The sequence below is a fragment of the Elaeis guineensis genome, chromosome 6 (assembly GCF_000442705.2).
Source record: "Elaeis guineensis isolate ETL-2024a chromosome 6, EG11, whole genome shotgun sequence".
In the NCBI taxonomy this organism is placed as follows: domain Eukaryota; kingdom Viridiplantae; phylum Streptophyta; class Magnoliopsida; order Arecales; family Arecaceae; genus Elaeis; species Elaeis guineensis.
Genome location: NC_025998.2, coordinates 20,023,528 through 20,095,616, shown reverse-complemented (window position 1 = coordinate 20,095,616; position 72,089 = coordinate 20,023,528). Strand labels below are relative to the sequence as shown.

General features: G+C 37.4%; 1 protein-coding gene, 1 long non-coding RNA gene and 1 pseudogene across 2 annotated transcripts; 1 reads left to right on the top strand and 2 right to left on the bottom strand.

The window, feature by feature from the left end:
- Window positions 1-26,874: 26,874 nt before the first annotated feature.
- LOC105034151 (uncharacterized) lies at window positions 26,875-28,713 on the bottom strand. The gene is made up of 4 exons (XM_010909199.4): window positions 28,572-28,713; window positions 28,153-28,332; window positions 27,991-28,057; window positions 26,875-27,637 (listed from the first exon to the last, which is right to left on the bottom strand). Exons 2-4 carry the CDS (start codon window positions 28,311-28,313, stop codon window positions 27,338-27,340), a joined length of 528 nt encoding a protein of 175 aa, XP_010907501.1. The 5' UTR covers window positions 28,314-28,332; window positions 28,572-28,713; the 3' UTR covers window positions 26,875-27,337.
- Window positions 28,714-32,508: 3,795 nt separating this feature from the next.
- LOC140858748 (zinc finger BED domain-containing protein RICESLEEPER 1-like) lies at window positions 32,509-33,971 on the top strand (annotated as a pseudogene).
- A 7,592-nt stretch (window positions 33,972-41,563) lies between these two features.
- On the bottom strand, window positions 41,564-43,977 carry LOC105034156 (uncharacterized). The gene is made up of 2 exons (XR_012142078.1): window positions 42,138-43,977; window positions 41,564-41,845 (listed from the first exon to the last, which is right to left on the bottom strand). It is a non-coding gene; the product is annotated as an uncharacterized lncRNA (long non-coding RNA).
- Between the last annotated feature and the right edge of the window lie 28,112 nt (window positions 43,978-72,089).

Here is a 72,089-nt window from a genome sequence, read left to right as displayed (position 1 = left end):
TATCAGAGCTTGGTGCTCTAGTCCTACTTTGATTTAACCATCAAAGAGCCAAAGATCTATGGCAACTCAAGTTGGTGCTTCACTAGCCGAGGGGCGGTCCATAAACCAACCTCCACTTTTCAATGGATCAAACTACACCTATTGAAAAGCTCGGATAAAAATTTTTATTCAAATACTTGACTATGATATGTAGAGTATCATAGTTAATAGACCACACACACCCACTAAGATAATTGATGGTATAGAATCAACTAAATCCAAAAGAAAATGAGATGAGGTTGACAAAAAAATGGCTCAACTCAATGCTAAAGTCATGAATATTTTATATTGTGCTTTAGATGCTAATGAATTTAATCATATTTCAACATGCATGTCGGCTAAGAAAATATGGGATAGGTTAGAAGTAACACATGAAGACACTAATCAAGTTAAAGAATCAAAAATTATCATGCTTATGCATAAATATGAACTCTTTAAAATGGAGCATAATGAATCAATAACTAAAATATTTACTTATTTTATGTATATTATTAATGGTCTAAAAAATTTTGATAAGTCTTATTCTAATAACGATCTTGTGAGAAAGATTCTTAGGTCTTTACCAAGGACTTGAGAGGCCAAAGTGACCGCAATCTAAGAAATCAAAGATCTGAATGTTTTACCCTTGGAGGAGCTTCTAGAATCGCTAATAACACACGAGCTAAGCATGAAACAATATCAAGAAGAAGATGTCAAGAAGAAGAGGACAATCGCCCTCAAATTCACTGCTCAACTCGATGAAGAATCCGATGAAACAGAAAATGAAGAGCAAGATGAAGAAATAGCCCTCATCACAGGAAGGTTTAAAAGATTTTTGAAGAAAAAAAATGAGAGATGAGGAAGAGGCCACTTACAAAAGGGGAGCATAGCAAGGAGAAGGATAAGGAGCAGCCCCTTATTTGTTATGAATGTAAGAAGTCGGGACACTTTAGGTCCGAATATCCATAATTTAAGAATGGCCCCAAGAAATATAAGAAAAATGCTATGGTGGCTATATAGAGTGATAGTGATGAGTCAGTTTCGAAGAAGAAGATTCACATGAACAAGCCAACTTGTGCCTTATGGCATATGAAAATGAGGTAAAAGCTGAAACTCCTAATGACTTTACTTTTAAAAAACTTCAAAAAGTATTTTATGATCTAGTTGATGATCTGAAGAAGTTAGAGATAAAGAACAAAGAATTAAAATTAAAGAATCAATCTTTACTAAAAGAAAATGAGATTATTTCAAATGAAAAATTGATCTTAACACAAGAAAATCTGAACTTGAAAAATGAAATTACTAAGTTAAAACCTATGGTAGAAAAGTTCACTCAAAGTTCAAATAAACTTCAAATGATACTTGATAATCAAAAGGTCATTTATGATAAAGCCAGTCTTGGCTACAACCCTTTAAAGAAATAAAAATTTTTAAAAAATATCTTTATGAACTCATCAAGCAACAAGTTTTTAAATATTACTTGCTTTAAATGTGGTAAAGTAGGACATAAATTATATACCTATTTCTTTAACAAATCTAAAAATTCTAATGTGAAGAAAATATGGGTTTCAAAAAGAACCATTGTGACTAACCAAAAAGGATCTAAAAAAATTTGGATATCTAAAGTCAAAATTGATTTTTGTATGTAGGTGTGTCTTGCATCCCAAAAAATAAATCAAAAATGGTATCTTGATAGTGGGTGCTCAAGACACATGACCGATGATGAATCTCAATTCATCACACTTGATGCAAAAGATGGAGGGATGGTCGCCTTTAGAGACAATAGCAAAGGAAAGATCATCGGTATAGGTAACATTGGTATCACTCCCTCCAAGTATATTGAAAATATTTTATTAGTAGATGGTTTGACATATAATTTATTAAGTATTAGTCAATTCTGTGATAAAGAGTACAAAATTATTTTTGAATCTTCATTATGTATAGTAACTAGTCTCAATAATGAAGGCATTATATTTGTTGGGCATAGATATAGTAATATTTATATGGTATATTTGAATGATCTTTTCAAGATAAATATGCAATGCTTAGTAGCTTTGAATGTCAAAATTAATGAGACTAGTTGGCTTTGGCACCGTAGGCTTGCATATATTAGCATATATTCACTTTCTAAACTTATTAAAAAAAAATTGGTTATCAATTTACCTAAATTAAATTTTAAAAAAGATAAAATTTGTGATGTATGCCAATTAGGTAAATAAATAAAAGTCTCATTCAAATCTAAAAATATTATTTTAATTTTAGGCCATTAGAATTATTGCATATTAATTTATTTAGACCCACTAGAACTACTAGTTTAGGTGAAAAATGATATGGCTGTGTAATTATTGATGATTTTTTTTGTTTTATATGAATTTTTTTTTGGCACATAAGGATGAAACTGTCCATGTGTTCTCAAAATTTTATCAAAAAGTTACTAATAAAAAAAAAATTTAATTCAAAATATTCGAAGTGATCATGAAACTAAATTTGAAAATCAAGATTTTAAAAAATTTTGTGATGAAAAAGGCATTGACCACAACTTTTCAGCACGTAGAACATCCCAATAAAATGAGGTAGTAGAAAGAAAAAATATCATGCCATGTGAAAGCAACCTCTCAAAATATTTTTGGACGGAAGCAATTAACACGACGTGTTACATTTTAAACCATGCTTTAATTAGACCAATTTTAAAAAAAACACTCTACGAGCTTTTAAAATCAAACATTGTATTTTTTTATATTTTTGGTTGCTGATGTTTTATTTTGAACAATGGTAAAGAGAGATTAGAAAAATTTGATGCAAAATCCGATGAAGCTATTTTTCTCGGTTACTCCTCTTCTAGCAAAGCTTTTAGAGTTTTCAACAAAAGAACTTTAGTAGTAGAGAAGTCAATATATATTATTTTTGATGAGACTAATGATCTTCCTTCAAAAAAGAGTGAAGGTATTGATGATGCAGATTCTCTTATAAAAAGGATGAAGGAGCTCACCTTAAAAGACTCAACAATCTAAAATAAAGAAGAACATGAAAACAAACAAGAAGATGAAGGTGAAGAACAACAAGAACAACCTCAAGATACCAATGATCTATCCAAAGAATAGAGGTATGATCACAATCACCCTAAAAAATTAATCATTGGTGATCTTACACATAGAGTAAGAACTCGTTGTTCACTTAGAGATGCATACAATCATTTTACATTTGTTTCTCATTTTGAACCTAAAACTATATATGAAGCTGAAAAAGATTATAATTGGATAAATGCAATGCAAGAAAAACTTAATCAATTCGAAAAAAATAATGTATGGACTTTAGGATCAAGACCTAAAATTATTCAGTAATTGGCACAAAATAGATATATAAGAATAAATTGGATGAACAAGAAAATATAATTAGGAATAAAGCAAGATTGGTTGTAAAAGATTATAATCAAGAAGAGATAATTGATTTTGATGAGACTTTTGCACCTGTTGCTAGATTAGAAGCAATTAGGCTTTTACTTGCATATGCATACTTTACGAATTTTAAGTTACTCCAAATGAATGTCAAAAGTGCTTTTCTAAATGATTATATTGCTGAAGAAGTATATGTAGAACAACCTCACGATTTTAAAATTATACTTTTTCTAATCATATTTTTAAATTAAATAAAGTATTATACGGTTTAAAATAAGCACCTAGGGCTTGGTATGAAAGGTTAAGTAAATTCTTGCTTAATAATGATTTTTCAAGAGAAAATATAGATACAATCATTTTCATTAAAAGAAATCATGATGATATCTTAGTTATACAAATATACGTTGATGACATTATATTTGGGTCTACTAATGAAACTCTATCAAGATTTTGCTAAGCTCATGCTGGGGGAGTTCGAGATGAGCATGATAGAAAAACTTACATTCTTCCTCGAACTCCAAATCAAACAAATAAAGGAAGAAATCTCTATCACCCAAAGCAAATACACAAGAGAACTACTCAAAAGATTTGGAATGGAGGGCTCCAAAGCAATTGGTACCCCCATGAGCCTATCATGTAAGCTTGACAAGGATGAAGGAGGTAAAAATGTAGACTCAAAATTTTATGGAGGCATGATTGGTTCTTTATTGCATTTAGCTGCTAGTAGATCAGATAGTATGTTTAGTGTTTGTCTATGTGCTCGCTTTCAATCAAATCCAAAAGAATTATATTTAAATACAGTTAAAAGAATTCTTAAATATTTAAAAGGTATACAAACTCTAAGATTATGGTATTCTAAGGACTCATCAATTAACTTAATAAGATATTCAGATGTCGATTTTGCTGGATGTAGATTAGATAGAAAAAGTACTAGTGAAACTTGTCAATTTTTAGGAGTTAACTTAATCTCTTGGTTTAGCAAGAAGTAAAATTTGGTGGCACTGTCTATGGTCGGGACCAAAACTTTGCAGCCGAAAGTTGCTATGCTCAAATCTTGTGGATTAAGCAATAACTTGAGGACTTTGATATCAAACTCAATAAATTTTCATAAGATGTGATAACACTAGTGCTATTAATCTAACTAAAAATTCAATTCAGTACTCTAGATCAAAGCATATTAAAATTGGATATTATTTCATAAGAGAACATATCCAAAATAATAATATAATTTTTGATTATGTTTGTACTAAAAAATAATTGCCTGACATCTTTACCAAGATCTTAAGTGAAGATAGATTTTGTAAAATTAGAAGAGAACTAGAAATCGTTGATCCATCAGCTTGAGTATCTTTCTAATTCTAAGTTTTTTTTTGCCAAAAATTTATTGAACCAATTTTTGAGCTCAATTCTCATCTCTCCCTTCTTAAAAGCTCAAAACTATCCTTTATATGATCAATCTCTTAAATAGACACCCTTGCCTCAAGTTTTAAATTTTTTCAAAATTTTTCCACTATTTTTTTGAATTTTTCTAGCCATGAGTTGACCCCCAGGGTCAACCCTAGGGTAAACTTGTAATTTTTATTAAAATACATCGACGCTCTATTTTATTAGAAAAACTCCATTTGTAAAGGAGCCGATCCTTTGCCTTTCGTCTTCCTCATCCCACCGAACAAAAATCTCCTCCCTCTCTACTCTCTCAACTGCAAAAATTCTCTTAAAATCCCTCTTCCCACCGTGTTTCTCCCTTCAAATCGCCCTTTTAGGAACTAAATTTCTTTTTTTTTCTTCTTCGTTTGGGTGGATCAAGCTTACCCTAGCTTCAAACTCTCTTCTCCAAACCAGCGGTCTATCTTCCCAAAATCTTTATTTTTTCTCTAAAATCCTTTCCACTCTCCTCTATTAGGTCTCCTAAGCTGTTTGCAAGTCTCTCTTGTCCGAAATGGCTTCCAAATTGAAGCTACCATAGAGAAGAAAGTCTATTCATGGGTTAGAGGAGGAAGTATGCAGAAAAAGAATGGTAGCCGAGTCCTCTCCTACTTCAATCCCAGTTTCAGGTCCTGCTCTAGCTTCTTCACAGTCCTCACTTAGTTCAAGCAAGGTACCACTCTCCAATCGAAAAGTAGAACCTAAAAAAAATATAGATTTTAAGTTTTTTGAAAAGAGGGGTTCTCAATTGGATCAAAAATTAAAAGTCAAGGATGGGAGTTTTACTGTCTATTGAAGGAAAATATTTATGTTGATTTGGTTAGAGAATTTTATTTGAATTTAAGTTACTGCAATGGAACAGTAAAGTCTTCAGTGAAAGGTGTTAACATTGTTCTTAATCTATTGCATTTGGGACAAATCCTGCACTTGCCATGTGAAGGTTATACTCATATGGAGCTCCCAATCAAAGAAGAAGAACTAAGTATTATTTTAGGAAGGATATTTACTGAAAATTTAAATAAATTAAAAGCAAGGATTCTTTCAGTAGAGATGAGATTTTTGCATCACATGGTGATCAAACTTTTTGTTCCTTGAAGTGGCAGGCTTGACCTCTTATCTGGTAGGGATATATGTATCATGTACCATGTGATCATCGAGACCCCCTTGAACCTTTCTACTCTGATGTTTGAGGCCATGAGAGAGACCCTAAATAGGTCTAAGGCTCACCTACCTTATGGTATGACACTCACCCTGGTCTTTAGGAGATTCGGAGTTTGTTTTGATTGAGAGGCAGTCACCAAATTATCACATTTTGACACCATCAACAGCCACAAACTACACCGCATGAATTTTTTAAAGACTGACGGCGATTGGTCGAAGGGTGTTGAGGAGAGAGCAGAGGAGGAGGAAATATCTTCACCTCCTCATGATCACAGAGCATCTCCTGATATTCATTTCATGTCTGATCATGAGGCTGGTCCCTCAGAGTCAATAAGGAGGAATGCTTCTGTACCACAGTCAGGGAGCAGAGTAGATCCTTCAGAGATCAGATTTGCAGACGATCAGATTCAGTTGATGTCCCAGCATGTTGCTTCCATTTTATCCCAGCAGTTTGCCACCTCAGATTTTGCTCAGAGGATGATATCTCAGGCTAATCCTAACCAGACTATGATCTCTCATATCTCTACTATCTTTCAGATGCTTACTGCTCAGTCCGCATGACTTGAGCAGCTTGAAGGATATATTCTGAGACTGACGGACAGAGTTTTAGATTTGCAGAGGTAGGTACTAGCCTTAGCCCATCCCCAGCCATAAGAGGACATCACGGAGGTCTCCAACCTGTCTGTAGAGACGGCTAGGCTTCGAGGTATTTTGGAGAGTAGCTTTGATTTTTTGAGGAGAGAGATCAGGGACTCCAGTGAGGCTATCTCTACTCAGATTTGTACCCTGATGCAGTCCATGTCGAGAGCTTTGAAACAATTGGACACCATTTGACTTGTTCTCCTAGCACAGCCCATATCTTCCCAGGCTCTAGGATCTTTCCGTCCTTCTATTCATGTCGGTACTTCTACCCATGGTTGAGGCAGGCATGGTCGAGGATGTGTCTGTGGCTTTGATTCTGAGTCTCCTCATTATATCTCTGACTCTTTTGATTCTGATGCCTCTAGCCATGATATTTATTAGATCTAGCATAGTTAGTCTTTTATGTCTAAGATCTAACTTATAGCTTTTGTATTTGTTGGCTGATTGACTCATGGATAGTTGTATTTTTTTGTTATCCATGACTTTGGTATGGCCTATATATTTTGACTTGAGTCTTATGCATTGTGACACTTATGTATCTGATAACTCTTCAGTCATATTTTGGATATATATATATATATGCTTTTAACTTCTATGAATGTCATTTGGATTGATTTTTATGAATGGCATCAATTGAAATATCTTAATTATGTGATATAAAAAATATCTTATATATGTGCTATGAAATATTATGAATGGCAATATCTTCTATATGAGTAAATTGAAATGTCCTTTATGATTGCTATTGTGAGGGAGAGTCTTCTTTATTTTTTTTAAAAAATTTCTTAAGATTTTAATTGTTGTTGTCAAAAAGAGGAAGTAGAGAAATAAAATCAGACAATAAGCAAATTTATCAAAGAAAATAATCTTATAAGTAATTTTCAAACTAATCTTCAAACTACTCATGATGCATTTTATTCAAATAATTGGCTATAATGTTTAAGTGATGCATTTTCACAAGTTTGAAATTCTTAATCAATGCTTTATATATGTTATATTTTACTTTTGCTCAAGTATTTTGTCATCATCAAAAAGGAGAAGATTGTTGCTCCATGAATTGATTTTGATGATTACAAAATATTTGAGAGGGTTACTAATGATTTTGGCTTGAAAAAAGATTTATTGTATTTTAGAGGCAAAATCATAATTTTATCAAGTTCTGATTCGAAAGTCTCAAGAGCAAGAACAGAAGATTTGTGATCTATTGAAGGTAATTTCATATTTTTTAGATATATATTTTGAGATAAAATCAAGTTTAAAGAAAAGGATCGACCCCTAGGGTCCATCCCTGTCAAAAAGGATTGAACGACAGGCTATTTTTGGCTGTCACACCCAAAGAGGACGATCCTAGGAGTCGACCTCTGTTGTTTGTGCAAGTCAAAGATACATAATAGTCACTTTCTGTTCTGCACCATAGAGGTCGACCTCTGGGATCGACCCCTGTGCAGGGGATGACCCTATGAGTCGACCCCTGCGATGAAAAATCTCCATAATGGCTAGTTTTTCAGTTCGTTTTGACCGTATTTAATGCTCATTTAATGCTTTCCAACGGCTCCAAATCTATCCAGATTTCTCTCCACCATCTATTGAAGACATAAAGGCACTTAAGGGAGGAAAAAAGAGAAGAGATTCAAGCATTCATTTCAGCCCTAAACAAAAAGCCCTCTTCAAGCAAAAGAAGCTTTCATTTCAAGTTCACCAACCCCTCAAGAGCTCATTCAAGTCTTCAACAACCTTGAAAAAAATTAGAAAAGCTTCTTCCTTGTTGTGTAAAGTGTACTTAAAGTTTTATTTGCTCATTAAAGGAGCTAAACTTGTATTTCTTTGACATTAACTCTTATACTCTATTTTTGTCTTGATCTTTAGTTTTGGAAGGATTTCAAAACTTGGATAGGTTGATCCGAACCTTGAATCGAATTGTATTGGATTGGCTTATTCTCGAAAAATAAATGTTCTAGTTTGGGATAGCTAGAGTCAGAGGTACTGACATTGTATTCTTGTTGAATACGTTTTAGTGGATTTAAATTCTCAAGTAGGAGCTTGGGGAGTGGATGTAGGTGCAAGATTGGCACCGAACCACTCTAAATCTTGATTGTTTGTATTGTGCTTACTTGCTCTCTTTTTAAATTTCTTTATTTTTTTGCATTCTTGCATCTTGTTTTTACACCTTGCTTAAATCACTTACTACATATAACTTGCTTATTATTACTTAATTCTTATGGTTCTAAATTAACTTTAAAATTATAAAAACCCAATTCACCCCCCTCCCCCCTCTTGGGTTGCAAAGCTAGGCAACAGTTCATAACTGTAAATAAAAATTTATACATGGATCCTCAAAAAATTATCTATAGATCCCTTATTTTTTTGTCACATTAATTTTTTATAGTTTAGATGAACTCAAGTTAGATTGGTTCACATGAACAACAGTTAAATTGAATCAATAAAAGATCTACCTCAGACTAACTAGATAAAAATAATTAAATATTGTATGAAAGATACAAATTCAACCAATAAGTACACTATAAAAAAATAAGGTATTAGCGATGGTCATTAGCACGGTATTTTAGTCGTCGCTAATAAAGAATATTAATGACGACATTACCGACGGCAATAATTTTATCGCTAATAATTTTTTTACCAATGACTATTAGAGACGGTATTTTTGCCATCTCTAATAATAATTTTTATTGATAAAAAATAGCGACAAAAAATAAGTCATCATAAAAAAATTATTTATTAAACTTATTAGTGACAGCAGAAAGGATATTAGAGACGGTGCTAGCCATCGCTAATAATCATTAGCAACGACACTGTTAGCATCAGATTTAGCTGTCTCAAATTTTTTTTTATTTATTAAACTTATTAGCGACGGTGAAAAGAATATTAGTAACAAAATGAGTCATCACTAATAATCATTAGTGATGGCACTATTAGCGACAAAAATTATCATCATAAAAATTAAAAAAAATTATTTATTAAATTTATTAGTGATGGTAAATAATAATCTTCATCATTCATTATCTAAATAATTATCGTTAGAGTATCGTTACAAAAGATCATCTCGATCCGATAGTCCTAGCTATGTCGATCAATAAAATTTAATTTCGACGGTCATGAACGATCGCATGATGATGTAATAAATAGAGGCATCGATGGATTTAAAAATTTATAGTGATGATCTCAATGATATTTATAGCATACTATTAAAATTTTACTTTAATTAGACATCATTATCATGGTCAATTTAGTACGAAATGATTTCGATCGTTAAATGAAAAATATGTGATCAAAAGGCCAAACGACGTCTGATTAAGGTAATTTTTTAAAAATAATCTTTGTTACTATTTTAATTATTTATATAGTGATGATCGTAAAATTTAAATCACGTATATATGAACCATCCACATTAAGTAAATCTTACAAAAGTACAAGTATAATTACTTAAGGATTTTAAGAATGAATTTCAATAGACATAGTTTTGGATTGTTCATATACATGCAATTTAAATTTTATGATCATCATCAAATAAATAATTAAAATAATGACAAAGATCATTTATCTAAAAAATCATCTTATAATCAGACATCATTTGGCCTTTTGATCACTCATGTTTCATTTAACAGTCTAAATTATTTCGTACTAAATTGATCCTGATAATGGTGTTCGATTAAAGTAAAATTTTGATAGTATACTATAAATATCATCGAGATCATTGTTATAAATTTTTAGACCCAGTGATGGTCTACGCGACCATTTATGATCATCAAAATTGAATTTTAATGATCGATATATCTAGGGCTATAGGATCGAGATAATCTTTTATGACGATACTCTAATGATAATTATTTAGATAATAAATAATGAATATAAATTTTAAATCTTAAAATTAATAATTTTTTAAAATATTAATAATTTTTTAAAATATTAAAGTCATTAGCGATAGCTTTTAGTGATGACATTTTTGTCATCGCTAATACTATATATTAGTGATGGAAGATGACTAATAGTGACGATTTTTTGCCATTGCTGCTAAATTTAAAATTTAAAAAAAAATATTTTCAATTATAATTGTAATTAAATGTATTAGTGACAGTTGTCTATTTTTAGTGACTAAATTTGTTGTCACTAATACTTTTCCCGACGGCATTAGCAACAGCACTTCCCCATCACTAATAATTTTGAAAAAATTTATTTAAAAATTATAAAAAAAATATTTTTATCCTTGATAAAAGTATTAGCGGTGGCTATCCATTTTTAGTGATGGGTTTTGCCATCGCTAATAGTTTTATCAGCGGCATTAGCGATGGGGACTTGCTGTCGCTAATATTCCACCACACATATGCAAGCATCGGCAGAAAAAAATTTCTCCTCGCACTCCTCATCTCTCTCCTCTTCCCTCCTCTCAACGGTAACCAAACCTCTTTCAACACCCTCTCGTCGATGCCCAAACCCCCCTCAACCTCCTCTCGTCGGTGCCCAAACACCCCATCCCTCCCTGCCCCATCCCTCTAGCATCCCACAGCCTTGAGCTCGCATCCCTTCATGCCCATGGCTGCCCTGACCCTGCCAGCCCCGACGTCGTCGGCCCGATCCCGTGACTGTGAGCCCGTGTCCCTCCATGCCCACTACCACCTCGACCCCACCAGCCCGACCCCACGGACCTGAGCCCGCATCCCTCCATGCCTGCGGCTACCCCAACCCCACTAGCCTCGATGTTGTTGGCCCAACCCCGCAGCCCCACCCTGCCCCAGCCCATGGCCCTATCCTGCCCCAACAGCTTGACCCCACGGCCCCGACCTGTGCCGCCTTCCGACAACCTCATCCCCGCGCCCTCATCTCCGCAGTCGGGTCTTAGCCGGCATCCCATCTCTGAGCCGACGTTCCGTTCCTAGCCATCCTCTCACCCCTTTGTCCCTGCATGCCAGCCCACCTTCTATTGTGAGTATTAGCAATGGCATTAGCGATGGCTCATGCCATCACTAAAAGTTATTTATTTATTTAAATTATACTAATTAAGTTTAATTATGTATTAAAAATTAATTAATTAAATACTAATTTAATTAATTAGCTAGATGTTTGATTAATTAATTAATTAGTTAATTAATTAGAAGCATGGGACTTAAGTCTCAACATGCTAAGCACTCGGACTGAAGGAAGGTGTCGAGCAGGGTCGGGCAGCATTGCAAACATGAGGCTGGGGCGTGCCCTGCATGCTTGGATCTTGAGTCCCAGCTAGCGTCTAAGACATCCAGCTCCCGTGCGCCCTACATGCTCAGGACAATGGAAGGTGCCGGGTGGCATTGCAAATATGGGGTTGGGGCATGCCTTGCGCGCTCAATCTTTGGGTCCCAACTGGCATCCAAGGTGTCTAGGGCGCGCTCAGGCCAATGAAAGGTGTCGGGTAGCATTGCAAACACAGGATCGAGATGTGCTCTATGCACTCGATCGAGCCTCAGGTCGTAGCCCATGTCCAGGGCAGCCAGTCCTCACGCAAGTGCTAAGTGCATATTATACGGCATCCCATAATTGGATGTTAATTTAAGTAATTAATTAAGTATTTATTTTAAAAAAATTTATATTGCATGGAATCATAGATCCATCTTGTGGTTAATGTATATATTCTACTGTATTTGTATATTTATATATTTTTATACGGATGAAAGAATTATGTACATTGATCAATTGATTGTCCAGTATAGATAGTTTGAAAAATGTAAGTTATTTTATAGGTCATTACAATAATCAAATGGTATGTTGAGGATTCAAAAAAAATTTTGGATAATATTTTTTTTTAGTTCTCTCCACACATCTTCAATCGTATGGAGAGAACTAAAAAAAAATACTACCAAAATTACTTATTATACTATACTTATCTTATGCATATATACATAATATGATGAGATGATGAGATGGGATAACCCGATGATAAGCGAGGAAGAAATTTTTACTCAATGCTCATAGAACTTTGCAAATTGGTTCCATAACTGGTAAGCAGCCATTATCATTTTATTTAATTTAATTTTTTTTAATTTATTTCTTTTATAATATGTAGGTCATGCAAGGCGATAAATCCATGCCTTGAAAGTTAAGACTATTAGATTACCAGCCAACAAAGTATGTGACATGTTATAAATGCTGTAATATAAATGATTTCAAATTTTACATGCAGCAATATGGAGAACATAAAAGTATAATAAACAGTTGTGTGTGTATAAAGGGTAGCTGGTTTGATGTCGAGATGGAGAGTGACTACTATAGGATCCTCGAAGAAGGGATCAAGTTGACCTACTCTTTACATGATAATAGTGTCATTCTATTTAAGTACTGATGGTTTGATATCGATGATTGTATGAAGATTGATCCACAGCACTGGCTTATTGAAATCAAACATGGATCAGAAGCATATGTCAGTGACCCCTTTGTGCTAGCCCAACAAGCTGCGCAAGTGTATGATACTCTTTTTCCATCAAGAGAGAGAGGAAGAAAAGATTGGTAGACAGTATGTAAGGTTAAGTCTCGAGCCATTCATTATATGCTCGAAGAAAAAGAAGAGCCCCAATTATCATAATGCTTTCAGGAGGATGAAACATTAGGATTTCATTGGTCTTCAATTGATGCTGAGTTGGATGCTCCAGGAATTGTCATACATGATGGCCAACATAAGAAGGTAGATCCAACTGATTTTATTTTAAAAGATAATCCTATCCAAGAAGAAAAAGAAGAGGAAGAAGAAGAACTAAAAGAAGAGGAAGAGATGGAAGAAGAGGAAGAGTAGAAGAAGAGGAAGAATCAGAAGAAGAATTCGAAGGGTACTAGACATTTGAAGATGCCGATGAGTAGTGCAAAACATATAATCCTTGAATCATTTTAAATCTTACATTGCCATCCATAATTATATAATTAATTTGATGAATCTATTTATTTTTATTTTTAGAGATTATGCATCATGTCTTTCAGAGATCGGAGCATGCCAGTGGAGGATAGAGCTCTCGAGGAGAGAGCAATCATGCAGCCAACTTATAGGGTTCTGCACTTCTCACACCCAGTGATAAACTTTAACACTTTAGATATTCTTGTTTATATTATTTTATCTTTTGCTAATTAATATAACATTCTTTATTTAGATATTTTGTACTCAAATTTGGAGGACAGGGGGTCACTAGTGACCCCATAGTCACACGCACTAGCGACCAGCTCCTAGACACAGAGGCATAGTAGAGGACCCACCCGGCCGTGGCACCTCCAACTTGATCGGATGATAGAGAGCTCATCCACATTCAGAGCCAATCGTAAGTATTATATCTTTATTGAATATTTTTAAAATTTAGCCATCGTAAAATGTAACATTTATTGTTCAAAATCAATTTTACAGCACAGTTATAGAGAGCTCCGTGCCTTGTGTGATTATTGGAATCATCCAACGATTGATGCCAGGATCGGTGAACGAGTTCTTCAGTTGGCCATCGGGGGCTCATAATGCAGCCTGAGAGATGTTCTTGGTAAGTCAAATTAAGATGTTTAATTTAATAATTCACGATCGATTCATATTGTATTTATTAACACATGCTTGCTTCTACTTGTAGGGGTACTATCGATTCTTAACTCAAGATGAGGAGGTTGGCTGTCCAATCTTCGAGCAGGTGGCCACACATAGGTTTTGAGATAGGCTACACAGCCTACGCAGTCTGCCATCAAGCATTTCAATTTTCAATCACCATCAGACTGGAAGTCCTATAGGGATCACAGAATGCGGATGGATGATGGGAGGACCTCTGCGATCAGTGGAGCAACGATGAATATGCCAGTAGATGACAAAAGGTTTGACAGAATCAGACTGTCCAATAAAATCTGATCAGGGATACAGATAGCTCCATCGGCACACATGTTGTGGTCGATAGATTGGTAAAAAATTTATATCAAAATTTTTTGCTAGAACTATAAAAAATCCTTATATGTATGCTTTTGTTATTTTAATTTTATTATTTACTTATTGTAGATATGGTGTTGGGTCATCCATCAGGTTAGCTGCAGTTATGGGAGGCCACACACCAGTCTAGGAGGACTAGTGATTATTTAGATTCTAGATTACAATAGATCGCGATAAAAATTTTAAATTGTATTTATTAAGTTGTTACAGGATCTGATATGTATATTAGAACTAATGTATTTCTGAACTATGTAGGTAGATTACACGGAGTATGTCGTTGCACGGCATGGTGATGACCTATCCACTCAACCCTCCTTGACCATGAGAGATGGCTTGGATTACTGGAGGGATGAGTAGGAGCCAGGTCATAGGATTCAGCCACAGATTCAACCCTCTAATGGCTCAATACTCTTCTGCATCCTCACAAGCCTCGACATCCCAGACTTGAAACGATGTGCATGTGGAGGAGGTCATACAAAGGCTTTTGAGTTAGCGATCTCAGAGCTTCCAAGATGCCGTTTGTGATATGATCATGGAGATTCTTTGAGATCTATAATTGTGCGATCAGCTGGGCTCATTGTCCCAGTCATCTTAGTAAACTCTTTTACTTGCTTAAAGTTTTCATATTTAGAAGCTTCACATATTTGGGCTTGAGTCGGAAAAGGAGATTTAGGGACTAAAAATTTAATCTAACCATCCAATTGATGGATCGGGGGTGTCTATAGTTTCATATCATCGAATAGAAAATATAAGAATAATTTGTTTGAGAATCGAAGGAGTATATCGAAAGATACATCTTTACATCAAACTTATTAATAAATTTTATTTTTTTTATTTTAGGATGTTGGAACATCCAGCTCTTATCCACCAACTATTGAAAAGGAGCAGAAGGATGAGGAGGATGAGGAGGAGGATTTGGATTGATTTTCTTTTATCTTGATGTATTATATTTTTTGTATACTACTTGTAAAATTATATAATTTATATTTTTAATATAATATAATTAGTTTTTTATTTGTAATTATCATGTTATCCTTGAATTTTAATTATAATAGATGTCAGAAACTATAATTGATTATGATTAAAAAATAAAATTAACTATTATCGACGGTATTAGCGATAGCTTTAGCTTTCAGTAATAATAAAATATTATTATAATTTTTTTATAAAAAATAAAATTAAATATCACCGACGGTATTAGTGATGGCTTGAGCCATATTTATTACTTATTAGTGACAGCATTAGCCACAAAAAAGTCATCGCTAATTATTTTTAAATTATTTTTAAAATTTTATTTAAAAATAAAAAAATAAATAGTGATAAAATTTTGTTAGAAAATATGCCTCAAGATTCGATCCACAAGAAGCCCACAATAAGATCTAGAATGACGAACGGAGTTCAATGAGCCCAAGAATAGTCCAAATGAAGTCCAGATAGAGAAGTTATGCGTGAAAGAAGGTGAAGAGGTAGGCTAGTAGGGCCCAAGGACGACAGACGGGCCCACAGGGAGCATTGGCCTGCAAACGCGTGGGCCAGCCACTCGTGGGTGTGCGGTCCAACAGGCACGCGGCCCAACATGCAGGGGGCATGCGGGCTGGCCGCGAGCATGCGGCCCAGTGCGGGCATGCTCGGACTCGTGCGGTGCGCGGCCCAGGCCATGGCAACGCGTGCGGGCGTGGCCCAGGCGACCCTAGCATGGTCCACCGGGCGCTCGTGCGGTCCACGCACGGGCGAGCAAGTAGTGGGTGAGGAGCGCTAATGTGGTGGGAGACTAGCGAGCCGGTGCACAGCAGGTTCATGTAGGTGCAGTTCAGCCACGATGCACGTGCGGTCCACGAGTGATTTTGCACGATCCGATGGCTTTGGAGCGAGCCGTTCATGATCTGACAGTTGAGGATGACTCTGAACATGATCGGGCTTGATCTAAAGCTATAATGCATGATCGAACAGCTCTTGTGCGAGCCAGTCATGATCGGATGGCCACAGATGGTTCTAGGGTCGATTGGGACTTAGTATTTCTAATGTAACAATATTTTTGAGATTCTGAAGCCTATATAGTTCTGATTGATGAGCCGTTTATTGCATTAAAAAGCTGATGACATCCTGATCACATAGAGGAGACATCAGAGCCAAGGAGAGGCCTTAGCAGCCACTAGGACAGAATCTGGTGTGCGCTTAGGGTGTGCAGTGGGCAGAGCAGAGACTACAGAATACCGATAGGGGATCGGAGGTAGAGCAGAGTGTCAGGCAAAGCAGCGGCGGTGAGGCATAATGTAGCAGCTTCCACATAAAACATCCAGGGGCATCGAGGATCCTGGTACTGGCCGGCTTGTGAAAGGGTCTCCTTGGGGGATTTTGAGAGAGTTTTTGTGAAAATAGTTTCTAGTTGAGAGAGATATGTATACAAAGAGTTGAGAGTGGATATTTTTCTCTTGTATTGTTTCTTTCTCTTGGTGAAGTTTACGTGCCCCGTGGAGATGGTACTTGGACTGTTTCATATACTTGATTGTGTATTCCTTATTTTGTTTCTTCTTTCTTTCTGTTACAACACGTGATACCGGGTCCTGCACAATAATTAGTATTAGAGCAGGTGATATTCCAACAATTGGTATCAAAGCCAAGGCGGTACCAGTGCGAGGTTGCGATGGTGGTGAGCAAGATTAAAGATGGAGAAGACACGTGCAATTAAGAAGGAGATCAACCATGGAGGGTTGATCAATACTCTCTTGTGCAAGAGGAGCCGTATAGATGGAGGATTCCAGCGGAAGCTCAATGCGAGGTGAAGCTCCAAATGGTGATGGATCAGACATGGGACGAGAGACTCGGGAGGATGAGCGATATCACGCGAAGGCTATTCCGAGCAGGTCTCAGGTCAGGAGGTGCTATGAGATGCAAAGCATATAACAGAGATGGATTGGCCTGACTTGACTCCCATGTTTGTCCATTCATTAATAACATGCGATTGTCCTAGGGCATGGGGGCGAGATTTAGAAACTCTCAAAGTCAGATGAAAGTCGAATATCGAGTCGAGATGGAGTTTATTAGGAATACACCTTGAGATTCGATCTATAAGAAGCCCACAGCGAGATCTAGGATGACAAACGAAGTCCAATAAGCCCAAGAACAGTCCAAACAGACTCCAAATAGAGAAGTTATGCGTGAAAGAAGACGAAGAGATAGACTGGTAGGGCCCACGGATGGCGGCCCATAAGGAGCACTGGCCTGCAGATGCACGGGCCAGCCATGTGTGGGTGTAAGGCCCAGCAGGTGCTCGACCCAACATGCAGGGGGGCATGCGGGCCAGTCGCGAGCGCGCGGCCTATCGCGAGCATGCTCGGGTGTGCACGGTGGGTGGCCCAAGCCCAGGCAACACGTGTGGGTGTGGCCCAAGCAACGATGGCACGGTCCATCGAGCACTCACGCAGTCCATGCATGGGCGAGCGAGTAGCAGGCAAGTAGCACTAACATGGCAGGTGACTGGCGTGCCAGTGCACGGCAGGTTCACATGGGCACAGTTCGACCACGGTGCACGCACGATCCACCAACGATTTTGCACGATCCGATGGCTCTGGAGTGAGCCGTTCACGATTGGACAGTTAAGGATGACTCTAGGCATTATCCGACTTGATCTGAAGCTATAGTGTGCGATCCGACAGCTCTGATGCGAGCTGATCATGATCGAACAGTCATGGATGGTTTAAGGGTTGATTGGGATTTAGTATTTCTAGTGTAATAATATTTTTGAGATTCTGGAGCCTATATATCTCTGATTGACGAGTCGTTTATTACGTTGAAAAGCTGATACCATCTTGATCATGCAGAGGAGAAATCAGAGTTGAGGAGAGGCCTTGGCAGCCATCAGGAGAGAGTCCAATATGTATTGATGGTGTGCAGTAGGCAGAGCAGACACTACAGAGCACCGACAGGAGATCGGGGGCAGAGCAGAGCATCAGGCAGAGCAGTTGCGGTGAGGCATGATGTAGCAGTTTTCACAGGAAGCATCTAGGGGTGTCGAAAATCCTGATACTGGCAGGCCTGTGAGAGGGTCTCTTTGGAAGATTTTGAGAGAGCTTTTGTGAGGATAGCTTCTAGTTGAGAGATGTATGTATACAGAGAGTTGAGAGTAGATGTTCTCCTCTTGTATTATTTTTTTTTCTCAGTGAAGCTTGTCTGTCCCGTAGAGGCAGCACTTGGGCTGTTTCACGTACTTGATTGTGTGTTTTTTATTTTATTTCTTCTTTTCTTTTCTGCTGCAACATGTGGTATCCAATCCTGCACAACAATTGGTATCATAGCTGGTGATATTCCAACAAACTTAGCCATTGCTAATGCCATCACTAATAGTCTTCATTAGCAATAGATAAAAGTACTATCGCTAATACGGATAATTAGTGATAAAGATTTTTTCAACCACCAATTAGTGATGGTAAGTCGTTGCTAATATTATTAGCGATACTATTAGTGGCGGTAAAATAACTATTAGCGATAGCAATTAGCCATCGCTACTAGTCAAATTTTTTGTAGTAATAGTCCTAAATTGGATTAATAAAATTTAGTGTGACCAGCTACCAAAATATTATATTATTCTTTTATAACTGATGTGATATCATTAATGCAAGGATACAACCATCTACCCTCCATAAACATTGTTGCTGTCGATCTCCCCGCCTGAGGTCCATCATCAAGGTGGTGTGGCCGAGGTGAAATCACTGCTGGAGCTTCGTTCGAACACCAGCAAAATAAGTCCTCACCGAAGGTGGTGTTCTCCGGTGAAGATCTTTCGATGCTCAAGTCAGAAGATTGAAAAACAATGAGAGAAGAGCGAAGAGTCGATTGCGTATCGTGGAGGGTCCCGAAGCCTTAATTTATAGGAAAGGAGTTTGAGTCATATCTATCTCGGAGTCTTAATGATTTTTGAATTTATCGCATAGATTGATTCAGAGAGAATACTTTTCTTTTATTAGAGACTCGATCGTGGAGGAGTTCTACTCTAACTGAAATTTTCCAAGTTGAAGGAGGGATGGAACTGATGAGGAGATTAGGACAGTCACGGTCGAGGTATAATAGGTCATTCGGGGCTGAGATACTAGAATCTGTGGAGCAGATGCTTGGCTTCAAAATGGCTGAGATTGGTCGGCCATGTATGAGCTATGGTAGGTCAGTTGAGATTGATCTGCCATATATAAGCTATGGTAGGTCAGCCCTATATGAGCTATATATGGTAGGTCGGTCCTGTATAAGCTATAGTAGGTCAGTTGAGATTAGTCGGCCATGTATGAACTTATGGTAGGTCGTCCAAGGATGAGGTGAACCAGGGCAAGGTCGAGGAGCAGGAACTACTGCTAACCCAATAGGTCGTGACAGGTGATCTCCATATCTACTATGTACCTATAATCTGGTAAACATCAATCTCCCATAGTTCGATTTTAACCAAAAATGTGTTAGCCGAAGCCGAGGCACAGATCCATAACAGATGTCCTCCATCTTCGAGATCGAGCTTTTGATAGATCGATCGAAGAAAGTATCAGTCCGAGATTGAGACTGATCTCATCGAGCTGTCCACTGTCGATATGTATCAAAAACTGATGTCCTAAAGCAAACCGTCTTCAAGTTTGGATCAGTAGTTCGTCGGATCTGCGGAGGCTCCGTTTTGACCAATTAAAGGTTGCCACTTATTTTTCATCAAGCAGTCCATGATTGCCCCCCTTTTTATGTGGCCTCAGCTAGAGTTGCCCCCTTCTAGGAATCCTTGACGTTCAAGCTTGTTCGGATGCTATAGTGAATCCAAAGTTCCCACGTGTCTCCCTTTATTTAAGCTCTATCATCAGTTTAGAAGACCAACCTCCCTCTGCATAATATTCCCTAATCTCCCATCGTTTCTAGAAGATCACGGAGATACACAAAGGTACAGGCTTTTCCTTGCTCGCCTTTTTCGCATGCAATGTTCTGGTCTCCGCTCGCAGCCAGCTTCTTTCCGTAGTCGATCCAGTTGGCAGCAATGGGAGCTGTATTCAGACGTACATCGTTCATGTTCACCCGCCCGAGGACATGGCCGAGCTCCATGGTGCCGAACAGCTTGAGAACGAGCACAATCCTTCTTGCCCAACACCACACTTGATTCGGGTGAACTGAACTGGTCTACTCTTACCACAGTGTGATCAGTGGGTTTGCGGCGAGGCTCATCCTGGATAAAGTGAAGGCCATGGAGAAAATGGAGGGGTTCGCGTCTGCACGACTAGAGCAGCACCTTCGTCTTGGCACAACATATATCCCAAAATTCTTAGGGTTGGACCAATATAACAGCCTCTGGATGAAGTCCAAGCGAGGCAGTCATCATAGGGGTGCTGGACAGTGGTGTCGTTCCTTCCCGTTGCTCCCAAGGGAGCTTAAGCGCTTGTATTTTAGTTCGGGCATGTCTGGGCTCCAATCATAGGTCGGCCCATTTCCTGGACCTCGACGTTTGCTGAAGTATTTTGTACTGGATCGGTCGAGTTTTGTAAAAATTTTTTTTTAATGAAGTTTTTTTTCTTATATATTATGATGCCAAGTTGGAGGGGTCAGCTAAAGAAATACAATGGAGTTCGGTATCCAATCTCAGCTAGATGAAGCCAGCTATAGGTGATCGTTAGATCGGTGTCTAAACTTTAGGCCGTCTCTTAAGCTATGAAGAGTAGAAATCAACAACATTGCCCGACGAGGTGAGCAAGATCGGGTTGACGAATCATTTAGTTTGTAGGAAGATGAGGAACCTATAGGAGACCAAATAGAGATGCATACTGTTCCTCGACTGTAACCAAGGAGCATGCAATGGAGAACCGCTTGGAGATCCATACCGTTCCTCGGTCGTGGCTGAGGAGCGCGTGTTTGGAGACCCGCATGAAGAACATATTCTGATCCTTGGCCGTATTCGAGGAGTGCGTGTATGGAGAACTGCATGGAGAACATATTGCGAGCTTCAATCGTGGCCGAGGAGCGCATGCTTGGAGATCCACATAGAGAATACATTTCGATCCTCGATCACGGCTAAGGAGTGCATGTTTGGAGAACCACATGGAGAACACGTTCAGATCTTCGATCAGAGCCAAAGAGCGCATGTTTGGAGAACTGCATGAAAAACACGTTCTAATCCTCGATCGTGATTGAGGAGTGAGTGTTTGGAGAACCGCATGGAGAACATATTCTGATCCTCAGTCGTAGCCAAGGAGCATGTGTTTTGAAAATCCACATGGAGAACACGTTTCAATTCTCAGTCGTAGTCAAGAAGCACATGCTTGGAGAACTGCATGGAGAACACATTCTGATCTTCGACCGTGGTTGAAGAGTGCATAGTGGAGAATCGCATGGAAAATATGTTTCGATCCTTGATCATGATCGAGGAGTGCATATTTTGGAGACCCGCATAGAGAACACATTCTGATCCTCAGTTGTGGCCAAGGAGAGCATGTTTGGAGAATCGCATGGAGAATACGTTTCAATCCTCGACCGTAGCCAAGGAATGCGTATTTGGAGAATACATTCCGATCCTCGACCGTAATCGAGGAGCACGTGTTTGGAGAACTACATGGAGATGCATTACGCTCCGCTCATCCATAGACAAGGAGCATGCGAGCTAGAGAACCGCATAGAGATGCATATCTCTCCAAGGCTGTGGCCGAGGAGCACACGAGCTGGAGATTCGGGTTGCAGGTCTGCATAAAAAGAATGAAAGAACTCGCCATATTGGCTCTGGCTCAGCTCTCCGATTCTTAAATCAAGTAAGATTTTGAAATGACAATAAAGGAAATAATACATGACTAGAGTCGTATTACCTTATTTTAGTTAATTTGCCTCTTAGTCGGCTCTCTTAGGTTGGCATTCTCAAGTTAATCTTTTCACCTCGGCCTTCAGGAGCTCGATTTCAGAATATCGGCCATTGGAGGTTGGCTTTTAGGAGATCGACATTTTGGAAGCTCAACCTCTTAGAAGGTTGGCCTTTGGGAGCTCGACTTTGTAGAGATCGGCTTTTGAAAACTCGACCTTATGGAAGCTCGACATTTTGGAGGTCGATCTTTGAGAGCTCGATCTTTTGGAAGCTCGGTCTTGTAGAGGTCGGCCTTTGAGAGCTTGATCTTTTGGAAGCTCGACCTTATGGAGGTCGGCCATTGGAAGCTCGGTCTTTTAGAAGCTTGATTTTTTGAAAGCTCGATCTTATGGAGGTCAGCCTTTTCACTGCAAAAAATTAAGATATTAGTGATAGTATTTTTACTGTCGCTAATATGTCTATTAGCGACGATATTACCGACGACAACAATTCTATCGCTAATAATTATTTTACTGATGGCTATTAGAGACGGTATTTTCACCGTCACTAATATTAGTTTTACCAATGGTACAAATGTATGAGCAACAGCATTACCATCGCTAATAATCATTAGCAACAGCTCTATTAGAGACGGCAATCACCGTCGCAAAAAAATTATTTATTAAAATTATTAGAGACGACGGAAAGAGTATTAGTGACGGTAAAATAAATCTTAGGGGGTAAAATTATCTGCTCTGAGCAGAAAAATAAATCTAGAAGAAGATCTTGGGCAAAAGATCCAAGATCTTGAGAAGGAGCTGATGGAGATTCAGATTGGCAACTCAAAAAGCAGAAGAAATTTCAGTCTGCAATCTTCCTTCTCTCGATAAATTCTTGATGAACTGATTTCTATTCAGTCCAAGATGTGTGCTATGGAGTCATTCGATGGCTCTACTGAGGATCTTTGGACCACTTGGAGGATTTTGGAGCTATCATGAGGTTATAAGAGGCGTCTGATTCCCCACTCTGTATCACTTTCCCCATTACCTTAAAAAATTTACAAAAATCTAATTTTCTAATCTTCAGCCAGGATCTATCTCCTCTTTTGAACAATTAAGCAAACAGTTCATCACTTACTTTGGCAATAACAGGTTCACCTGAAGAATACTAACAGCTTTTTTTCTATAAAGCAGCAAAAAGGTGAATCGCTGTGGAATTATACTGCATGCTCCAATGTAGCTACTCTAGAAATGAAGAACTTCAATGAGTCCATTGATATGGTAGTTTTAAAGTAAGGACTCAGGAGCAACTGTCTAATCTTCTCCCTTGACAAAAACTACCCGAATAACTATGAGCAAATGCTCGTCCGGATACGAAAGTATGCACAGACTGAAGTGGAAGAAAGCATACTCCATCAGGCGAGAAAAGAAAAAAATGAGAAGAAGCGACTAAGGGAAGATGGTGAAGCTCAGCAAAATAATAATGGCTCCAACTGATCACAGAGAAATTCAAGGTCAAGAAACACACATCGACACTTTGATTTCTACACTCTTTTGTCTTCCCCTCAAATACAGATTCTCATGAAAATTGAAGGAGAAGGATATCTCCGAAAGCCCACTTCTATGAAAGCCCCACCAGCAAAAAGAAACAAAAGAAAATATTACCATTTCCATCAAGATCATGGGCACGATACTGAAAATTGCACACAATTGCGAGATGAGATAGAAGCCTTGCTACATCGAGGTTACCTCAGTAAATACATAAGGCCAACAAAAGCAATTGAATATCTACATCAGACGAAAAATAATCCTGAAAAACAGAACCGACCAGCAGCTGGGGTCATCAATATAATATCTGGCATATCACAAAAGGCTGATGATCCATCCCGTAGGAGGCAACCAATTCTGATCAATTAAGAGCCGATCTAGATCTTCTACTCCTCATACTTGAAATTCTGAAAATCTCGAAGTATTATCAATAAAAATACTCTATGAAGCTCATTTTTGTACATCATGTATTATATAAAAAGCAAAAAAATCGATCTCCGGATCGAGCTAAAGCCCCAAAAGGATAAAGATGGAGATGAGATCTCCTGATCAAGGAAAAGCTGATCTTCAAATCGAGCTTAAGCCTCAAAAGGGCAAAGATGGAGATAAGATCTCCTGATCAATGAAAAATCGATCTTTGGATCGAGCTTAAGCTCCGAAAGAAAAAAAATGGAGATACGATCTCCTGATCAATAAAAAATCAATCTCCAGATCGAGCTTAAGCCTCGAAAGGATAACGATGAAAATAAAATCTCCTGATCAATGAAAAGTTGATCTCCAAATTAAGCTTAAGCTCCAAAGGATCAAGATAGAGATAAGATCTCCTGATCGATGAAAAATTGATTTTTAGATCGAGCTTAAGCCTTGAAGGGTCATGATGGAGATAAGATCTCCTGATCAATGAAAAATCAATCTTCGGATCAATCTTAAGTCCGAAAGAACCAAAAATCCTATCTCCAGATCGAGACATGTTCCAAAGGATCAAAATATCGATTTTTGGATCGAGACAAATCTTCTTGAGGACCAAAATATCGATCTTCGGATCGAGATAAGTTCCGAAAGGATCAAGATCAAGTGAGATATCCGATCTCCAGATTGGACATCACAAAATGTCAACTTGACAAATTCTGACTTAAAATCTCAGACAACATGCCTTTGAAAAGGAAGAAAAAAGATTGAAATCCGATCAAATATGCAGGACATCTGACCTGCCTACTCCGAGTTCAAGTAGAAGGATTAGTGGTTTACTTGAAGAACCAAACAGCACATATTCACCACCTCAGATAAGCTGAGGATTTTCTTTCATGAACTACTTTTTTCGTCTAAAGCAATCTCTTTAGATTCAAAAGTAGAGGACAAATATTGTGGGATCTTACCACCTCAGCCAATGTCCTCGAGACTCATGCTCAGGAGCTATTAAGTTGACAAGAATACTAATGTGAGCCTTGAAGGCCGACCTCATCAGATGGCCGACCTCATCAGAAAGTTAAGGTCGTCAGAAAGCCGACCTCATTGGAAGGCTGAGATCAACATTATCTGGACACATAGCAACAAATCATTATCTGAGTTAATGACACTCTCAGATTACATCGATCTCTAGCCGACCTGACTCTTCAATATTATCCATTAAGTCAGCTTAGTCCAGAATTACTAGTAAATAGAACACTCATCTCTGTTATCTGTCGATCTTCGTCAACCGAATCAACTTACGTCGGTTTCTGACCGATCTGATTGCTGATACTCAGGTATGGCATCCAGTTCATTTACTTATATTAGATATTCCACATCAGTCTTTTACCGATGTACTATTATATCTATGTATGCTTATTTGACAGCTGTCATCCAACTCAACCGTAACTGCCTTCTAGTTGTTTTCCAACTTATTTGTCACGTGAATAGTCGCCCCACAATTTCTTTATAACTGATCATTTTGTTACAACAACCAAATGACCTAATAGATCTCTAACAGTCTAATAGCCTAATAAATCTCTAACGACCTAACAGATCTCCAATGACCTAAACAGCCTTTCTTTAAGACCTAAATAAACTCCCTTTATTAAAAAAAGATAAAGTACTCTCTGAAAGATAAATCCCAATCATGTCCAAATTAAGAGTGAACAAAGATAAAACTCTGCTAAAATTCCCACTAAAGAACCAGAATTTTCTTCACTTAAAATTCATTCTATTTATCTCCATTCACAGACTCTCACTTTTTGTTTTCTATTTTTTTATTTTCACTATTTATTTATTTTTATTATTTATTTTTAAGATTCTGACTGACTTAAATATCGGAGGATTCTAAACCAAAAGATATCTCATAATTTTAAGATTTTTTTTGCAAATTTTGCTCACGATTCACATCAGCACAACTTTTAGCTCTCTAACTCAATTTAGTACCGACTTCATTGTTGGAGCCTTGCAGCAGTAAAAAAATTGAAGTGCTTCGAATGTTTTCTCAAATCGAAATACAACTCTCTTCGACCAAATGATTAAAATAAAAATTTTTCATCCTATTACAGAGTTCAGCTCCCCACGACCAAAACATAATATAACATAATATAACGGATAGATTAAACAATTATCTAAAATTAACAGCAAGCACCGTGGGTGGCATGTCCATCTCCACACAATGTGCGTGGGCTTCATTCGTGAAGCTCACTCAACTACGTCAACCATGCATCGCCCATGCAATGATCTGATATTCTTAGCACAACCCATCATGTGTGCATGTTCATGGTCGAATAATAATTTCACAATGTTTACCAAAAGAATACTATTTCACCATGGCCCAGTATATCACAACTTTATTACAGTTTCACGTAGAGTAACCATGAGAAGCACTCCATCCAAGCTTCCAACTTTCAAAATATGAATTTCAGTCAAATCCATAACCACAAGCATTGAGAAGTCCCGGAATTTCAGGCCATCCAACATTGCAAGCAAACACCAAATCCACAAATAAAAATTAAGAAAATATGCTAAACAGGCCAAAATATGAATACCACTACCACGGCATAAATAAATCTATATATACAGGTCCCATGACTCAAAAGCTCGACCATACTTCCCACCCATTCTTTTTACAAATTATAGGCCTCAATTTGAACCCCAAAATAGAATTGAATCACAGTAGACTCAATTTCTAAGAATGGATTGGAGAAAACAGCAGATATAAAAATGCAAAAACTACCTAAAAAAGGAGAATTAGAAAAAAAAAATAAAAAAAAAAGGAGAAGAAAAAGCTTGCCTAACCTCCTCCTCCTCCCCCAATTATTCTCGTATTTACACCTAATATTTAGATATCAACAGTAGAAGGCTAATTAATAATGCAGCTTATGTACACTAACCACAAGGATTTCTCAGCTCCTAACGTTTACTTTGGATGCCGTTAATCACCCTTCTCCAGCTGTTCTTCGTTAATTAAGGATAACAGACCTGGCTTTTAGGCGATGGCGGTGATGCCACAGCCCCTGCGATCGCGGTCGAGGCAATCAAAACCCTCGATCCTCATGGCGGCCGGCTTGAGCCCGAACTTGGTGGGCCCGCAGCCCTTCCTGGAAGATGACGTCGCCGGTGGGCCCACCGGTGGGCAAGGGGGGATGGCCTGTGGGAGAAGGAACGGCCCGATTGGCTTATCCTCCCCGAATCTCGCGTCGTGGACCAGTGGGTTCGACGCCCGGCACGGCGGCGAGCCGCAGAAGAACGGCGGCGACGACAACGCCACCTGGCTCGCCTCCCCACCCTGGAAAAAAGATCGACCAATAAGAACCATCTCATCTATAAACCAAACACAAGTTAAACCGTTTTATTACAACTAAAAAAGAAACCAAAAGTAAAAAAAAAAAATTCACATGGAATATAGACAGGAATGGTTGAAAAAAAAAACAAGAGAACTTTTCTCAGTTGGCTCTGATTAGAAAAACTAATAGCAAAAGCCACAGATCTCGGATAATTGAGCCAGATTCTCAGATCCATGGTTACATCATGGAAAATATAGCTAGTTTTTTCTTTCCCAAAAGAATCTGATCCGAATTCTACGAAGATTTTAAACTAGAAATTAGAAGGGGAGGGGGCAAAAAAGAAAATCGCTACTACCTTTGTCAGAAAAATATCTAGAAGCTCCGTGGCGCCTTTGGATTCACAAGGCAGCTCCGCGTGAGAACTGGGATCCAAGAAATTGGAGGAATCTTGTTAGAAATTAACTTTTTTTTCATAAAATTAAAAAAAAAAAAATCGGAGACGTGAGAGAGAAATTACCAGGGCTGCCACCGTGGTGGCCGAAGCGTGTCGACGCCGACGGCAAGCTGGGTTAGCCTGCGGGGCTTCGGGCAAACCACCGGCCCGTGCGGCTCCGCGACGCCCCTCATCTCCTCGCAGGCCGCGAAGCCGCTCTTCTTACCCGCGCAACGATTCATCATCTTCTTAATTCCCTCAGATCTGCAAGTAAGAAAACCAAACGCGCGCTTTCTTTAATTTCTTATAAACATTTCCACCTCAAACAAACGCCAGATCTGCGGAATTTAATCTCAGATCGCTTAACGGTACAAGCTCCCAAAGAAAAACAGCATATAATTAATGTTAAAAATTAATCTTGTCAACCAAACAAGCAATTCTAGAATAGCAAAAAAACAAAAAAAGAAAATAACAAATTAGAAAGGAAAAAATTAATACTTTACCTTAGAGAGATTTGTGAGTATGGAGGATGGACAAAGAGAGGCAGAGAAGAAGAGAAAAAAAAGGCTGTAGAAGATTTATATCATAGGGAGAAAAAGATAGACCTGGGAAAAAGGAGGGGAGAGAATGGGGGTTGGGGAGCTACCGGGCAGGCAACGGTCCATGATTCGGATGGAAAAGTAAAAACGAATCCGAGAAAATAAAATACATGCCTATTTATTTACTTCCTCACGTGGGCGGTGCGTGCCCCGGCAACCCACCTATTAGTAGATGGTTAGAAAAAAACAGGAGTAGTACAGCGATAGTGTCCAAGAGCGGTGCAGAGGAGCGGGACTCCCTCTCCGTCCTCCGTCCTCGTACCGACCGCTCATTTATTCCACCGACGACCCGTCCAGAAAGCGATTGCGTTGCGGACCAAGCTCTCATTTATAAAAAAAATCTTGAGATTTGTTTTAAAGTTAAAAGAAAAAAAAATGTTGGCTTTTGATTTTGATTGGTGCGGTGTGGTCAGATCTACCGCACTGGTGGGCCACGGTTTGTCCGTAAGCTGGGTATGAACGGTCGTGATTTAGAGAGGGACGACATGAACAGCTGGGAAAAGTTGGGCTACGGGAGTAATATACTTCACGTGATGTGTCAGATTGGAGACCACTAAGGTTTGTCATTTGTCCGGTGTTAACAGCAACCCTGTTTGACGGGGCTCACTCGGGGCGTTCCTGGCGGAAGCTAGGCTTGTGCCTTTGGACCCGGGGTTGGGTCCAAGGAAATGGTCCAACGCGCTCTGAGACAAAAAAAGTAAAGGGCTAAAGCAGTAGAATATTATAATATTTTTTTCGTATACTACTTGAAGAATGAAAATGATGTCCTATTCACTAAAAAGCTTTATAAAGAAGGTGTAAATCCAGACCTGCAGTTGTTTGGCAAACCACTTTACACCCCCTCGGGTAGCTTTTGAGAGCAGCTCTTCTGGAAGAAAAGTCAAATCCGATTATCCCAACCTATGGAAAATGTGGAATCATTCTTTCGTAGCGCTAGAGAAACACTTGATAGATAAAGACAACTGATTTTAACCATTCGATTACTCCTCTCTTCTTCTCTCCTTTTGTGTTGCAGATCGAAGAATGAATCGGAAAGTTGGACATCAACTTTGTAACACGTTATGTGGGATCTGATATGGGAAAGATTCCCTTTGATCATGGCACGAACCGAGGAGAGTCCAGTTCGGACTAGTCCATCTATTCATCTTTAATTATAGAAGGCCTATAGCGGCATTCCCATCCTCGAGCCATTCTCATTCTCTTTTACTGTTCTCTGATCCCCAACTAATTTGAGTGTCGGAAACCTCAATTCTCTTCGGTAGTGTTTGATTGCTGAAAATAAGATGAAATAAGGGTTTATTATATCTTATTCCCCAAAACACATTATAAAATGACAGTGAGACACGTGGATTTTAAATTTTTCATCAAAAATTTATTAATTACATTTTATTCCTTTCTATCTGATTTAAGCTATGCCATATTTCACTATAAAATAGTTTATTCTAAAAAATAATGAGAAATAATTTTATCTTATCCTAATTTAAAGAATAACAATGTATAATTCTAATGGACCTCATAAATTCTCAACCAAACACAAAATTGAAATAGAAATGATGAATAGGTATTCTGAAAAATTGATACTTCTATTCCAAAAATACTAAAATGGCTGCCAAATACTACCTTTGAGTATAGTGACCTCAACCTCGAATCGGAGATCAGCGGCAATTAGAGGTGGCAAAAATCGATCCAACCCGTCAATTCGATCCGTATTCGATCCGTCTTAAACAGATTTGGATTTGGATTAAGCAGGTTTAGATCGTAAACGGATCGATCTGTTTAACCCATTTAATAATCGGATCAAATTCAGGTTTCAGACAATTGATCCGTTTAAACCCATTTAATAAATGGGTCGGATCGGATTATAACCCGTTTAACCCGTTATATTTTTTCTTTACCCTTTATTCCTTAGGGTAAACTAAATAAGTGTTTTACCCATTTAACTCATTCGCTGTTCGGACGATTTCGCTTCCGCAGCTGTTCGCCAATCGTCACTTTCCTCCTGTAGGGTTTTCCATCCCATCCCTCCTGTCGGTCGAGGATCCCCTACCGTCATCCCCACCACCGACAATAGGTGGCCATCTACTACCAGCTCCTCTCCATTCGCGGTCGTGCTGAAGAAAACTCGGAGGAATTACGAGATTTTGCTCGTCTAAAGCTTAGGTATTTTCCTCCTCCTCCTCCTCAATCTCCTGTCTTAGATGCTACTCCTTCCCGATCTCCCCTCACGAGAGCGCCCGTCGGGATCTAGCTTCCATCTTTAGCCGTCGTAATATGCGACATCACGGTAACGACAAACTCGAAGGAATTGTGAGATTTCGCTGGTCCGAAGCTTAGGTATTCCCCTTCGATCTTTGAGGTTGGTGTTCGATCTAGATCCGACGAGTGTTCTTAGGTTGGATTTTTTTTGGATTTACATTAGGATTTCTAGGATCTCATAGCGATCGGGTCTATTATTTGCAATTCTCTTTGTTCATTTGGTTTAAATTAGGGGTTTTAGTCTTTTTTTAGTAGTCATTTCTTTTTTTCTTCTCAATTTTGCTCTGATTTATGGGTTCAATGACATTAACCTATCAATGTTCGATCTGACTCTCAGACGATCATTGTTCTCCTGTGATTTATTTAATAAATATTATCTTGCGTGTCTCATTTATATATTGTTTCATTTATGTATCGATTTGCTGGTATATTCCAAAATTTATCTTAGTGTATATTTAAAGCTTTACTACTTTATTTTTTGATACTGTAATTCAAGATATAAGGTGCTGATTTTTTTGATGTTTTGGGATTTTTTTTATTTCTATTTTTTATGCTGAATGTCAAAGTATGCAGTATGGCCTATGTGTAGAGATTTATTTTAAGATTTGTATAAGGAGGCTATGATGATTTTGAAATATCTTTTTGTTGATTCAACTATTTCTAACAGAAATAATCTTGGACGGCCTTTTTCTACAGGCAATCAATTGTTGTTGTTTTGATTTAATGATAGATGAAATACTAAATTTGAGCCTCCTCTTCTCTTCTTTTCTTTAATGTTCTAACTGTTTTTAATTTTTTTTATGCTTAATATAAGCTTTCATTATATGATATAGATAGATAAAAAATCTATCGTCAATTTAGATCTGAGAAGTGATGATGATGATGATGCCCATGAATCGGCACTTGTAGCTTCAAATACAGCTACAATTGGTGATTCCAGTGGTAAACATAAAAGAAAGTTAACTTCACCAGTTTATCAATTTTTTTCAAATAAATGAAGCAACAAAAAAAATACAAATACATCAAGTGTGGCGTGAAATATCATTTTGGTGGTAAGGTTGGGATTGAAAATTTGAAACGGCATATAGAGAATTATAAGAAGAATCGTGATATGGGGCAAATAATTTTATCACAATCTCAAGGATCTATATCAATGCAGTCTAGTAAATTTAATCCAAAAAAATTTGTGAATTGTTGACATATGCAATTATCAAGCATGATCTATCATTTCAATTTGTTGAGTATGAAGATATTAGATCCTTATTTGCTTATGTTTGTGAGGATGTCAAGTTAGTATCAAAGAATACTATTAACACAGATATGCTAAAATTGTACACAAAAAAAAAAAGTTATTATTATGGCTACACTCAATTCCTACTAAGATAAGCTTGACTTCAGATTTATGGACCTCTATTACCACTGATGGATATTTATGTTTAACCGTCCATTTTATTGATGAAGAATGGATGTTGCAAAAAAAATTTTTAACTTTTATTTCATGCCTCCTCCACACAATGACATATCTTTGTGTGAAATGATTTATGGTTTGTTTATTGATTGGGGGATTGAAAAATAGTTATTTTGTATGACATTGGATAATGCATTAGTAAATGATATTTTTATTGATATGTTAAAGATCCAACTTAATTTAAAAAATATACTTTACTCAAATGGTGAGTTCTTTTATGTTTGATGTTGTACTCATATTCTTAATTTAATTGTACAAGAGGGATTAAAGAAGGTAGATGAATCTATTTACAAAGTTCGTGAAAGTGTTAAGCATGTGAGAGGTTCATAAGTTCAGAAACAAAAGTTTTTGGAATGTCTTAGACAAATATTTTTGGAAAGTAGAAAAGGTTTAAGGCAAGATGTTCCACAAAATGGAATTCAACTTATTTGATGCTAGAAAGTGCTCTTGCTTGTCGATGTATTTTTTTTCATTTGAAATTAAGTGACTCTAATTACAAGCATTATCTATCTAAAGAAGAGTGGAACAAAATTGTGAAGATTAACAAGTTGTTGAGTGTATTCTATGATACTACTCTTATATTTTCTGGAGTTAAGTATACTATAGTAAATTTATACTTTTCTCATATTTTTTTGATTGAGCTCACTTTAAGACAAGAGATGGAGAGTGTAGATGCTTTATGTAATGAATAGCAGGATAAATATATAGAAAATTTGAAAAGTATTGGTCAGATCATTGTTTAATCTTGGCCATGGCAGTTATTTTGGATCTTTGGTATAAATTTCAATTTATAGAGTATTGTTACAGAAAATTGTATGAATATGGCTGTATCGAGACCGCATCCGTGATTGTATATTCTCTCTTTAATCAGTATATAGTTTCTTCTTCTAAAATTTCAGCTTTTGATACATCAACTAATGCAAACATTGATAGTAGTACTTCTTGTAAGACTTCTGAGCCATGTAGAAAAGCAGATATTTTTAAAGTAATATAAATTTTTATTTATCAAAATAAATTTATTATCTTGTACATGATACTAGTTCTAATAAATAACTTATTTTATTTTTATAATATTGTAGGATTTTGATACATTTGAAAGTTTTGAATTTGTGACTACTGTATAGAAGTCTGAATTGAAATTATATTTAGATGAGCCAAGAGTTGATAGGAAGTCTAATTTAGATATCCTTGAAGTTTGGAAAATCAATCATTTTCGATATTCTCATCTTTCTCTTATAGCATATGATATTTTAACTATTCAAATATCTACAGTTGTATCTGAATCTGCTTTTAGTATTAGTGGGCAGGTACTTGATAAATATCGTAGTTCACTTAAACCAGATGTCGGTGAGGTCGTGATTTACACTCGAGATTAGATATTTGAAAGAAAGGTATATAATTTAATCATTGTATTGCTATTATATTTTTTTGAACAAGTTTATTATTAATTATTGGAAGTTTTTAATATAAATATTTTGGAACCCGAGTTAGATGAGATCGTAGAAGATGTCATGAACTTCAGTTCTATCAATAAAGCTCAATCAACTCAAGGCTCGGCCAATATTGATCCCAACCCATAATGAGATGAATCATGGTTATGCATTCTTTTTTGAATTGTGTTGTTCATATTTTTCAGACATATTATCTTGTTATGTTATATTTTGTTTGAAACTTCTTTTTGATTTTTGTTTAACTAAGAACAATGGATGCTGTTATGTTATCTTTGTTTGAAATTTTAGGTACTTGTTTGGGTTTCAAGTAATTTTGAGATTGTTTTAAAGTTTGTATGTGGAGACTATGATGATTTTTGGATATATATTTAATGACTCAACTAATTCTAGCGACAACAATCTTGGATGGCCTTCTTATATAGGCAACCAATTGCAGTCGTTTTGATTTAACTATGGATTAATTATTAGATCTGAGCCTCTCTAGTTAATTACTGAAACTCATAAAATCTTGACTTTTAGGCCGCTACTACCTGTTTAATTTGAACATATTGTTAGTGATGAGATTTGGCTTAGAGTTAACATTGTATCCTATTTGAATCTTCTATATGTGTTACTATTGCTGTATTGCTATCTTCTTTGTCATCACCGGATTGTAATTTAGGAATATATTTTGAATTCTGATGTTATTTACAGTAACATGTTAACTTAATATTTTGATATATATATTTTATGTTCTACAATAGGATATTGCAGGTTTCATACTTTCATGCATGATATAAGATTAGACTTAAAAATACTGTGATTACTTGCTTGGCTGGCAAGCTTTTTTTTTTTATTGAGCAGATTTTCTCTTCATGCTTTATGTTATTTAAAGTGATCATATATTAAATAGTGGCAGCATTTATTTTTCGTTAAGGATAATATATTTCTAGACTTTCAGTTTGAAATGATATATTTTGTCTTGAATTAAACATACTGGCTATTTGTGAATTATGATATTTGTCTTATTTAAAAACAGATTAAATGGGTTGGGTTGGATCGGTTAAACAGATTGTTTTATTATTATGCATTCTTTTTTGGATTGCATTGTTCATGTTTTTGGACATATATATGTATTATGAAGGCTATGATAATTTTTGGATATATGTTTGATGACTCAACTATTTTCAATGGCAACAATCTTGGATGGCCTTTTTCTATAGACAACAGATTGTAATCATTTTAATTTAGTCGTGGATTAATTATCACTTTATCATATCTGAGCCTCATCTTCTTTTTCTAGATATGCATGAATCTTTCTTTTCCATTCTTTGCTATTCTGATGTTTTTCAGATGCAACAACCTCATTATCATTTTTGAGATGGATGAGAATCTATATTAGCAGATCCATGTGTTTGAAGTTGTACCATATGTTTGTATCCTTCATTTTTTCTCCATCAATATTTTGTATTTAATTGAACATTGCTAAAATACAAATTTTTCATGTAGGAAGCAAGATGAGTTCCTTCTAAGAAATCAATCCCGAGCTTCTATGAACTATAATGATGGGCAACATGAGCTCCGGGCCTCTCCGATTAATTGTTGAAACTCATAAAAGCTAGGCTCTTAGGCCGCTACTATCGATTTAATTTGAACATATTGTTAGTGATGAAATTTGGCTTAGAGTTAATGTTGTATCCTATTTGAATCTTCTGTATGTATTACCGTTGCAGCGTTGTTATCTTCTTTGTCATTATTGTAATGTAATTTGAAAACATGTTAACTTAATATTTTGATATATATATTTTATATTCTACAATAGGATATTGTAGGTTTCATACTTTTATGTATGATATGAGATTGGACTTAAAAATACTGTGATTACTTATTTGATTGGCAAGTTTTTTTTTTTTTTTATTGAAGAGGTTTTCTCCTCATACTTTATATTATTTAAAGTGATCATATGTTAAACAGTAACAGCATTTGTTTTCTTTAAAGATAATGTGTTCCAATTTGAAATGATATATTTTGTCTTGAATTAAACATGCTGGCTGTTTGTAAATTGTGATGTTTATCTTATTAAAAACAGATTAAACGGGTTGGGTCAGATCGGTTAAATAAGTTGTTCATCTATTAAACAGGTTAAACGATAAACAGATTAAACGGATTGGGTCGGATTGGTTAAATAGATTGTTTATCTATCAAACAGGTTAAATAATAAATAGGTTAAACGGGTTGGGTCGGACCGGTTAAACAGGATAACTATTTAATAAACAGATTAAACGGATCGGGTCGGGTGACCTGTTTATTAAATGAGTCACATTCAGGTTTGAAAATCTGACTTGTTTAATAATTAGGTTGGATTTAGATTTGATATTTTCTGATCCGATCCATTTCTAATCTGACTCATTTATGATCTGAACCAATCCGATTGTCGTCCTTAGCTACAATAGGATCCATATTACCTCAGCAGTTCTCTGCATGTGTGTTAAACTTTGACGGTCATTGGTGACTAACGGAAGCGAATTGCAACAGTGAAGAAGGGATACGAGGGGGAGAGGATGATACTAGTAGCTGGGCGCGACGGCCACAGGAAGGCCGATGTTCGAAATCAGACGGTGCGGATGGAGGGAACTAAGCTAGCTCCGGATGGAGCAGCGACTGAGATCGAGCTCAAGGATAGCAGACAAAAGAACGTGGACGTATGTGGCACATGGGGCCCTTAGGAGCCAATGGGAACTCAACAGGTGACACCGAAGGTAGAGTCTCGTCTCATCTTCGACTTCAAAAAACAGAGTATGACGGTGGACACTGGAATCGCTTCGTTTGCCTGGGCAACTTTGTCTCGTAGGCAAGTTCCAGGGCCGTCAGCCTTTGCCAACATTTTTGGCCCGGGAGATGAAACTGAAGTGAAGACTCCCAAATAATTTTAATAATCCAAGGACCAGAATTGGCTTCCGTCTTCAAACAGAAGCCGGCATATTCAAAGTCCAGATGGAGGGAGCATGGATGGTGTTAGCTCAAGTCTTTGCGTTGGAAGCATCGAGGCCTGATTTGACCATAGATAGCAAGAAAACTATATGTTCCTGAAGAGAACGCATGGTAGAATTATTACACCAGAGAACGTGATAACAAAAGAACAGATGATCCTAGAACACGATGGCGACAACCAGTGGGTCGCCAGCGTCGGTGGAGGTTCTGGATGACACAGCCCATCTTTGGACACTGGCTCGATTTGAATTGCGGCCACATAGAATTGGAATGAGTACACATTGGCAACCACTTGGCAAACTCAGCAGGTCAACGCTGAGATGGCAACTTAAACATAAAATGATGTTTGAGAGTGAATCTGTTCACGGGCTGAACGGATGCCCCGCTTGCTCAAGCCGGAAGTTTTTTAGTAGGCTTGGGTCTGAATCTTAAGCCCGAAGAACCAAATCAGGTATGAAATTGAAACATGTTTGTTAAATAGGCCGGACTCAAATTTTGATATCAAAGTTAGTCTGAACCGTACCTGGCCCAATATTTATAACATATTAAACAATAGTTAATAAGGTCATGTTTGGCTAAGCTTTTAGGGTGCTAAAAAGTACTTTCTGATTCTAAGAAAGTACTTTGAAGTGATACAGTGATGTTTGATAAAAATATCGAAAACTGTTTTGGCTTTGTCAGAAAGCTGAAAAAATTTACTTGGAAAAAATTATTTTGAAACTTTCTATAAAAATACTTTATGGCTAATGTCGGAAAGCTGTTTTACTTTTCTTAAAGTACTTTGTCAATATGGTTACTAAACAACAAATAGCTTTTTGTAAAAGTTCTACTTCTCAAAAGCTCTACTTTCAAATTAAAGCTTCAAAAACTCTACTATCAATAGCAATCTAAACAGGACCTAAGTGATCTAGTTCAAAAGTTAATAAGCTATTGGTGGCCTGGTTTAGTTGACGACCTAAAGCTTGGGTTGGTGGCCCACTGTGTTTAGGTGTCGGGACAAGGAATCGAATCCGCTCCTCTTCAATCTCCTCTTCAAGATCACTATTCACATCCTCTTTTTCTTCTTAGATCATCGCTAATAGTCGCTCCTCTCCTCTCCTTCTTTCCTCATCTCAATGATGGCAGCACATCTTTCCACCTCCAATTCTTCTTCTCCCTATTCCATGCCTCATCTTCTTCTTCACCCACTCTAATGATTTACTTGCAAACAACCATAGCATTGTTGTTGTCGCAGCTATCTCCCTCTCACCACACTATCATTTTTCTTCTAGAGAAACACTGAGTCGCTTTTAAATCTTGGCATTGCTGTTGAGTAGTGATCTTTATCAATAGGATCACCACATCCAATGATATAGGCAAAGAAAGTCCATTTATTGGAGGGTGCCCGGCAAGGGACCCTCCAATGCTTAAGTTGGACTCAACTCTTAAGAAACAATGGAGATATTATAAGAATGGCAAAATGGTTATGTAATAGGATCAAAAGAGCAATTAGAGAACTTACCCATAGGGTCATCTAGGTGTCGTGTATATAGACAAAGGCTAGTGCTCATCATGCAGCAAATCGGGCACATGCACTGGCTATTTTAGTAACAGATCACGCATCTCACTGGAGAATCACACCCATGCACCAGTGCAATTGAGGAAATTATTCGCAATCATGGCTAAGCTATCGCTACCTGAAGGGAGAATTTGAAATTTGAAAAATTTTTCTCGTGTCTCGGGGTCAGCCATGTCACAGGCTCTTCTTGATCGGTTTGTGGTTATTGGGCAAGCTCTTATTGGTCAGCTTGTAGCTACATGACGAGCTCCGATTAGTCAATTTGCCACATGAATTGTGTTCAGCTCCGAGATGTATCACATCCCAAAGTGGGTCTGCATTAAAACAAAACTTTGACCTAGAGAGGATCAATCCCCGCTGATGCCTAAAGCAGAAGATTGGGGCACCATCCTAGAAGCATTGGTCCCATCTCTCTCTCTCTTTCTCTTGTAAAGATTTAAAGAGAATATTTCCTCACACCGTGATCTTTATTGCTATATGAGAGTGGGTACATATGCAAGTTGAGGAAGGATTGGATAAGTACAAAATACCTGACTAAAAGATAAGTATAAAATACCTAACTAATAGCTATCTGGTAAATACAATTTTGCTATACAATTTTATCAATATAACGTTCAATACTCCCCCTCAAGTTGGAGTATGAAGATCATAAATACCCAACTTGGATGGAAGATAACGAAATTGATCATGTCCAAGTGCCTTGGTGAAAAGATCAATCGGTTGATGATTGGAAGAAATATACCTTGTGACAATGTCCTTGGACTGGATTCTCTCACACATAAAATGACAGTCAATTTTAATGTGCTTAGTACGCTCATGAAAGACAAGATTAGCAGTGATATGTAAAGCTGCTTGATTATCACAATGAAGTTCCATAGGAGTAAAATGACTAACAGTAAGATCATGTAATAATTGTTGTAACCAAATAAGCTCACTCATGGTAAAAGCCAAAGAGCGATATTCAACCTCTGTAGAAGAACGTGAAACTATAGTCTGTTTCTTGATTTTTCAAAAAATAGGAGCACCACCAAGTGAAATGAAATAATCTGTAAGTGATCGACGAGTTATCGAACAAGCAGTCCAATCCGCATCACAATATGCTCGAATAAGAAGATCATTAGATGAAGGAAACAAAAGTCCTTGTCCAAAAAAACTTTTCAAATATCGCAGAACATGAAATGGAACATCAAGATGAGACTTTCTAGGTGACTGCATGAACTGACTGAGGATATGCACAGCATATGTGATATCAGGTCGAGACACTGTGAGGTAAATCACCTCCCTACCAATCTACTGTATTGGCCTGGATCATCAATTTGATCACCTTCTTCTGATGATAATCTATGTTGTTGAGAAAAAAGAACTCTAGCCGGCTTACATCCCATCATACCAATTTCATCAAACATGTCAAGTACATACTTACGTTGATTAAGAACAATTCCAGAAGCTAACCAAGCCACTTCCAAATCAAGAAAATATTTGAATTTGCCAAAATCTTTGATACGAAAACAAGTGCTGAGATAACTTTTGATCTTTTGACATTTATTTAAATACTTCTTGTAAGAATTATACCATCAACATAAACTAAGATAGCAATGAAGGAGCTACCATGTTGAAAAGTGAAGAAAGAGTGATCGGAGTGAAACTAAATTGAAGCAAAAAGGATGACAACTTCTCAAACCATTGACGAGAAGCTTGTTTCAAACCATATGAAAATTTGTGCAGATGGCACACTCGATTATCTCTAGGTTTAAGATATTCAAAAGATAGAACCATCTAGACTTCTTCATGTAGATTCCCATGCACAAATACATTGGTAACATTAAGCTGAAAGAGATTCCAATGTTTAGCAGCCACCACAGCCATGAGACATCGAATTGTAGCAAGTTTAACTATAGGTGCAAAAATCTCTGTATAATTAAGGCCTTCACTTGGGTATATCATTTTGCTACAAATCGAACCTTATATCTTACAATACTTCCGTTCGGCTTATGTTTGATCTTAAAAACCCACTTGAAACCTATTGGTTTTTTACCCTCAAGCAAAGATTCTAAAGTACAGGTGTTGTTCTTTTCAAGAGCAGCAATTTCTACGCAATAGCTTCACACCACCTGGGATCTTTGATTGCTTGTAAATAGGATTTGGGCTCATAATAAGCACTAAGAGAAGCTATGTAAGAATGATACGAAGAAGTGAATTTATCGTAAGAAACAAAATTAACAATGGGATAGGTCGAACCAGAAGAGATTGATTGAGAAACGGGATATGTTGACTTTACCACTCTAGAAAATTTCATTCATAATCCTCCAAGTATCTGAGAGGATGTCGATCGTGTTGTGGACGTTATGGTGTGAAGGTATGAGTTTAGGTTGTGCGGAATCATGCCCATTTACTGAGTCAACATCAATAGATGGCAAGTCATGATTCGAAGACTGTAGTTGATCATGGGATGGTAAAATGGCTCATTGTCGATAATAGGCATTGGTATAGGTGTGTAGTGACAGGATCAGGAGTTTGCACCTTTGAGATACAAGAAGAAAGATATTCTCATAGAATATAACATCATGAGAAACAAATATTTGCCGACTCTCAAGATCATACACTTTATAGTCCTTAATACCTTATAGATAACCAACAAATATACACTTGCATGACCTAGGAGCAAACTTATCTTTCGTTTGGTGATGGACATAACAAAGACAACCAAAATACGTAAATGTGAATAATTTGGAGGTTTGGAGAACAGTATTCATAAAGATTTTTTTTAAATAAAATTTTGATGGCATATAATTGATCAAATATACAGCAGTCAGGATACATTCCCCCAAAAAGCAATAAGTAAACCAGATTGAAAACGAAGTGCACGATAACTTCTAAAAGGTGTCTACGTTTGCTTCAACAATACATTTTGTTGTGGCGTGTTAACACATAAAGTTTGATTGAGGATCCATGTTCTTCGAAGAAAATTTTCAGGGGACCCATCGTTAGTTCAAGTGCATTGTCAGATTGTACGGTTTTGACAGTGAAACCGAATGATTTTAATTGTGTTATAAAATTTAGTGAAACATTGACATGCATCAGATTTGTGTTTCAATAGATATATCCAAGTCGTTCGTGAGAAATCATCAAGTTAAGAAGAATCGACCTCCAGACCGTGAAGCAGTTTTGTATAGCCCCCAAATATCACAATGAATAAGAGTAAAGGGTCTACTTGATTTATTAAAACTCAGAGGAAACATATTTTTGTTTGCTTTGCATGATGACAAATGTCACAGCACTTACTAAAATTTCTCAAGGATAAATTAGGAATTTGAGAAATCAAAGACAATGTATCAAAAGAAACATGACCAAAATGCTGATGCCATAAATTAGGTGAAGAAATGGTAGCTGCGGCCAAAGGAATGCAAACTTTCTTGAAGCGATATAAGCCATCTTTCATCTCACCCATTCCAATCAGCCTCTTCGCGGCTAGGTCCTGCAAGACACAAAAGGTGGGAAAGAATGTCACGGCACAATGATAATCTCTTGTTAACTTGCTAATAGAAGCTAAGTTACAATGAAAAGATGGTATATAAAGAACATTGTGTAGAACAAAATTGGACATTAAAGCTTTCCCAAGGGATTGAACTGGAATTGAATTTCCATTAGGTAAGAGAATAGGCAAATTAGGATTGCAATCTTGTGAATCAAATAGAAGAGTTTTAAAAAAGACAATGTGTTCGGCAGCTCCATTGTCCAAAATCCCATTAGAATTTTCATAACCTTACCAACAAAGTTAACTGTGGAAGACTTAGGAATAGAATGGACATCAACTGATCATATTGTTCCCGTGTGAAACCAATGATGGGAGATGATTCATGTGTTTCGGTGGATGAAGAAAGAGGACCCAAGGAGGCGTTGTTAGCTGTTGCATCAGAAATCGTGCGCCGATCTCCCCCTGGACCTCCAATCTGCAGGATAACCAATGAGTTCAAAACATGTTTCTTTTCGATGACCCAACTTACCACAATATCACATTTGGGCCGTTGTCCTCCAGATTTCGCAGAAACTTGCTTATTGTTGCGAGAATTCTTCACAACAAAGACAGTTGAATCAGTCATAGAGGATCGATTAGAAACCAAGTTTTGTTGCTTCTCCTCTCGGGATACCAATGCATATGCCTTATTAAGGCTAGAGAGGGGTTCAGTGCTGAGAATTTGCGATCGCACCACTCCACAACAATCATCAAGTCCCATAAGGAACTGATGGACCTTTCATTGTCTCGTTAATGACAAAATCTCTTTCTACTCCACACGAGCATTGAGGCACAACAGAGTATGTAGCAAGCTCTTCGCAAAAATCTTTCAACTTTGTATGGTAAGCAGCAATGCTTCGTTCTTTTTGACTGCAAAGGACGATCTCTCTCTTGAGTTGATGAATTCGTGGAGCATTGCCTTGGGAGAACCAAGCCACATATCTCTTGCATTCTCAAAGTAAGCCACACTATCATGTAGCTCAGGAGCCAAGGAATTAAAAAGCCACGATATAACCATGGCATTACACTCCATCCATGGCTCAAGATCAGAACTATCATCAGAAGGTTGTCCACAGAGATCATAGCACGCAATGCTGTGATCATAGCCCGCCACCAAGTGGGATAATTTTGATCAATGCGTTGAGCAAACAAGACACCAAAATTGTTTCAGGATTATCAGAAGATGTCAAATAATAAGGTGAAATGGCATCTTGACTCTGATGTAGATGAGAAGTAGAAGAGCTCGAGTTTTCCATAATTATGCAGCAAATTTAACAAAAAAGCCAAAAATTAAAAAGAAAAACAGGCCTGATATTACGTCAAAATAGTGATCCAACCAGCAAAGAACTACGATCCACGGTAAACTCCCTGATATTGAGCAAGGAGACATCCATCGACCGTAGGATTGGGGACTCCCTACGATTAAAGCAATTCAGCCGGAGGAGGAGCAGCCGCGCATCTAGAAGGCAGCGTGGTCGCATGCCCTCACGGCTTCGATGGCGATGTCGAAGGAGCGGAACAGTCGTGGATCTGAAAGATAGCGTGATCGTACGCCCTCACGGCTTCGACGGCGATGTCGAAGGAGAAAAATAGCCCTCAGCCGGAGGAGGAGGAACCGTCAGTCAAAGGAGGAGCAGATCTGGGGATGTCCGCCGCACCCCGCGGTATCTCCATCCACTCGAGCTCGACCGTCCGGTCCGGGGAAGGGAGCAGCAGCCGTCAGTCGGAGGAGGAGCGGATCTGGAGATCTTCAGCCTTCAGTCGGAGGAAGAGTAGCCGTCAGCCGGAGGAGAAGCAGATCTAGAGAGATCTTCGGCCTTTAGCCGGAGGAAGAGCAGCCGTCAGCCAGAGAAGAGCAAATCTGGGGATCTCCGCCGCACCCCGCGGTACCTACGTTCACTCGAGCTCGACCTTCTGGTCAGGGAAAGGGAGATGGCGAGCGACAGGCGACGACGGGGGACTGACGAGACCAGATCCAGCCGAAGTGAAGGACAGATTTGAGGAGGGAAATCGGATCGAAGAAGACGATGGGAGGAGGGAAATCAGATCGAAGAGGAGGATGGGTTTAGAGTTGAAACTTCCCCTATCCTCTCTCTCTCTCTCTCTCTTTCTATCGCCCCTGCTTGATACCATGCAAAGATTTAAAGAGAATATTTCCTCACACTCTGATCTTTTTGCTACATGAGAGTGGGTACATATACAAGTTGAGAAAGGATTGGATAAGTACAAAATATCTGACTTAAATATAAAATACTAACTGATAGCTATTTGATAAATACAATTTTACTATATAATCTTATCGATATAACGTTCAATATCTCTCAAAACAAATAGTCCTATTGGGTCTGTTGGAATTAATCCAAATTAGTTTAATATTATTGGTCCATGTGTCATTACTTCATTGGGTCTATTTATGTTAAGTGTGGTGAGGTGGTGTTACGTGTGTGCACTGAAAAGTTTTAAGTCCGTGAACAGTCAAAACCCTACATATATAAATTCATGTGTTGCTGTGTCCTTTTAAAAAAAGGGTGTGCGGCTGTCTCTTAAAAAAACAAGAGAGGTGTGTGCCGTCAAGGTTTTATATGGTCTAGGTTTTGTTGTGGGCTGCGTGCAGTAATGTTTAATTCTTTGTGATTTTAATGTTGAGTCAAAGTCTTGTATTGTGTTCTTTGTTTATCGATTCAACAAAAATTAATTCATTGTCAGTTTAATTTCTACATCTGGCATCAGAGCATGGAGTTTATAGATCCAAACCTTAAATTTGATGGTAAAAATAGTTTTGAAGAGTGGCAAGAACGTATAGAGAATTACTTCAGATACAAAGAGGCTTGGATCGCGGTAGAAAAAGATTTCATGGAGCCAGCAGAAACCACAGTTTTGACTGATGCGCAAAGAAAGGAATTGAAGAGTCTACGTTCCAAGAATAATTTTGTTTTATACATCCTTCGAGGTTGTCTTGAAGGAAACGTTCGTCAGAAGCTGCGTGGTCTGCGATCTGCACGCGAAGCTTGGAATATTTTGCTCAAATCCCATCAAGAAAAAATACCAGTTAAAAGGATGCGATTAGAGACGTTGAGAAGACAATATGAATTGCTCGAACAAGACAACAACGTGAGTGTTGCAGATTATATTTTGCGGATTCAGAAACTTGTCAATGATATAAAGGCAAACGGTGAAGAGATATCAGAAAATCACATCATGGAGAAAATTATTAGAACGTTGACAGATCGATTTGAGCATGTTGTAGCAGTAATTGAAGAGTCACAAGATATCAGTATCATGACTGTTGATGAGTTGCAAGGAAAATTGGAAGCGCATGAACATCGCTTGAATGAGAAGAAAGGAAAAACAGCTTCAATTGAGAAAGCACTAAAGGCTCAAATTAATTTGAAGGGAGACAAAGGTGAATCTTCAAGTCAGAGGGGTCAAAACTACAAAGGAAGAGGAGGCAGAAATTTCAGATCAAATCGACAATAAGGATGGGGGAATAATGCAGGCCACCAAAATCAAGAAAAGAATGATAAATCTAAGATTCAGTGCCACAAGCGCGAGAAATATGGGCACTACCAAAGAGAGTGCAAATCCCACATTCAATATCATAATTGTGGAAAATTTGGCCACTACAACAGAGAATGTCATGCAAGAAGGAATAACAATAGAGATAATGTTATAGCCCAAAAAAAAAAAAAAAAAAAAAAAACAGGGGATCAAATCGGAAAGAAGACTTTCGATAGGAGTCTTCTTCTCCGGCAAACCCAGGCAAAATCGGACTCCTAAGACCCCTCGAAGTCCTAGGATTTTCTATAAGAATACCCCCTCCCCCTTGAGATCGACCATCGGCCTCTTCTCCCTCTCTTTCTCTCCGATTTTCCCGAAGTAGAGCCGCGGGCACTGTTGGTTTCTCGCCGTGATTTCTCGCCGGTGAGGTCACCGGAGGCCGAGGTGAGTCTCCTTCTTCTTCCCCTCTTTCCTCTCCTTCCTCCCATGCTCCTGTGCGCGGCTGCCGGCGACGAGTGTCGCCGATCTACAGTCGGGAAAGAGACTCTGTTTTTGGTCTCTTTCCCGTGAACTTTTCCGGTGCCGGCGATCGAAATTGATCGCCGGCCACGCTCCTCCGTGACCGGGGGAGTGGCCCCCATCGGCCGTCGGCCTCCGCCGTGGTGGCCGCGGCCTGAACAGCCGATCAAGGCCGGAGGACCAAGGGTCCCCTGTTCCGGCACGGGAAGAACCAAGAAAAAGAGGAAAAGAAGAAAAAGAAGAAAAGAAGAAAAAGAAGAAAAGAAGAAAAAGAAGAAAAAAAAAGAAAAGAGAAAGAAAGAAAAAGAGAAAAAGAAAAGGAAAGAAAAAAAGAAAAAGAAAAAGAAGAAAAAGAAAAGAAAAGAAAAATAATAATAATAATAATAATAATAAATATATATATATATATGTATGAACAAATAAATAAATAAATAAATAAATAAAAATTAAAATTGATGAGAGAGAGAGTTTTTCTCTCTTCTCTCTCTTCTCTCAGTTTGAACCCTGACTTTCTCTCTCTACTTTTACTCTCTAGAATTTTCTCTCTCTAGCTTATTTCTCTCTCTCTTGATGGATTTCTCTCTCTAAAGTTATCCTTCTAGGATTAGCGTAGTGGGAGGTCTCATCTGATGATTTTGATCGAGTTTAGGAAAGAGTCGATTTTAAGTGAGGTTTTGAATTGGGATTTGTTTAGATTTAATTTTAAATTAAAATTAATGTAAAAATATAATTTTGAATAATAGGCACGGAAGAATCACCTAGAAGTTAGTCGATCTGTTCATTCAGTGCTCCGTGAAAGGTAAGTAATGAATCATCTTCTCGAGATATTCCATATTTATTCTGAAAATAAATAATTATTCTCTGAAATTATGTATGATTTATGAAATTATGTTTTGAAAGAAAAGTGCTTTTGAAATATTATGGTATGTCAATTTATGCACATGTTCAGTGAAAAATTATGATATATTATGATACAAGTGTTTTGATACAGATCGAATTTATGCTCTCAGCCTAACTATGTTTCAGTGGGCCCCGCCAATGGAGATTATACGTTGGTACTCAGTGGACGCTACCAGTGGGGATTGTGCGCTGGTATTTGTGGACCCTGTCAGTGGGGATTGTGCGCTGGTGTTTGTGGACCCTGCCAGTGGGGGTTGTGCGCTGGTATCATATAGACTCCGCCAATGGGGGTTAAACGTTGGTCATAGTCAAGGCTGTTGAGTTACGAGTGTTTTGAATCGAATCGAATTTATGATTACATTATATGTGAATATTTGAAAATATTTGATTTGTTTTAAATCAGCATGAAATATACTTTTATGTTTATTTGCAGTATTATTCTTGAAAATTATATAATATCTGAATTATCTAGTTGAGATATTTGTTACTTACTGGGCTGTCTAGCTCATTACCTTTCTTTCTATTTTTTCAGATTCAGATAATTAATATCGAGCGTGGGACGAAATATTGGGACAGAGCTTTTAGAAGCGAGATTAGCATTGTCAACTTTAATTGAACTTAGATCTATTATTTTATTGTTAGCAAAAATTTTATTGGATGTAAGACATTTGATTAAATTACTTGAATTACAGTTGAATAATAATTATTTGAATTTATTCCGCTGTGATGCATTGATATCGTGATGAGATGCCTTGCATGCTTATGGAGAGAGTTCTTCATAAGCATGCGGCGGTTGCCGCGACCCTCGATTCACAATCTCGGGTCAGGGGCGTGACATAATTATGCCAAGGTTGTGGAGAATAATGCTGATCACACAGAGACACTCATGTTGGTCAGTCAGGAAGCAGTAGATTCAGATGACAGACATTGGTTGCTAGACACAGGTAGTAGTAACCATCTGACTGGTAAGAAACAATTATTTTGTGAGCTTGATGAGTCCTTCTGCACTACTGTAAAAATTGGAGATAATACAAGAATCCCTGTTTTTGGCAAACAAAAAATTATCATTAAGGATGCGTTTGGTTAGTCATTAAAAAAATAATTTTTTTATTTTTTAATTTTTAAAAAATAAAAATCAAAAAGTAATATTTGGTAATATCATGAAAAGTAAAAAATCAAAATCAAAATAATCAAAATAATTGCTTTATATGCAAACCAAAAATTTTTTACTTTCCAAAACTTGCTTTTCTACTTTTTTCTATTCTCCACATCTAAAATACCAAACCAAAAAGTAAAGAACCCGAACCCTTCTCCCTCGTCGAGCTTTTCATCTCCCCACCTCCTTCTCTCTCTTTTTGAACCTTTCTCCCTCGTCAAGCTCTTCACCTACCGTTCTCAAATATTGCTTTTTGCTTTATAGCAATATAATTATTAAACATATTTTTTACTTGTTTGCTTTTACTCAATAGCAAAAATCAAAAAAATAAAAAATGTTTTTTAAAAATCAAAAATTGTAACCAAATGCATCCTAAATTGAAGGATGGGTCTCATAATTATATTTCTGAGGTTTTCTACTCACCCAATATTTGTCAAAATTTGTGGAGTGTTGGACAGCTTGCATAGAAGGGTTATGATTTGCTTTTCAACAAGGAAGGGTGCATTTGGTTAGCCATTAAAAAAATATTTTTTAATTTTTTAATTTTTAAAAAATAAAAATCAAAAAGCAATGTTTGGTAACACCGTGAAAAGCAAAACACAAAAATCAAAATAATTACTTTATATGCAAAGTAAAAATTTTTTGCTTTTCAAAACTTGCTTTTCTGCTTTTTTTGCTTTTCTACGTCTAAAATATCAAACCAAAAAGTAAAGAGCCCGAACCCTTCTCCCTCGTCGAGCTCTTCACCTCTCTACCCCCTTCTTCCTCCCTTTTCAAACCTTCTCCCTCGTCGATCTCTTTATCTGCCATCTCCAAATGTTGCTTTTTGCTTTATAGCAACGTAGTTATCAAACATACTTTTTGCTTTTTTATTTTTGCTCAATAGTAAAAATCAAAAAAAATAAAAAATACATTTGAAGGATCAAAAATCAAAAAGTGTCACCAAACACACCCATAGGGTGTGTTATCAGTGACAAAGAGAAAGGGGGTGATAGCAAAGGTGAAGATGTCTGAGAATCGTAAATTTCTACTGAATTTGAATCTTGGTAACTTTTCTTGTCATGCCTCTATTATTGTTGATGATAATTGATTGTGGCATATGCGCCTTGGGCACTTGAATTGGGCAAGTATGAAATTTCTTGCAGCTAGAAAATATGTTTTGGGTATGCCATCAGTAAATGTACCTGAGAAAGTTTGTGAAACTTGTGTTTTCGGAAAGAAGCATAGGAATGCTTTTCCTAAAGGAAAATCATAGAGGGCAACTAGACCTGTAGAACTTGTGCATTCTGATTTGTGTTCAATGAAAGTTCCATCACATTCTGATAACAGGTAAATTATTATCTTCATTGATGATTTTAGTGGAAAAATATGGATTTATTTTTTGAAGCATAAATCTAAGGTTTATGGTGCATTGAAAAATTTTATGACATATGTTGAGAAACAAAGTGGGTTTTATGTTAAAATCTTGAGAACTGGTAGGGGCACTAAATATACTGTTTGTGATGATTTTTTTGAAAAACATGGCATTAAGCATCAATTGGCTGCTAGATATACTCCATAACAGAATGGTATAGCTGAGAGAAAAAATAAAATTATTACAAATATGGTTCGTTGTATGCTGTCTGCTAAAAATTTGCCAAAAAATTTTTGAACAGAGGCAATTGCTTGTATAGTGTATATCTTGAACAGGTGTCCCACTAGAAGTATCTATGGCGAGGCTCCTCAAGAAGCTTGGTGTCGGCAAAAACCAAATATTGGACATTTAAGGGTGTTTGGGTACATTACCTACGCACATGTACCTGATGAGTTGAGAAAGAAGTTGATAAAAAAGCAGAAAAGTGTATCTTTATTAGTTACAATCATAAAACCAAAGGGTACAAATTGTATAATCCTAAAATTAGAAAAGTAGTTGTCAATAGGGATGTCACTTTTGATGAAGGTGTTTGGGATTGGTCAGTGAAGGAGAAAAATTATCACGCCCCTGACCTGAGATTGTGAATCAAGGATCATGGCAACCGCCGCATACTTATAAAGAACTCTCTCCATAAGCATGCAAGGCATCTCATCACGATATCAATGCATCACAGCGGAATAAATTCAAATAATTATTATTCAACTTTAATTCAACTAATTAAAATCAAATGTCTTACATCCAATAAAATTTTACTAACAATAAAATAATAGGTCTAAGTTCAATGAAGTTGACAATGCTAAATCTCGCCTCTAAAAGCTCTGTCTCAATATTTCTTCTCGCGCTCGAAATTAATTATCTGAATCTGAAAAATAGAAAGAAAGGTAATGAGCTAGACAGCCCAATAAGTAACAAATATCTCAACTAGATATTTTATAATTTTCAAGAATAATATTGTAATTAAACATAAAAATATATTTCATACTGATTTAATACAAATCCAATATTTTCAAATATTCACATATAATATAATAATAAATTCGATTCGATTCAAAACACTCGTAACTCAACAGCCTCGACTATGACCAACGTTTAACCCCCATTGGCGGGGTCCACAGAATACCAGCGCACAACTCCCACTGGCAGGGTCCACTGAGTACCAACGTATAATCCCCATTGGCAGGGCCCACTGAAACATAGTTAGGCTGAGAGCATAAATCCGATCTGTATCAATACACTTTGTATCATAATATACCATAATTTTTCACTGAACGTGTTCATAATCGACATACCATAATATTTCAAAAGCACTTTTCTTTCAAAACATAATTTCATAAATCATGCATAATTTCAGAGAATAATTATTTATTTTCAGAATAAATATGAAATATCTCGAGAAGATGATTCATTACTTACCTTTCACGGAGCACTGAATGAATGGATCGACTAACTTCTAGAAAATTCTTCAGTGCCTATTATCCAAAATTATATTTTTATATTAATTTTAATTCAAAATTCAATCTAAACAGATCCCAAATCAAAACCTCACTTAAAATCAGACTCTTCCCTAAACTCGATCAAAATCATCAAATGAAACCTTCCACTACGCTAATCCTAGAGGAATAACTTTAGAGAGAGAGGAATCCATCAAGAAGAGAAACAATCTAGAGAGAGAAAATTTTAGAGGGAGAAAGTAGAGAGAGAAAGTTCAATTCCAGAGAGAGAAAGTAAGGGTTCAGACTGAAAGAAGAGAGAGAAGAGAGAGAAACTCTCTCTCTCATTCATTTATATATATATATATATATATTATTTTTTATTTTATTTTCTTTTCTCTTCCTTTTTTTTCTCTTTTTTTTCTTCTTTTTCTTCTTTTTTTTTCTATTCTTTTCTTTTTATTTTCTCTTTTTTCTTCTTTTTCTTTTCTTTTCTTTTCTTTTCTTTTCTCTTTTTTTCTTCTTCTTCTCTCGGGCTCCATCCAGGCCGAACAGGGGACGGCAGTCCCCTCCTTGTGCCGGGCCGTTCAGGCCGCGGCCGCCGCGGCGGAGGCCGGCGGCAGAGGGGGGCCACTCCCCCGGTTACGGAGGAGCATGGCCGGCGGTCGATTGCGATCGCCGGCACCGAAAAATCCAAGGAAAAAGAGATCGAAACAGAGGTCTCTTTTCCGACCAAAAATCGGTGACTCCCGTCGCCGGCAGCAGCGCACAAATGCACGGGAGGAAGAAAAGGAAGAGAGGAAGAAGAGGAAGACTCACCTCGGCCTCCGATGACCCCACCGGGGGGCAATCACGGCGAGAATCAAAACGGTGTCCGCGGCTCCGATCGGAAAAAACAGGGAGAAAGAGAGAAGAAGGGGGCCGATGTTGGGTTTCTAGGAAAAGGGGGGGCTTCTTATAGAGGGCCCTAGGACTTCGAGAGGTCCTAGGACTCCCAATTTGTCCGGGTCTCGCCGGAGAGGAAGAAGACTCCCGATGGGAGTCTTCTTCCTGATTTTTCCTCTATTTTTTTTAATGGGCTTGGGTTTTGGGCTATAACATTCTTCACCCCTAAAAAAAAATTTCGTTCTCGAAATTTTTCATACATGTCACCATTGTATTGGAAGCCTGTGCATTCTGTTGAGTAAGTGCATAAACTCTTCTCTGAATTTTAGAAATCTGTCCACCACCACTATGTTGTCCTTCATAAGTTCTTTGGCCAACTTGATTTCCTGTATTTAGCGGGCAGCTAGCAATTTTATGATCCATCTGACCACATTTGAAACAAGTACCTGTATTCCAATGGCACTCCTTGTCTGCATGATTTTTGCCACATCTGGAGCACTGCTCACCATCAATCTGTTGAGTCTTATTATCTATTGCTCCCTTAGCTGATCTTTTGATGTTTTTATTATTCTGCCCTTGTGTATCATTTGATTTTGCTCTCTTTCTTTGCTTTCTTTCTCTTTTCATGCGTTCTTGATTGACTTCTCTTTCAATTATCAGTGCTTTATTTACCACATCTGCATAAGTTGTCAATTCATATGGAACCACTTGTTTTCGAATCTCAGTTCTCAGTCCCATCTCAAACTTGTGAACACGTTCTTGCTCACCATCCACTAATCTCGGAGCAAATTTTGCTAACTCTGTAAATTTTGCTTTATATTCAGTCACACTCATACCCTTTTGCTTCAAATAAATAAACTCTTGCTCTTTCTAGATCCTTATACTCCGAGGAAAATACTGATCATAGAATGCAATCTGAAATCTTTCCCAGATAAGTATTTCGTCGTCTTGTTCATACTTGCGCTGTAGTTGCTGACACCAATTGTATGCTTCTCCTTGTAGTAAATAAGCTGCATATCGAATCTTTTCTTCATCAAGACACTCTTGGACAACGAATGCCTTCTCCATCTCCATTATCCAGTTATCAGCATCCAAAGGTTTAGTAGTCCCCTTGAAAACTGGAGGTGCAAGCTTTTTAAATTCTGAAATATTGTTCCGTTGTATTGGTTGCTCTCCATGTTGTGGTGGTGGATGCTGATGTTGTTGTGTATCTCGTTGTATCTGCTGTTGTTCAAGCATTTGCTGCTGTATTTGTTGTTGTGCTTGTACCATTCTGATCAGGGTCTGCATTAACTGAGCCATATCTGGTTCTTGACGTGCTCTCGAAGTACTCCCATTAGGATCTATGACTCCCTCCTCCTAAGGGGTGCCACTGATCAGATGGGGAGTGCTACCATCCCGTGGTTGTGATGTCTCTCTTGCAATTCCTTGAGTAGTTCTTGTCATTCTACGGGGAGGCATGATAACTTTGTAGTAGTAAAATCTTATTAGATTCATTTATCTATTTGTTAGGATAGATTTATTATGATGCTCATACTTTAACGTCCCAATATTTCTAATGTTTACCCACCTACACTCATACTATGTCTAATTCTATGTGTCATAATTTATCCACTTATGCTCTGATACCATACTAATTGTCACGCCCCCGATCTGAGATTGTGAATCGAGGATCATGGCAACCACCGCATACTTATGAAGAACTCTCTCCATAAGTATGCAAGGCATCTCATCACGATATCAATGCATCACAGTGGAATAAATTCAAATAATTATTATTCAACTTTAATTCAAGTAATTAAAATCAAATGTCTTACATCCAATAAAATTTTACTAACAATAAAACAATAGGTCTAAGTTCAATGAAGTTGACAATGCTAAATCTCGCCTCTAAAAGCTCTGTCTCAATATTTCTTCCTACGCTCGAAATTAATTATCTGAATCTGAAAAATAGAAAGAAAGGTAATGAGCTAGACAGCCCAGTAAGTAACAAATATCTCAACTAGATATTTTATAATTTTCAAGAATAATATTGTAATTAAACATAAAAATATATTTCATGCTGATTTAATGCAAATCTAATATTTTTAAATATTCACATATAATATAATAATAAATTCGATTCGATTCAAAATACTCGTAACTCAACAGCCTCGACTATGACCAATGTTTAACCCCCATTGGCGGGGTCCACAGAATACCAGTGCACAACCCCCACTGGCAGGGTCCACAAACACCAGCGCACAACCCCCACTGGCAGGGTCCACTGAGTACCAACGGATAATCTCCATTGGCGGGGTCCACTGAAACATAGTTAGGCTGAGAGCATAAATTCGATCTGTATCAATACACTTTGTATCATAATATACCATAATTTTTCACTGAACGTGGGCCCCGCCAATGGGGATTATACATTGGTACTCAGTAGACGCTGCCAGTGGGGGTTGTGCGCTGGTGTTTGTGGACCCTGCCAGTGGGGGTTGTGCACTGATATTTTGTGGACCCCGTCAATGAGGGTTAAACGTTGGTCATAGTCGAGGCTGTTGAGTTACGAGTGTTTTGAATCGAATCGAATTTATTATTATATTATATATAAATATTTAAAAATATTGGATTTGCATTAAATCAGCATGAAATATTTTTTTATGTTTAATTGTAATATTATTCTTGAAAATTATAAAATATCTAGTTGAGATATTTGTTACTTACTGAGCTGTCTAGCTCATTACCTTTCTTTCTATTTTTCAGATTCAGATAATTAATTTCGAGCGTGGGAAGAAATATTGAGATAGAGCTTTTAGAGGCGAGATTTAGCATTGTCAACTTCATTGAACTTAGACCTATTATTTTATTGTTAGGAAAATTTTATTGGATGTAAGACATTTGATTTTAATTACTTGAATTAAAGTTGAATAATAATTATTTGAATTTATTTAGCTGTGATGCATTGATATCGTGATGAGATGCCTTGCATGCTTATGGAGAGAGTTCTTCATAAGTATGCGGCGGTTGCCATGATCCTCGATTCACAATCTCGGATCGGGGGCGTGACAATTAGTATGGTATCAGAGCATAAGTGGATAAATTATGACACATAGAATTAGACATAGTATGAGTGTAGGTTGGTAAACATTAAAAATATTGGGACGTTAAAGTATGAGCATCATAATAAATCTATCCTAACAAATAGATAAATGAATCTAATAAGGTTTTACTACTACAAGGTTACCATGCCTCCCCGTAGAATGACAAAAACTACTCAAGAAATTGCAAGAGAGACATCACAACCACGGGATGGTAGCACTCCCCATCTGATTAGTGGCACCCCTCAGGAGGAGGGAGTCGTAGATCCTAAAGGGAGTACTTCGAGAGTACGTCAAGAACCAGATATGGCTCAGTTAATGCAGATCCTAATCAGAATGGTACAAGCACAACAACAAATACAGCAGCAAATGCTTGAACAACAGCAGATACAACGAGATACACAACAACATCAGCATCCACCACCACAACATGGAGAGCAACCAATACAACGGAACAATATTTCAGAATTTAAAAAGCTTGCACCTCCAGTTTTCAAGGGGACTACTGAACTTTTGGAGGCTGATAACTGGATAATGGAGATGGAGAAGGCCTTCGCTGTCCAAGAGTATCTTGATGAAGAAAAGATTCAATATGCAGCTTATTTACTACAAGGAGAAGCATACAACTGGTGTCAGCGACTACAACGCAAGTATGAACAAGACGGCGAAATACTTACCTGAGAAAGATTTCGGATTACATTCTATGATCAGTATTATCCTTGGAGTATAAGGATCTAGAAAAAGCAAGAGTTTATTTATTTGAAGCAAAAGGGTATGAGTGTGACTGAATATGAAGCAAAATTTATAGAGTTAGCAAAATTTGCTCCGAGATTAGTGGATGGTGAGCAAGAACGTGTTCACAAGTTTGAGATGGGACTGAGAACTGAGATTCGAAAATAAGTGGTTCCATATGAATTGACAACTTATGCAGATGTGGTAAATAAAGTACTGATAATTGAAAGAGAAGTCAATCAAGAACGCATAGAAAGAGAAAGAAAGCAAAGAAAGAGAGCAAAATCAAATGATACACAAGGGCAGAATAATAAAAACATCAAAAGATCAGCAAAGGGAGCAATAGATAATAAGACTCAACGGATTGATGGTGAGCAGTTCTCCAGATGTGGCAAAAATCATGCAGACAAGGATTGCCATTGGAATACAGGTACTTGTTTCAAATGTGGTCAGATGGATCATAAAATTGCTAGCTGCCCGCTAAATACAGAAAATCAAGTTGGCCAAAGAACTTATGAAGTACAACATAGGGGTGGTGGACAGATTTCTAAAACCCAGGGAAGTGTTTATGCGCTTACTCAACAGAATGCACAGGCTTCCAATACAATGGTGACAGGTATGAAAAATTTTGAGGACGAAATTTTTTTTAGGGGTGAAGAATGTTATAGCCCAAAACCCAAGCCCATTGAAAAAAAATAGAGGAAAAATCGGGAAGAAGACTCCCGATAGGAGTCTTCTTCTCCGGCGAGACCCGGACAAATTGGGAGTCCTAGGACCTCTCGAAGTCCTAGGGCCCTCTATAAGAAGCCCCCCCTTTTCCTAGAAACCCAACATCGGCCCCCTTCTTCTCTCTTTCTCCCTGTTTTTCCCGATCAGAGCCGCGGACACCGTTTTGATTCTCGCCGTGATTGCCCGCCGGTGGGGTCACCGAAGGCCGAGGTGAGTCTTCCTCTTCTTCCTCTCTTCCTTTCCTTCCTCCCGTGCATTTGTGCGTGGCTGCCGGCGACGGGAGTCGCCGATTTTTGGTCGGAAAAGAGACCTCTGTTTCGGTCTCTTGTCCCTTGGATTTTTTGACACCGACGATCGCAATCGACCGCCAGCCATGCTCTTCCGTAATCGGGGGAGTGGCCCCCCTCTGCCGCTGGCCTCCACCACGGCGGCCGCGGCCTAAATGGCCCGGCACAAGGAGGGGACTGCCGTCCCCTGTTCGGCCTGGAAGGAGCCCGAGAGAAGAACAAGAAAAAAAGAGAAAAGAAAAGAAAAGAAAAGAAAAGAAGAAAAAAGAGAAAAAAAAAGAAAAGAAAAGAAAGAAAAAAAAAAGAAGAAGAAAAGAAGAAAAAAAAAGAGAAAAAAAAAAGAAGAGAAAAAAATAAAATAAAAAATAATAATATATATATATATATATAAATAAAAAAAATGAATGAGAGAGAGAGTTTCTCTCTCTTTTCTCTCTTCTTTCAGTCTGAACCCTTACTTTCTCTCTCTAGAATTGGACTTTCTCTCTCTACTTTCTCTCTCTAAAATTTTCTCTCTCTAGATTATTTCTCTCTCTTGATGGATTCCTCTCTCTCTAAAGTTATTCCTCTAGGATTAGCGTAGTGGAAGGTTTTATTTGATGATTTTGATCGAGTTTGGGAAGAGTCTGATTTTAAGTGAGATTTTGATTTGGGATCTGTTTAGATTGAATTTTGAATTAAAATTAATGTAAAAATATAATTTTAGATAATAGGCACTGAAGAATTTCCTAGAAGTTAGTCGATCCATTCATTCAGTGCTCCGTAAAAGGTAAGTAATGAATCATCTTCTCGAGATATTCCATATTTATTCTGAAAATAAATAATTATTCTCTGAAATTATGCATGATTTATGAAATTATGTTTTGAAAGAAAAGTGCTTTTGAAATATTATGGTATGTCGATTATGAATACGTTCAGTGAAAAATTATGGTATATTGTGATACAAAGTGTATTGATACAGATCGGATTTATGCTCTCAGCCTAACTATGTTTCAGTGGGCCCCGTCAATGGGGATTATACGTTGGTACTCAGTGGACCCTGCCAGTGGGGGTTGTGCGCTGGTGTTTGTGGACCCTGCCAGTGGGGGTTGTGCGCTGGTATTCTGTGGACCCCGCCAATGGGGGTTAAACGTTGGTTATAGTCGAGGCTGTTGAGTTACGAGTGTTTTGAATCGAATCGAATTTATTATTATATTATATGTGAATATTTGAAAATATTGGATTTGCATTAAATCAGCATGAAATATATTATTATGTTTAATTGTAATATTATTCTTAAAAATTATAAAATATCTAGTTGAGATATTTGTTACTTACTGGGCTGTCTAGCTCATTACCTTTCTTTCTATTTTTCAGATTCAGATAATTAATTTCGAGCGTGGGAAGAAATATTGAGACAGAGCTTTTAGAGGCGAGATTTAGCATTGTCAACTTCATTGAACTTAGACCTATTGTTTTATTGTTAGTAAAATTTTATTGGACGTAAGATATTTGATTTTAATTACTTGAATTAAAGTTGAATAATAATTATTTGAATTTATTCCACTGTGATGCATTGATATCGTGATGAGATGCCTTGCATGCTTATGGAGAGAGTTCTTCATAAGTATGCGGTGGTTGCCATGATCCTCGATTCATAATTTCGGATCGGGGGCGTGACAAAAATCCTATGTATATGCCTGTGGTCATTGGTGAAAATTCATATGTTGAAAATCTAGTTGATGAACCAACCAATATGGTGGATGCCTTTGAAGAGCCTACTAGACGCTCACAGCATCAACGCCGCTTACCTGCTCGTTTGTAGGATAATGTTGTTGATACTGATACTTACTTATCTGATGACGATGATATTGCATACTTTGCCTTGGTTGCAAATTGTGATCCTGTCAATTTTGAGAAGGCTGCTAATAGTAAGTAGTGGGTTCAAGCAATGGATGAAGAGATTCATGCCATTGAGAAAAACAAAACGTAGGAGCTCACCAAACCCCCTATAGATAAGAAAGCAATTGGTGTCAAGTGGATGTACAAAATAAAGTACAAGCCCAATAGAGAGGTGGACTGCTACAAAGCACGGTTGGTTGTCAAAGACTACAAACAAAAATCAAGTATTGATTACTTTGAGGTGTTTGCTCCAATTGCTAGACTTGATACCGTGCACATGATTATTTTTTTTGCCGCACAAAATTGTTTGAAAATTTTACAAATAGATATGAAGTCTGTATTTTTGAATGGTGTACTTGAGAAGAGGTGTACGTTGAACAACTGCCTGGTTATGTGGAGAGAGGGGAGGAAGAGAAAGTCTACAGATTGAAGAAAGCTTTATATGGCCTGAAACAGGCACCTAGAGTGTGGTCCATATGCATTGATTTTTACTTTTACAAAATGACTTTTATAGATATCCATATGAGCATGCTTTGTATATCAAATCTAACATATAGAGAGATATTATTATTATTTGCTTGTACGTGGATGATTTAATTATAGACAACAATGCTAAATTATTATCCAGCTTCAGGGAGGCCATGATTGCTCAATTTGAGATGACAGATGTGGGTTTGATATCTTATTTTCTTGACATTGAGGTGATGCAGACAAATGAAGACATATTTATTTTACAAAAAGAATATGCTCATGATGTTTTGAAAAAATTCAAGATGGAATCATGCAATCCAAACTTGACTCCCATGGAGGAAAGAGTGAAACTTGTGAAAGATGGCAGTGGTGAGTTGGTGGATGCAAATAACTTTAGAAGACTTGTGGGAAGCCTACAGTACTTGACTGCTATAAGGCCAGATATTGTTTACAATGTCAGACTTATTAGTAGATTTATGGAGACTCTACGTCTATCTTACTTATAAGCTGCAAAGTGAATTTTGAGATACATCAAAAGTACGCTAAGTGATGGAAATTTTTATTCTAATGCTAATGCTGCGAAACTTGTTGGATACACAAATAGTGATTAGGCAGGTGATATCAAGAGGCGCAAAAGCACCTCAGGCTATGTCTTTCAACGTAGTAGTGGTACATTTTTTTGGTCATCTAAGCAGCAGTAGGTGGTAGCTCTCTCTATAGTAGAAGTAGAATATATTGCAGCTGGAGTTTGTGCCACACAAGCAGTGTGGTTGAAGAAAATACTTGGTGAATTGCAACATCAACAAAGAGAGCCAACAAAGATCTTTTGTGACAACAAGTCTGTTATTGCATTGACAAAGAATCTAGTGTTCCATGGTCACAGCAAGCACATGGACATCAAGTTTTACTACATCCATGATTTGGTGAAAGACAAGGAGATTGCAATTGAGTTTTGCTCATCTGAAGATCTCACAAAGCCTCTCAAAATGGATGAGTTCCTGAAAGTCAACAAGATGCTAGGCATGATGAAGCTTGAAGATTTGGTTTAAGGGAGGCAATGTTGGAATTAAACCAAATTAGTTTACTATTATTGGTCCATGTGTCATTACTTCATTGGGTCTATTTATGTTAAGTGTGGTGAGGTAGTGTTACGTGTGTGCACTGAGAAGTTAAGTCGGTGAAGAGTCAAAACCCTACATATATAAATTCATATGTTGCTGTACCTTTTAAAAAAAGTGTGTGCGGCTACCTCTTAAAAAAACAAGAGAAGTGTGTGCCGTCAAGGTTTTGTAGTGGGCTGCGGTGCAGCAATGTTTAATTCTTTGTGATTTTAACGTTTTCATTGTCAGTTTAATTTCTAGAGGGTCTCCACCATCTCTTTCTCACCATCCTGGAGACAATGTGGAGGTCTAAACCTGGAGATGGATGTTCCGTTAACTGGTAGATGCTATTTGACTTTTTTTAGTACAATGAGGTTCTTCATGTGGATTTATTGCCACTGGATTTTATAAAGGTTTCTGTGATTGTGCCTCATTTCCTTTTTCTTTTTTTGATAAATCAGATGACTGCTATTACTTTAAAAAAAATACATGTTAAAGAGTAAATCCATTTGATTCGCCATATATAAAATTATCCAATTCGTAGCACTATTCATCTCTCAGTAAATTCGCTTCATGTTATTTCTCTCTGGACCTCTTCTACGTCTAAAATCCCGATATATTTTTGGTTTCCTCTGGGTAATACCGATAGATCTACGTTTCAAGCATAAGCACCTTCCGTTTAACCGCGTCAAATATAGCTGAGTCAGCCTTCATAGAGATGGTAGATCTCTTCTTGAGCCATTTTCTATTCTTTGTTAAACTTGCTGAAGAATGGCTATAGACAGGTTGCACGGTATGAATTCTCTCATCACTGTGTTTCAATGTTATGCGAAGGACCTATAGTCCACCACCGTGTGCTACGTTTTTTAGTATTTTTGAAGCATTTGCAAGTGTTTTTCTGATATTTAAAAAAAAAAAAAATTAAAAGTGAAGTTTTAGGAAGCTTGAGGTGTGGCCTGATATTTGAAGCCCGAATAATTACTGGGCTTACGCCAGAAATGTAACCCTAAAGATTGGGCCAAATTCTGATCGGTCTGAAGCCTATTATATCTTGGACTGAGCCTGATTCGGCTCATGAATCTGCCCATTTGGGAGACGACAATTAAATCGGTTTAGCTCCTCGCTAAGGATGGTTGAGATGAGTCAGCAAACCACAAGGGCAAGGCAACCAAGTGTGGCTTGGGTTCAGGTTATATCCTTGTTAATCATTAGATCATGCTTTGCATAGCTTTCAAAGCTCTCCAATATTTTCCTTCCATCTATCAGCATAAATCACGAGATAGATGTCATGTTTTGAAAGTTGTGAAAGTGCAATCCGATGGTTTATGTTACGAAAGAAGATTAATCATTCTTTTGTACAAAAAATGATCAATTATTTTTTCATAGGAAAGATACAACCCGCACCCATCTAGCTTGAAGTTTTCTTCACTGCACGAGGGATCCAACCAAGGAATATCTTTCTAAGTTTCCGATCGAGACCGTAACCTCAAATTTCAGACAGCAAGCAATCATATTCTAACCCTCTATGATATATGTTTCATGCTGCGGAGGGTCATACATCCCTATACAGCTACCACATCATCCATCGTAGAGAACAATGACCGTCGCTTTTCTCAGGATTCCAAGCAATCAAATTTGGTGCAAAACATATAAGTATTATTTTTGTATCTTGGAGATGATGACATGGCGGCTATCCAGGGTTGTATGATCCTCTATGAAACAAGCATACGCCGTAGAGGATCTCGACCAACAAACTAAGCCTGTTCAGGACTAGGGCCTTGCAATTGGGCCTGAGAGCTTCTCAGGTCAATCAGCAACTCTGAAGTAAAGGCACCAAAACCCATGCAAACCCGGATCGGGCCAGTTTGATTCGGGTGTCACCTGGAAGCTCGACTCCTCAACGCTAGCCTATCACTCAGGTGATGGAGGCCAGTCCACAGCCGACGACAATCCGACAGGCTCGTGATGGGCAATACCGCTCACACAGACGCAACCATGTCGTTTTTTGCGCAAAAGTCACCATGGATATGTCTAACTTTTCAAATTATAACATTTACTTCTAGAAGTGAATGCATTCACTGTTCCACTGATTCGCACAGTTTGATGATATTAAGTTCTATAGATTAAAAGAGTCGTTTAATTGTGAATTACTGATTAAAGCTTGCAAAACCAACATTCTGGTGAGGGAAGATCCTATTCTTCTCTACAGTTCAAACGAGTAGCTCTTCAACCCATGCTTCGACCGAGCAAGTTGACCTGTCTCTTTCTTTACTACGAACAGCTAATAACTGCAGATGAACAATCGAACAACTCGCGACATTTACTTCGTTCCCATTCTGCAAGGAATGAAAACAGTACGTGTATCTACTCAACGAACATCTGCATCTACTGCCATAGTCAGTCAAAAGAACCATCCCGTGGCCACAGTCACCAGCAAGGTGAGGTGGCCTCGAAGGCTCAAACTTCCACACGAGTCCTTAAATGGTGATCGGGCAGCTCCCAACTCCTCGCCAACCATGGTCGAATATCCTTAAAAAGGAACAGTGGCAGCGTTGAACCGAGGAGGGACAAGAGGGGCGTACGGGGTCTGATATCCCCGCGAGACGCGGGCATCCGCCTGCGCGCTGGGATGAAACGCAGAACGGATCGCACGCCACTTCGTCTAAAAACAGTGGAAGAGCTGAAGAGGGGAAGGCCCTTCAGGTTTAAAAAAATGAGGATACTGAAGGAAGGCTTTGATGATCAACTGTGCCAGTAGTGGGTAAGCTTATAAAACTTGAAGGGGACCCAGCAGCAGTTGTGGTTGGAAAGTTAAAAGAGGCTTAGGGTATGGCTCAAAAGCCGCGAAGCAAGGAAGAACTCGGCAATGTTCGTTTAAAGAAAATGGAGTTATTGAAAATCTTTGAATATTGTGGGGATCTGATGGAAGAGATGGAGATCATGGTGTAGAGTGATTTACTATACGAAGTAGATCGATCGTATTGGTTCAAGATTTAAAATAAATATCAAAAAAAAATATTATAAAAAATTATAAAAAAATAATTAGGAAGAAAAAAAAATTGAAGGAGAAAAAATAAGATTTGATAATTAATCTCAACACTTCCATTTTTGCAAAATCCATAACGATAATACTAAAATTATCGATGTCATGAAGCACCATCATCGTCATCACCATCATTGCCACAGTAGTAACAGCATATAATAATTTATCGAATCAATAATTAAATAATAAAATTTCTTCATTGACTCAAACAATAATTTCTTCATAGGCTCATCCTTTTTAATGCATATATCGAAAGCGATGATATCCTACAGTATTTTCTCTCGTACAGTATTTTCTCTCGATACTGACTCCAAGATCATAATATCGAGATTTCTTCGATTATCCAGCTTATTCCAATGAATATCAAATTATCAGTTACATTCATTATGTACTAAAGACATACCAACTTTTAGCTATACACAAGTAAAATTACAAACAAAACTTTGGTCATATCCATATACCTCCACTCAAGGAGCTTCGAATATCTGCACAGAGTTGTTTTTACATATGAAATCAAATCTTCAAGCATAGAATCTTCCAACAGCTTGGACTTTAGAGTAGCTTTAAAATTAATGGATACCAAGACATAACAAGAATCATCTTCACCAAGCATATCTTCTTATTTCTTGATCTTCGAAGCTACTTCAAAATCAATCAAATTTTCATCTTCATAGCTGACAAAATCTCTATAAAAAATATACAAATTATGGATAACTTCAATATAGGACTCTTCAATATGATTTGATTTTTCGATACGAATCTCAATAATTACATCAATTGTAGAATCTTTTGATTTTTCCTGAATAATTTCAAAATTAGTAGATTTTTTAATTATAATCTCTTCTGAACTTGAGATTGCAACTATCTAAGTAAGCTTCTTCTTCTGTATAAGATTCTCTTCCGGACTTGATTGATCCTCAAGCTAATTAACTTTGTCATGCTCTGAGTCTTCATAAAATGATTCAGCCTCTAACTAATCAAGCTTCTCCTATTTCAAATTTTTATCTTTAAACCAATTTTGTTCCTCTTTGAAATTTTTGAAGAAACCTGGAATTAGGATTCACTTTTCAGATAGTTTTTGTTTGGGCTATCTCACATTGCCAGAATTGGAATAGATAATTGCAAGAATATTCCATGCTTTTTTTAGCTCCTTGACATTTTAAATATGAAGAAAATTTTTTTTATCAACAGAAATTTGAAGAATCTATATTACATTTCGAGATTTCAAATTTCACTTTCTTTTTACAATTTTATCTATTGGCATTGTTTCTGACTCATTCAACATATCCTATCAATCTTGGCCTATCAAATAAGACTTGACAAAAGCCTTTTAATATGAATAATAGATATTATTCAACTTATAACGAAGAAAAGTGGCAGCAGTAAAAGCAGCCTTATTGGTGTTGGTAAGATCAGATATCTCATGACGAAACCCATTGATAGAGACAATAATAGCATCGGCTATAATGACTCATCCCTCAAATCACTAAACAAGAGTCTAAACACTTGCACCACCGTACATCAAATTATTGAAAGCTTTTCAACCATACCAAGCTACGAATATACGAATCATCAACAATCAAGTTGCCATTCTAAAAAAATTGTACTCTAAATAAATCTGATCGAAAGCACAAACTGCTGAATCACTCTCCAAGTCTATAGCTCTAATACCATATAGAGCCACAAATACATGGACCATCAATCTAAAAATCCTTATCTCTGATACCATGTAGAACCATAAATATCAAAATCTTAGCTTTGATACCTTATAGAACAACATGCTACATAGAGTAGATCAATCGTACCGACCTAAAATTCTAAACAAATGTTAAAAAGAAATATATATTTGTAGAGAATCGTGAAAAAAATAATTATGAAGGAAAAAATAAGAGAAAAAATAAATTTATTCAAAAAAAATAAAAACCAAAACCTCACAAAAATGCCTACAAAAGAGCCTCTCCACACATATAAATAATCTTTCCTCTCTTTCATTTTACATTTTTCCATTATCTTCTATATGGTTCTATATACAAAGAGGACACCAAAGATCTCTTTAAATAGAGCACCATATGAGTACAAATCTGGCTCCTATCTTGACTTAAAAATCAAAAATCTATGAGAACAGAAACTCTAATAACTTTTAGAAAAAAAATAATTAAATAGAGCAATATCAAGAATAGAATTCTAGAATCATTAAACTAATGACCAATCAAAAATGAAATCCTAATTGGATTGGGACTTGAAAATTAATCTCAACATATGATACTCCGAGCAAGGAGAAAGAGGACAAGGCTAGTTTGAAACTCGATTTGGTGCCACACTGTGTGAAGAGATTATGTGGTGATAGATTTTGCACATTAAGGTTGAAAGATGGAAATGCCAACACAGCGTTCTTCCATTGAATTGGTCAAGGTGAAAGGAGAAGAGACTTCATGTTAGGCTTGGCGCTTGAGGATAATTAGATGTTTGAATAATGTTTCATTGGAACAGCCTTTAATGACCATTTGATCTTTGAGGGCAAAGCTATTGGAAACTACATGTCAATTGGGACACTTGCACAAAGAGGAGGACAAACTTGGCACCCTAATAGTCTAGAGATATTGGGACAAACCTCCTAACATCATTAGGGAGATTAGACAGGCGATTGTTTATCTGTGCTAGAAAAGCACCAGATTTGCACGAGTACTATATCTTACTTTATTACCAATAAGAGGAGATAGTTAAAATGGATATTATAACGAACTAGGATCTTACTTTAAAATGTTAGTCCAAAGACATTATTTGAAATTCTTTGCTCTACATAAGTATTCAAAAACTATCTAATGCATAGTTGATATGAAACTAAATACAGACGAGCTTGAGTTCTAATATTTCCTATCATTTAAGTCATAGCACCCTCATCACGCTAAGAATTCAAATATATTCATAAGCATTGCAAATATAATCATAAACTCCATGACTTGCTCATGGTTAGTCCAGATGGGGCCATGGTGCAATGTCCCTTAATGCACATGGGTCATAGATCGTGTTTGCTCTGATACTCTTTGTGTTATGTTGCTGACCTAAGTAGCAAATTCAAGACTTGATATGGCCTATATAAGCATTTAGGATCTACTTAGTGCATAGTTGATCTAGGATCAAATACATGCCATTATAGGTCTTTACATATTCCTTTCATTTTTACCTTATTATTCTTGCTAGGCTAAGGATTTAAATTCATTAACATATACCATAGATCGAATTATAAATCCTACAATTAATCTATAGTCAGTCCAAATAGATCCATACGATAATTTTCTCTCGATACTATTTTTGTCATGTGGCTTGCATAGGTGATGAAACACTTGCTCAAGATTTTTGAGAGAATCCGAAAGTGAGTGGACAACTTGAACTATATATATGCCATGTGGTTTTAGGCTAAAAAGGGAGCAGGCAAACAATGTAGGAGACTTCCGGCCTATTGGCTTCCTCTCGTGCAAAATCATCGCACATATTTCGGCAATGAGAATGAGAAAAGTGGCAGGTGAGCTAATCAGTGAAGCACGAAGCGCCTTCCTACCAGATCGATCGGTATATTAAGATTCTTGCCCGTGCCGAGGAGGTTCTAGACGGACGCCCGTGAAGGAAATCAAAGGGGGCTGTTCTCTTTAGGATAGAATTTGAGAAACTCTATGGCCAGCGAAGCGGTACCAGCCAATGTAAGCAGGGTAGGTGATCCTCCATGGTTGCGATCCTCTCAAAGGGAGTCATCTAAATCCTTCTATGGGTTCTAAATAATGGTTTGCCATATCCATTTGTGAAGCATCTTAGGAAATGTTTGGGAGCCATAAGGTCCTTATTGGTGATAACATGATGAAACAATGGTGGGTTGGAGCTCATAGATGCTCCTGCAAGCAAACTGGAGAATACGTGAACCGTCTTCATTACTTTGACTGACAAAATATAGATTTAAAACCAAGGGATACCCTGGCACAGCACTGTAAAATCCTTATAGTCTAAATAGAAAATGTAACAACACCAATATCCCACCTTATACAGAGCACCCAATATCTACCAAGTATATAGTCGATACCCGCAGCATCCTCACACTCTCTCTCCCTTAAGTTGGTGTGGTGTACGTTGTCGCACTTGCAATAAGACCTACAAATCCTTTCCCTTTCTTTCCTTCCTTCTTCCATCCTTCTATCTCTAATTAGACTAATTTCATTGATCAATGAAACTTAAGGTCATGTTACCACTGTGTTTCTCAAAAAAATAAAAAAAATTAAAAATATATAAAAAAAATCAAGAGCATGAAACGAAGTACAGCAAAATTCTATCTTTCCAAACAAATAATTAACAAATCTTTTTTCCTATAAACATGAAGCAATTGAATCCACTCCAACCAATACCGTACCTTCAAGAATGATACTATCAAGCTTATAAGACACGGCATCGAATATTTTAGCATTCCTTGCTTTCCATGGTCCCAGCCAAATAGCCGAGGATCCTAGCCCACAGTATAGCTTTTATCTTTTCTTTTTTTTTCTCTATTTTCTTTTGTTTTTGTGAGCGAAAATGGAGGAACCCAGGAGCTTTCCCCCATATAATATATTATTACGAAGGGATATATTTACAATGCGAGAGGGGTTGGAAGAATGTACGAGAGTTACAAAGTTGATGAAAGAGAAGCAGGACTCCTCCACAGTTATCGACAATTCTCCTACGTGAGGATCCTAATCCAGCGAGAAATTTCATTTAGTTCCCTTTCATCCCCAACCATCCGAAAGTGAAGCTAGCCAGAGATCTTGGCCAACCTTTGAAACAAAGCTTTGCTCCTTAGTTTCTCTCAAACGCAACTAGCACCAAAAATTTATTTTTATATAAATAAATATTATAAAAAAATTAATCAATTTTTTTATTAACCAACTCATCCATATTTTTATATTTTTATATTTTTCAATATAAAAAAAATAATATTTTTAATTCATTACTAATATACCTTTAATCTTATAATAATCATATAATATAATACAATATAATAATATATTATATTATATCATATTATATTTTAATATAATATATTAAAATATAAAAATATTATATTATAATATACTATAATATATTATAATATAATAATATAACAAAAATAATATATTATTATATATAATAATATATATATATATTATATTATATTAATATAATATATTATTATAGTATACTATAATATAATATCATAATATTATTATAATATATTATAACAATAATATTATAATATTATAATATAATATATTATACGATAATATATGATATTATACTATTATATATAATAATATTTATAGAATACTATAATAATATAATAATAATATATAATAATAAAATAATTTAATATATTAGTATATCATATTATAATAATATAATATATTATAAAATAATATATCAGATTAATATATATTTATATAGTAAAATGTATCATAGAAAATATGGATACATCTGAACAATTTATTCAAAAAAATAATAATACAAAAAAACATCAATAACAGATTTTCTAACTAATTTTCAATGTATAAAAATATATAAATAAATTATTTTTTATCTAAATATTATTTAAAAAATATTTATCTAAAATAATATAAATTTTTAGATAAATCATTTTACCCCCGAAGGAATAAGCCCTGTGAGAATAAGCCCTGCAAGGGTTTTATTATCACCTCACGAACGACAAACAAAATAAGCTTGCAAGTTGCCAGACGGGGGCCTAGGCCACCTCTTCCGTTGCTAGGTTTCCAGCTACAAGAATATGTTATTTTAGCCAAGGATACAAAAGCTTTTAACTTCTCAGAGACCTGAACGCCGACACTGAGGAGACAGGGTACCCATGCATCGATCTGGGCACACAGCAATTACACCACCACGAATAGAATTCCAGAGCACGCATAACGATTTAACCGCCAGTTGGCCATGCACCCACCAAACCAAAAAAAAAAAAAAAGGAAGTAGGCCTGGATTCAATCGGCCGTTTTCTCCACCAAAGGTAGAAAATTCACATGGCCTCTGAAGCGCAGTGGAAGAAGCTGAGACTGAGCCCCTTTTTTTTTTTCGACCAACGTGAAGAGATGTTCGCAGAGTAATTAAGAACCGAAGAATACCAGTCCAATTATATTTAATGAATGCAACAAATGGGAAGCAGTAAATAGGTCAACCAGATTCCCATCCAAAACCCTAGCCGACAAATCCTCCACTCCCCTCCCGCCGCGTGTCAGCTGCCAACCGCGAAGGCCATTGACATGGCGGTTCTTATGCGGATTCGGATCCGCCGTCCACATCACCCACCTGATGCCCATTGGCTCGCGAATCATTCGCTCGCATAGATTTCTACATGCGGGCGTTCGGGGGATTACAGAAGAAAATGTCGCAAAAGAACACGCTTGGCGACTTCTGGCGTCACCCCTCTGAACCCGCCTTACATCCCCCTCCAGACAACGATACTTGGATGACTTAAATGCCCTTTGGGATTTCCAAAAATGACAAATGTACCCGAACGCACACCCACCTCATGGCTACCGGATTGCCCAGTTGACCGGATCTTCCAAGATCTGTATCTATCTTAAATTTCACAAAAACATGAAGGAAAATTGTCCATCTCCAGTGACATAAATAGAACAGGATGACACAAATCCTCCATACATACGGTCCTATGCGGACGTTCGGTTATGGTAATTACGGGTGGCTCAGAAGCAGCACATGGTTATACCTTTCCCCGTTCCTAGTTTTGGTAACTGGCTGGTGGTTAATTGCTTGTTTTGGTAAGTACACGACGTCCTAGAAAATCTCATTGGTTGATATCAGAATGCAGGAAGATAGAAGGATATAGAGAGATTTGAGAAATAAAATTTCTTAGCTTTTTTTAAAATATAGATTAGAACTATTCTACCATATCTATCTTGACGATTCCATAAAAAATTATCATATCATTTATTATTGAAAATGAGACACTTATTGTTAGAAAAAAAAAAAGGAACCGTTAGCCAAACTTAGCTAAAAGCTTTGAACGAAAAATAAAAAATCACTTTAATCGCATTCTGACTTGGATGATTTTTTTTTTTTTTGAATAATGCAGTAATTTTGTATTGGATGGTCCAAGATACACTTGGTAGAACGCTTCTACCTAATAATTTCTCTGTTTTCTCTGGCTAAGAATCTAGTCCTCCATTTTGGTAATTGTTTTGTTTTCCCTTCTTTTTCTGGCTTATAAAGCAGCAGATGACACGACAAACCTTTGAAAGAGCTTAGACACGTTATAGAACAAAATATATAATTTTATTTTCCGCCAGTTATTTTTCTCAGACTAAAACAAGACTCTGTATGCCAAGAATCTCCCCTCCAAGTTACATTGCTAGTAAAGGTAACAGCATTGATTTAAGAACAAATTTAATAACAAATCGCAGGAGATTCTACTGATACAAAGCCTCTTTTTCTCCCTTCATCATCTATATATACGCACAAAACCAAAAGCTACAAAAAAACTCTCAATTTAGCTTGCAGAGAAAAGACAGTGGCATTTTGGGAAGAGAGATGGTTACCGGTTATGGAGTGGGTCGGGGCAGCTCGGCACTCTTCGCTTGCTGTCGTCAAAACCACCTGCCGCCGCCGCCGCCGCCCCGGAGGGGCGGAGAGGGACGGGCCTCCGCCCAATGAGCGGGGCTCCCGTACTTTTAGTCCCTGCGTTCGTCGGAAATATCCGAATTGCCACCGCTCGACAGTTGAAGCACGCGCCACCGTGTAGAAGCCAAACGCTCAAAAGGACGACGGCCAAACACAGCACGGCTCGTCTACTCCTCCCGGCCATCGACATCGCCGGAAATCTGACGTAAGCCTGCCGGAATCTCATCACATCTCCGGAATCCGCCGCAACCGCCACCTGATCTCCCCAACGAAAAGAAAGAGAGAAAGAGAGAGAGAGGGGTGATGATACTTCTTTTTGGCAAACCACGTGATGGCAGAAAGCGAGTAGTAGGAGGCTAGTGGAGCATTTTGGCTCTAAGAGCGGATGCATAAACAAATTACCCCTCGCTTGGGACTAAATAACGGAAATGCCACCGGGCTGGGGTCAATCATACGGCGCCGTTAATGGCGGGCGGTGGCGGGATTTTGTAGGTAACTGCGATTATTTAACTTCGGTTTTCATTTCAACGTGCATCTAAGTACACGGTTTTGTTTGATTACGTGTCTAAACCTCTCAATAAGTAACGGAAGCTGGTGATGGAAGATCCAACGGCTGTGAGTGAAAGGACTCCTTTACACAGCATGTGAGGTACAAATTGGCGAAGGAAAATCACCCACCGTCATGCCATCAAATGCTGTGGGACCCATGGACTTAGAAAAGTACCGTCAGGCGATAGCGTAATGAGTATGCTGCTCCCTCGACACGCGCCGTCCGATCTTTTTGATGTGACAATGCATGATCCCCTCCCAAAGAACCCAAATAAATCCACACCGTCCATCGACTGAGGTACACCAGTCATACAGTACCCTGGAGACCGGTCACTGTACCATCCAGGATGGCACTGCGTGTGAGAAGCGAGAGCCACACCCCATTTTCTTAAACTGATAAGCTACTAAGAATAAATTAAGAGAATGGTTGGTAATTGGTGGAGGATCCGCGATGGAATGAGAGAGCATTAGAAATCATAAACAAATCAACGTCCGAATCGTCCAGGTTTCACGCAGCCTTTTACCCGCATGAACCCTTTTTACCGCTGTGTCGAAGACAAGACGTTGCAGCCATAACAGAAAGAAAGTTTGAAAAAATGGCAAAGTTTGTGTGAAGTCCTTCCAAAACTCCAATCCACTTTTCCCGGACGTCATAAAGTTGCGTTGTAGCAAGGTAGAGCTTGCCCCTTGCCTTCTGTTTATCTTTTGGCCTCTTCTATTCGTCACCTTTCTGATCCTCTCCCTCCGCAGTCTTTTTTTTTTTTTTTTTTCGCTTTTCAATTTTTTTCCTACAACTGATATAACAGCCAAATGGATCAACCATAGAAACTTGGCCCTAGCTTTCCCTGACTGCGACGACTGGCTCACGAGATTGGGCTACGGCA

Bases quoted from the DNA above. Each gene is read 5' to 3' on its own strand.
- LOC105034151 (XM_010909199.4), bottom strand. From the start codon at position 28,313: ATGATGAATCGTTGCGCGGGTAAGAAGAGCGGCTTCGCGGCCTGCGAG. The intron at 28,058-28,152 runs GTAATTTCTCTC...CTTGGATCCCAG, and splicing joins CCACCACGGTGGCAGCCCTG to TTCTCACGCGGAGCTGCCTT. The intron at 27,638-27,990 runs GTAGTAGCGATT...TCTTTTTTCCAG, and splicing joins TAGATATTTTTCTGACAAAG to GGTGGGGAGGCGAGCCAGGT.